The sequence below is a fragment of the Asterias rubens genome, chromosome 7 (genome assembly GCF_902459465.1).
Source record: "Asterias rubens chromosome 7, eAstRub1.3, whole genome shotgun sequence".
NCBI lineage: Eukaryota > Metazoa > Echinodermata > Asteroidea > Forcipulatida > Asteriidae > Asterias > Asterias rubens.
In genome coordinates, this window is record NC_047068.1 from 3,205,360 (window position 1) to 3,277,448 (window position 72,089).

General features: G+C 38.6%; 2 protein-coding genes and 2 long non-coding RNA genes across 9 annotated transcripts in view; 3 read left to right on the plus strand and 1 right to left on the minus strand.

The window, feature by feature from the left end:
• Positions 1-2,381: 2,381 nt before the first annotated feature.
• LOC117292102 lies at positions 2,382-10,026 on the minus strand. The gene is made up of 3 exons (XR_004519254.1): positions 9,987-10,026; positions 9,280-9,383; positions 2,382-2,434 (listed from the first exon to the last, which is right to left on the minus strand). It is a non-coding gene; the product is annotated as an uncharacterized LOC117292102 (long non-coding RNA).
• An 11,650-nt stretch (positions 10,027-21,676) lies between these two features.
• Positions 21,677-44,136, plus strand: LOC117292594. Its single transcript, XM_033774703.1, has 27 exons — positions 21,677-21,921; positions 23,088-23,192; positions 23,368-23,500; positions 23,597-23,860; positions 24,337-24,591; positions 25,597-25,701; positions 26,250-26,561; positions 27,469-27,651; positions 28,005-28,232; positions 28,514-28,744; positions 29,964-30,242; positions 30,578-30,808; positions 31,156-31,428; positions 31,776-32,006; positions 32,381-32,497; positions 33,098-33,225; positions 34,640-34,786; positions 35,825-36,209; positions 36,572-36,735; positions 37,205-37,381; positions 38,602-38,732; positions 40,185-40,284; positions 40,953-41,118; positions 41,590-41,656; positions 42,146-42,416; positions 43,032-43,262; positions 43,392-44,136. Exons 1-27 carry the CDS (start codon positions 21,733-21,735, stop codon positions 43,398-43,400), a joined length of 5,112 nt encoding a protein of 1,703 aa, XP_033630594.1. The 5' UTR covers positions 21,677-21,732; the 3' UTR covers positions 43,401-44,136.
• A 5,684-nt stretch (positions 44,137-49,820) lies between these two features.
• LOC117292187 lies at positions 49,821-55,790 on the plus strand. Its single transcript, XR_004519268.1, has 4 exons — positions 49,821-50,908; positions 52,777-52,886; positions 53,310-53,431; positions 53,967-55,790. It is a non-coding gene; the product is annotated as an uncharacterized LOC117292187 (long non-coding RNA).
• A 1,391-nt stretch (positions 55,791-57,181) lies between these two features.
• Positions 57,182-72,089, plus strand: part of LOC117292185 (adhesion G-protein coupled receptor G4-like) — a 25,370-nt gene continuing 10,462 nt past the window's right edge. The window contains exons 1-19 of one of the 6 annotated variants that reach the window (XM_033774135.1): positions 57,183-57,457; positions 60,463-60,578; positions 61,031-61,324; positions 61,664-61,759; positions 62,831-62,963; positions 63,544-63,633; positions 64,202-64,312; positions 65,049-65,360; positions 66,347-66,529; positions 66,883-67,110; positions 67,538-67,810; positions 67,997-68,224; positions 68,356-68,628; positions 68,982-69,209; positions 69,637-69,909; positions 70,257-70,529; positions 70,880-71,110; positions 71,430-71,546; positions 71,942-72,069. In XM_033774135.1, the coding sequence (XP_033630026.1) occupies positions 57,313-57,457; positions 60,463-60,578; positions 61,031-61,324; positions 61,664-61,759; positions 62,831-62,963; positions 63,544-63,633; positions 64,202-64,312; positions 65,049-65,360; positions 66,347-66,529; positions 66,883-67,110; positions 67,538-67,810; positions 67,997-68,224; positions 68,356-68,628; positions 68,982-69,209; positions 69,637-69,909; positions 70,257-70,529; positions 70,880-71,110; positions 71,430-71,546; positions 71,942-72,069 (3,732 nt within the window). In that variant the 5' untranslated portion in view covers positions 57,183-57,312. Of the gene's footprint in view, positions 57,458-57,735; positions 57,895-60,462; positions 60,579-61,030; positions 61,325-61,663; positions 61,760-62,830; positions 62,964-63,543; positions 63,634-64,201; positions 64,313-65,048; positions 65,361-66,346; positions 66,530-66,882; positions 67,111-67,537; positions 67,811-67,996; positions 68,225-68,355; positions 68,629-68,981; positions 69,210-69,636; positions 69,910-70,256; positions 70,530-70,879; positions 71,111-71,429; positions 71,547-71,941; positions 72,070-72,089 lie in introns of those variants that run through there. The other 5 variants (XM_033774136.1, XM_033774137.1, XM_033774138.1 and 2 more) reach the window with 5 other exon arrangements.

Below are 72,089 nucleotides of genomic sequence, written 5' to 3' on the forward strand. Positions count from 1 at the left end.
AGTAGCAAACCCTGTCACAGTAGCGATGAATCCATCCAAGGTAAAGATTTTGATACATCAACAAACTATGTTTGCTTTCTTCCCAAACATTTAAAAATAATTGGCCAGGGATTTCCTTACAAACTGTCACTGATTTTTGCTCTCTTTATTCACAGGTAAAATATAAAACCTCTGAAATAAAACGAACCTATTTGTATATCAAAATATTTGGAGGGATCTCCTGTTATTTTTCAAAATTTACCAAATGTCAACTTTCAATTTGAAGTGGCGCAATTTTCAATCAAACACAGTTAAAAATTCGGCCAGGGGTTTCCTTACGGGTAGCGAACCCTTTGTCACTGAATTTTTGCTCTTCTGTTTTCAGAGTTCAAAATATAAAAATATTCAAATATTTGGGGGCTTGTTTTTAAAAACTTTTAAATCACCTTTTATGTAATGGTGCATTTTTCAATGAATAAACACAGCCAAAAAATTGCCTCCTCATCAGTAAGACATCTCTGTGGCAACGGGTCGTCGTCGTCGCCGGTGGTGATTTCATCTCCTTGTTCCAGTGAGCTCTTGCCTTGAGTTCCTCTCAGTGTAGACTGATCCGAAGATGTTGATTCTCTTCAGGAGTACTCAATCTCTTGATGCCTGTAAATATAAAAAAAAATATAAAAAAATTACTTAACCATCCTGGGGTCGATTTCACAAAGAGTTAGGACTGGTCCTAACTTAAGGCTAGTCGTAAGTTAGACGAGTAACTTGTCCTAACAAGATAAGACTACTCTTAACTCTTTGTAAAGTTCACCGCAGATCCTTCGCAAGATCCAATTGCATGTTTTGTTGGTTTCTGTTTTGCTGATGGATGCACTTGTAACCATATTGTGCTTTAATAATAACAATATTAAAAATTATAATAATAAACGTATTTATAACGCACCTTTTCCAAAGGATACAAAGCGCCAAATATTTTTACTGCAAGGTGAGTGGGATGAAGATTTTGAAATTATGAGACCTAATCCTTAGCACACCATGTAATGGCATGGTGCTAGGGCGCATACAGCAGCCAAAGCCAGGAACACCAGGGCGAACCCCTTCTCTTTTTCGATAAGTGCATGCACTGCGTTCTTTTAAATGGGACCTGCGGCTTTACATCCAATCCGAAGGGCGAAGCAATGGTTAAGTGTCTCGCTTAAGGACAAAAGTGTCATGGCTGGGGATTCGAACCCACACTCTGCTGATCAGAAACACCAGAGTTTGAACTTGATGCTCTTAACCGCTCGGCCATGACACTTCCGACAAGGGTTTACACACATGTCATAATATGAACAGTGAATTTCTGCTTGTACTAATCCGCATGTAGCACTGAAACCCGTCATTCAGTGACGCTTGTGGCTCTTCAACAATGTTACCCCTGATCATTGGACCATTTATTTCATTCATCAAACCAACTCAGAAATTGCCTGTGCAGCCAAATATGTAGTGATAAATAAATCACAAGAACCATCTCTGCCCTCACAGGTACCTACTTACCCCTGTGCAATCTATGGAAACTGTATGATAAACCTAAAAGGATCTACAAGCCTAAAGCCCAGTTCATACTTCCTGCAAATGCGAACAAATTTTGTTGTCACAAACTCGCAATGAATCACTCGCAACAGTTGAACTGTGTTCAACCTCTTTGAAACATTCATTCGTTAACTAAACAAGGCTGGGTCGCCACAATTCACTTTGCATTTGCAGGAAGTATGAACCAGGTTTAAAGTCACCTGGAAGTGGTATTTTTTCAAAATAAAGCTTTTGTCACACATATGTGTTTTGATGAGTGGAATGTGAATAAACAGTTAACTAAGGTTTTAAAAAATCAGTTCTTATGTTATTTACAAATTTAAGAGTAGACCCGACCCGAGAGGGCGCTGTTCGTGACGTCAATCGAGGCAGACTTTGCCTGTAATGCGTAGAGTAAACACAATTGCAAAGTACATCTACGGACCAAGTCGTGAGTTTGTACGATTCAAAACAAAACACCGACCAGGTGTATTGCTGATGAATGCAGAAAAACACTTTTTGAAATGTACCAACTTTTGACTTGGACGTACATGTACTTGTGTTTACACGTGTGTTTACTATACGCATTGCAGGCAAAGTCTGCCTCGATTGACGTCACAAAAGGGGTAGGCGGAGTCAGCCCACCAAACAACTTTATATATTTTTTAAACATATAAATCGTGATAAACAATTACTACAAAACATTGTTTTATTGTTCGTAAGCATATTATACTCTTATGTTTGAAAGAAAACAAATTCTATTTCCAGGTGACTTTAAGTAGTGATTAACTTACTTGCATGATGGGCAGAAATAGATGACGGTTTGTCCTTCATCAGCTGATCGTGTTTGCCTGGTGTGGCAATGAAGTTCATCGTGACGGCACTTGGCACATGCCCTGTCAATCTGAAATCAGACCAGATACAAAAATGAAATTAAGAAGTGATGAAAAATAACCAAGCATTGATAATACGCCTAAAAGGTAGGGCCCTGCGAACCTTCTCCAGCAATTTTAAACAAAAGTAAAGCTTGTACAAACTTAAAACTTACTATGTACATAGGCAATAGTGAGTAGAAACCGCCACTTTTTGGGAATGATGACGTCATTGATGACGTCATGACAGGGTTTTTAATTTTGAAAAATTACCATTTGCTTGTTGCTGTATCTCAACGAATATGAGTGCTATGATGTTCATACTTGGGCATCAGATAGATAAAGACTTGGACAACATTTGAAAAGTTAACGCCAAAATCGTATGACCTTAACTTCCAGTCGTTACTGTGGGTTAACGTCCGTCGATATATCGAAAATACTCAAAAACTCGATATTTTTTTGACATCGAAATCGCCGATGTCACTTTTATATGTCGATGTTTTGAAAATTTCGATGTTCCTAAATGATATCGAAAATACCAAAAGAGTGGGACTGTCCGATTATTTAAAAGAAATCTGTGTTTGAGTATTAGAAAAGCCGTCGTCGTTATGTAGTTTCATCATTTTGAGTTGCCCTATTAAATAAAATACGTTTTACAACCAAGTATGTCTGCATGTTCTTTGTGTTTTCGCCATCAGCCGCCGGCCCGCCGCTGAAGTTTACGACCCCGCGGCGAGCGCACGGTAAAACCTCAAAAGAAACCGCCGCTGCTGCCCTAGCCTATCGGCTGTTTAAGATGCAACTTCCCATTGTGCATGTGATCAAAATCAATGCGTCTTCATCACAGCATTATTGACTTTGCAAAAATACCCTGCAACTTATATATAGAACAACAAACCTGTGAAAATTTAGGCTCAATCAGTCATTGAGTCGAAGAAAATAACGGGAAAACCCCACCCTTGTTACCGCAGGTTTTGCCGGCCTTGTCATGAAAGCATTTCATGAAACAATATTATTTCAAGAGAAGTCTTTCACCATTACCTTCTGTAAACCCTGTAAGTTATTTGTAAATCTGTGAACTGTTAATTTTTTTTTCTGTTCCGAAAGTGTCCAATGGCTTTAAACAAACAAAACAAAACAAGGAAGAAAACAATCTTACGTTATACAGTAAAATAATCTTTCGATCAATCCAAGGTATCGTAATGGCATCATTTTGGTCAAATAAAGCCTACACGTTGTGTTGTTTTCGGTAAACAAGCTAACATTTGCGAGGAACTATATGCTTCGCAGACCACGCTGTCGGCGGCTTTTGCGTGCGTACCAGCGAAGACTATGCTGTTGTACGGTTTCAGCGTGCACACCAGCGTGTATGGTTATTGCAATTCAGGGGGAAAACCCGTTTGCCCAAGCGTGCGCAGACACATGCAGTCTTTGGTCAAGGCGGTATCGCGTGATGCACTGCGTTATTTCGACAATAGAGGGCGTTCTAGCATTCAATGTTTCTTGCCTTTGCAAAGTAAAAAGACTACGAGCCTTTATTGGAGACTATGTGACTGCATGCTGCGTGCGTTGTATATTGTGTTTGCTGAGTGGTGGGTCTGTGTTTTGCGGGACTTTCTAGTGATTTTTTTTCGATGATTATCTCAACCATTTCCAACCGTAAAGGTAGTCCGCACGCCCGTCGGACAACTTGATAGACACTTCTACGTCAATGCATCGGCAACTGACACCTTAATGTTGGCGAGTCACGCAACTCACAAAGGCTCTGTGTCATTTTGAGACGGCCAATCATGGCCAATCACGAATCGAGAATTGTGGTGAGCGTTCACCAATTGGCCAAGCCAGCGGTAGCGGCGATCATACTTTGTTGTAAAACCAGAAATAATCGGGGCGGGACTACGCAATCTGAAATTGTTTGGACTACAAACAAGTTCGGGGGATCAGACAAAAACAGGTTGAAATGTAACCCTATTAAAGTGTCAGTCTATGGTATATATATTTCTACCTCCATGAGTATACCAAGTGCTGTTTTTAGGCTTCCATCTTGCGCGCGGGAAATACTCGATATATCGAGTATACTCGATATTAAATTTTCGATATATCGGTTATGGGAAAAAACCGACATCGACGGACGTTACTCTGGGTCAAAGTTCGCCTTCGCATTTTTCATCAAAAAACAACTTTTGAGCTTTATTAAGCAAAAGTAAAGCTTGTACAAACTTAAAACTTACTTTGTACATAGGCACTAGTGCGTAGATGAAACTGCCACTTTTTTGGATTGATGACGTCATTGATGACGTCATGGCAAGGTTTTTAATGTTGAGAATTTACAATTTGCTTGTTGCTGTATCTCAACGAATATTGAAGCTATGATGTTCATATTTCAGCATCGGATAGACAGAGACTTGGAGAACATTTGAAAAGTTAACGCCAAAATCGTAGGACCTTAACTTCTGGGTCGTTACCTTGGGTCAAAGTTCGCCTTCGTGTATTTTACATCAAAAAAACAACTTTTGAGCTTTTAAACAAAAGTAAAAGCTTGTACAAACTTAAAACTTACTATGTACATAGGCAATAGTGAGTAGAAGAAACCGCCACTTTTTGGGAATGATGACATCATTGATGACGTCATGACAGGGTTTTTAATTTTGAAAAATGACCATTTGCTTGTTGCTGTATCTCAACGAATAGAAAAGCTATGATGTTCATATTTCAGCATCGGATAGATAAAGACTTGGACAACATTTGAAAAGTTAACGCCAAAATCGTACGGCCTTAACTTCCGGGTCGTTACCCTGGGTCAAAGTTTGCTTTCGTGTATTTAACATAAAAAAACCAACTTTTGAGGTTTTAAACAAAAGTAAAGCTTGTACAAACTTAAAACTTACTATGTACATAGGCAATAGTGAGTAGAAGAAACCGCCACTTTTACGGAATGATGACGTCATGAGGTCATGACAAGGTTTTTAATGTTCAAAAATTACCATTTGCTTGTTGCTGTATATCAACGAATATAAAAGCTATGATGTTCATACTCGGGCATCGGATAGATAAAGACTTGGGAAACATTTGAAAAATTAACACTAAAATCGTACGACCTTAACTTCCTGGTCGTTACCCTGGGTCAAAGTTCGCATTCGTCTTTTTTCCAGCCAAAAAACAACTGTTGAGCTTATCTACGGCATAATTCAAAATTGAGATCGATTTGAACCTTGAAACTCAACAGATAGTTGAACCTTCAAAATGACGTCATCGGGTATTAAATAACAATAAAACAACGTTTAAAATTTGTAAAAATCATATGGCGCGAACATTTTTGGGGGAATTCCCAACAGCGCTCTCTTTTTGCCCACCAAAGAGGGCGCTGTTGATTATCAAATCTGTGTACAGCATCAAGTGCAGGGGTGAGCTAGATTTTTAAAGGGCTTTCAGAAGTTGCAAACAAAAAAACTTATGCCAATCTCACACAAACATATTGCATTTGTGAAGAAACAAGGCGTTCAAAAGTGTGATACAAGTTTAACTATAAAATAACGACACATTGTATAAAAAACATCTTTATGGTTCAATGTTTTTGAACTACGTCATCACGTAACGTCCAACCGAACACCGTGTTTTTGTAATTAACAAAAAACACTATGTCTAGTTTGTTTTGTTTTTCAATGATTAATGGACAAAACATAGAAAGATGAAGTAAAACTGTGAAAGTTTCAGCAAAACAGATCTACTGGTTCTACTTGCTGAGAAAACAGAAAGAAGCAAAACCCTGGCACAGTAGCGATCAATCAATAAGAGGTAAAGATTTCGATACATCAACATATAAGGTTTGCTTTTTTTCCAAACTTTTCAAAAAAATTGGCCAGGGGTGTCCTTCCGGGTGGCGAACCCGATTTTCGCTCCTCTGTTTTCACAGGTAAAACATAAAACCTCTGAAATAAAACAAACCTTTTTGTATATCAAAATATTTGGGGGCTTCCGTTAGTTTTCAAATTTTACCTAATTTCAATCAAACACCGATAAAAAATTTACCAGGGGTTTCCTTACAGGTGGCGAACCCTTTGTTACTGAATTTCTGCTCTTCTGGTTTCAGAGTTAAAAATATAAAACCAAATATTGTGGGGCTTATTTTTCAAGACTTGCCAAATAAATCACCTAATATGAAGTGGCAAATTTTTCAATTAATAAACAGCAGTTAAAAAATTGGCTAGAGGTTTCACTATGGGTGGCGAACCCATATCACTTAACAAGCGGTAACAAGGGTGGGGTTTGCTCTTCTAAAGAGTTAAATAAAAAACCTCCGATATAAAACTGTTTCTAACCAAATATTTGGGGGGGGGGGGTAATTTTCCCAAATTACCATATTATAAAAAAAATGACCATTTAAAATGAAGTGGTACTTTTTTCAATTAAACACAGTTAAAAAAATTACCAGCGGTTTCCCTACGGGTGGCGAACCCATATGACTGATTGTTGCTCTTCTTAAAGGTTAAATATAAACCTTCTGAAATAAAACAAATATTTCTAACCAAATATTTGGGGAGGGGAGAGGGTAATTTTCAAAAATTACCAAATTATAAAAAAAAAATCGCCTTTTAAAATGAAGTGGTACTAAACACAGTTAAAAAATTGGCCAGAAGTTTCCCTACGGGTGGCGAACCCATATCACTGAATGTTGCTCTTCTTAAGAGTTAAATATAAAACCTCTGAAATAAAACAAACTATTTCTGACCAAATATTTGGGGAGGGGGAGGGTAATTTTCAAAAATTACCAAATTACCAAGCCTTTAAAACAAAGTGGTACATTTTTCAGCTAAAACAGTTAAAACATTGGCCAGAGGTTTCCTTATGGTTGGCGAACCTTTATCACTGAATTTTGCTGTTTTCAGAGGGATAAAACCTCTGAAATAAAATAGACAAGTACCAACAAAGAACTTTGGGGTTGCTTTTTTTTCCAAAATTTACAAAATGATAAACCACCTTTTATTCAAAACGAAATTGTGCCTTTTTTCTTTCAAACCATTTCATAATTGACCAGAGGTCCCCCTACAGGTGGCAAACCCTTTACACTGATTCGGTTTTGTGTCTTTCCTGAAGAAAAACAAAATGGTGAACCTAAATATTTTGGGAGTTATATTCTTCAAAAGAAACCATATGCAATTAATCCAGGCCTCAAATTTCCCGGCGGCCACGACGGCCATGGCCGCCGGTGCCCTGCTTACTGGCCGTGGTGCCCCGAGAAAATCGGACATTTTCGCGGCCAAAAAGGCCGTGCCCTTTTTCTCCGATGGCCGTCGTGCCCTTTTTGAGATCAAAATTTATGTTTTGATACACCACCATCCGTCTGTGTGCACATAAAATCAAACACTTACATGTACATTCTATATTAATACAGGCACACAGAGCGCAGTCGGTTGAATGCTCATCACACGGAATTTAAACGGACGGCAGCATATCCATGCAGTGCATGTGTGTGTGTACGATGCAGAACGAACGACAGACGTGCATCCATAGACATTGTGTACTCGAAGTTTATACACGGGCCGGATGTACTTGCAACGACCATTTGAGAACAATCGCACTGGTACTCATCTTGCAACACGCGTACCCACGCAAGGTTGTCCATGATGGGTACCAGCTAATCACAATTTCGGTTCCATTCGAGGTTGGGCGTCCGCCTATTCCACTGGTGTTGTGCTTGTTCACTGGTACTCGTACATGTTTGTGCATGTGGGCCATGTTACGTAAATCACGCATCATGTACATGTACATGAAAGGTACATGTACATGTATGGTACATGTATGTCCGTTGAATAAATCTCCGCTCTGCACACAGTCAAGTGACAGCTCATTGTTTACGTCCGGCCGTCGCAACAAAATCTCCGCTGCACACAGTTAAGTGACAGTTCATTGTTTAGGTCTGGCCATCGCAACAAAAAATGGATGCATACTTTTACTTCCCATTAATCAATAAAATTAAATACATTTAAAAATACTTGAAAGCAAAAGTAATGAAATGGTTCATTAAAATAGCCTTCATGGACCTGAACAGAAATTGTTTCATGATCTTTATTTTTTATGGCCTTGATGCCCTTTTTGAAATTTTAAGTTGGCCTTGGTGCCCTACCCCATGGCCTTGGTGCCCTACCCCATGGCCTTGGTGCCCTTTCAAAATTTGACAAATTCAAGGCCAAAGTGGCCTTGCCCTAAAAATCGGGAAATTTGAGGCCTGTAAATCACCTAATAAATTTCATCTATTGTGCATCTTTTTTTTCATAAACCAATTTTAAAAATTCAGAGTAATATAAATGTTGAAACCTCTGCAAGAAAAAATAAAAACACAATGTTTTGATGGTTCTAGCAGGGGCGACTAAACAACAATAATGTACAAACATTTCTGTATGTAAACATCAAGATATAAACCTAAACAATTTGGACAATTCCTAAGACATGTAAGTATGGTGGCTTTAAAGGGACATCGCAAATATATATTGACGCCAATATTGACGCCAATATTTGCGACTTTTACCCCAAGTTGCAAATATTGACGCCAATATTGACGCCAATATTGACGCCAATATTCACGACTTGGCCCAAAGTCGCAAATATTGACGCCAATATTCACGCCAATATTCACGACTTGGCCCAAAGTCGCAAATATTGACGCCAATATTGACGCCAATATTCACGACATGGGCCCTATGTCGCAAATATTGACGCCAATATTGACGCCAATATTTACGACATAGCCTCAAGTTGCAAATATTTGCAACTTGGGGTAAAAGTCACGAATATTGGCGTCAATATTGGCGTCAATATATATTTGCGATGTCCCTTTAAAGCCACCATATGTAAGATAAAACTCCAGTGTTTCACTCACCAGTGGTCCTAGGTCTTTCGGGTCGACGACCTCCTGACGACCTTCAACATTCTTGTGAGAGTTGAGATGCAGGTATGAATGATAGACCACACCATGTAATGCAACTGTAATGAGAAGGAAGACAATAAGTGACTTTTCATTCATTCAAAAAATGCTGTCTGTGCTATTAATTGGTAGTGATATAAAATATGCGGTCATCGCTGAGTGATACAAAGAAAAAAAAATCACTGATAATATTAATAAAAACAACTTTACACAAGTGTTACAAGGAATGTAATTTTTATATCTTAAAAAAAAAAGGGAAAAGATTCCGTATGGCGCCACCACTTTTTCATTCGAAATAAAATAATATAGTATCTAATTTACCTGATTAATATATCCCTTTTTGTAAAAATGAGTGAAAAAGTGGTGGCGCCACGGAAAGTTATAACAAAAAAATAGTCAATATTTTTTGTCAACTACAAAATTATCAGTCACAGGTCATTTACATCATCAGATTCAAAGTCATTGAGCTGAATTTGCATTATTGTGTTTAATATTTAAAGTCTGAGTGTTGCGATCATGCATCAGCCTCCTCCCCCACCGCCTCCTTGACCACGTCCCGACCCGCCTCCCCCTTTTATAAATAACGCACAAGTCAAGGGGGTTATCACACACAACTTTACAAGCTCCGGTTTCCACAATAAATATATATATTCCAAACTTACTTTTTGCATTTACTTTGTGAGCACATGTCTTGCACTTCATAACTACCGTTTCTTTTTCAGGAAACGGTAAAATGGAGCCAAATGCGGGCAAAATTCTCTCGAAGAAGCAAGTCACTCCTCTCCGTCCATGTTTTTGAGAAATTTTGATACCGCATGCGTTTCTGAATGGGACACACGTGATTTATCAAGCTCGACTTAACCTATACGTTCAGCGTTGAATTTGGTTTAGGGTATCTGACTAAGTATTTAAATAGGAATCGCGCCCTCTGTCGGCAGATTGTAGAGTCTCCCGCGTAAAGTTAATGAGCCTGCATTAGATGGTTAATTGATGCACTTGCTGGATGATTTTGATTAATTCTGGTTAAAAATACCACTCTATGAAAATACCAAGCGCAACAGGATAAAAAAATGAAATTAAACAAACAATATCCCCAAATACGAACCACGCCACGAGAAATCCCTTCCAAATACTACTAATAATCATTATAGAACCGTTACAAAAGTTGTCACTCACAAAGATGCAAAAAAAACAAAGAAATAATATTATTATATGATTTTGTTTAACCATGATAATGCTGGAAAATTGCCCCTCGCTATGTTTATGTTGAAATATGTTTATGTTGAAGTTGTCTTACCATGTGTGTCCTCAAATGCATTTTGTTATTTTTAACCACTCGGGTAATTTTACATAACAATAAAAAACAGTTATTTTAGAAAGTTGCTGCTGGGGGATTAGCGAATTGTTTTTGGTTTGAAGTTTCTAATTCTAGATTCGCTTGCAATTCTTTTAACTGGCATTCGGCGAGAGCAGACAAGTGAAGGAGACCGTTGCAAATACGCCTACAATAAAGCAATAACGTTTTGTCTCAAACTTCCATCCTGCCTGCGCCTCTTGAATTTCACCGACTCATGATTGTGTGTAGCAAATGTTCCCCAAATTTGAAAGGCAGTCGACACTATTGGTACATACTCAAAATAATTATTAACATAAAACCTTACTTGGTGACGAGTAATGGGGAGCTGTTGATAGTTTAAAACATTGTGAGAAACGGCTCCCCTCTGACGACGTAGTTTTCAAGAAAGAAGTAATTTTCCACGAAGTAGATTTCGAGACCTCGGATTTAAAGAATTTGAGGTCTCGAAATCAAGCATCTGAAAGCACACAACTTCGTGTGACAAGGGCATTTTTTTCGCAACTCGGCTGACCAATTGAGTTAAAACTAATACAGGTTTGTTATTTTATGCATAATATGCAGATACACCAGGTGAGAAGACTGGTCTTTGACATTTTACCAAACTAGTGTCCAGTGTCTTTAAATAACAGGTTGGTGACTTTAATACTTCTTTTGTGCCTTGTTGTGTTCCAAAGGTCATGGCTGACTCAACAATGCATCCCGTTGTAATTACCTGGCTTGTAATAAATCCAAAGATTCCTTTAATTTGAGCTTAATTGCAAGCATATGAAAACCGGTGAACAAGGGCAGTGCATGTGAATTAGTCTCGATTCGAGGCGTTCATTTTGTTGGCGTAGTCGCCGATATCGCAACACGATTTACTGGATAAGAGATATCTCTCACCCACACATCTGGTTTCTTTCACTCCAGAGTTGTGTGTGCACCCACTTAATAAGCTCACACAGCATACAGTGAAAAATGCGACAGTCAAAAACAGACGAAAATATATTTAGAAGTCTCAAAGTTTGTACAGTATAAAGAACATTATTCATTGACACTTGAACTTTAATCCTCTGCTCAATTTTATAAAGGGAGTCCTTGGCCCCCGTAGGGTTCCTCCAAGCATCAATCTTGAAAAGTATATCCCTACACCTCTCAGCAAATAGGACCATTTTTAGGGCCAAATGTCATCCAAAATACATCAAGTTGGAAGTCAACAGGTCACAATGGGAGACTTTGGGACGCTAGGTGGCAGCAGACTTTTCAGGTAAATTCCAGCGTTACGTAGTTCTGAGCATGCGCACATTACCGAAAACAATGGATTTTACCTGGTAAGTCTGCTGCCACCTAGCGTCCCAAAAGTCCCCTGTTGGGATTTGTCTCTGAAACCCTATTGGGGGCTCTCAAATAATGTTTAATGTAGAATAGTTTAAAGGGTGTATACAATTATAATGGGCTCGACGCTCTGTTTTCTTCTCCTAAATAGTGGGGTGCACCCGTATAGACTCGCCCAGTCCCTCGGAGTCAGCCTCCCAAATAAGTTGACGGTGCGCCTTCTGCCGGTGACTGGTACAAAACATAGCGACTGATATCAAGACAAGTCAATCATCATCGTTGATAAAACGCATCGTATTCTCAAATCGGGTGAACAGATCACTCTGCTGGTGCAATTGAACGTGCGTTTTGGTCGAGATGGCTCACCAAAGGGAATCTGGCTGTAGAAAAATCTGTTGATATTTCTCTTCGGAATCTTTGTGTGGTTTTCCCCCCTATCCTGCTGGTGCCTCAATCTCACAAGTGTTAAAACTATTTTTTCATAATTATTTTTATTTTATTTTTTATATAGAGTGAGATGGGGGTAAATATTTCGATGGAACAAGTACGACGTCACCCCAAACTAAAAAAAAACCCATTAAATTGTTTATGAGATTTATGGAAATGTTAAAAACAAACAAACAGACAGACAGACAGACAGACAGACAGACCGACAGACAGACGGACGGACAGACGGACAGACGGACAGACAGACAGACAGACAGACAGACAGACAGACAGACAAACAAACAAATACCAAAGTTGGAAAACCAGGCTCAACCACCCAGGCCCCTAGTTGATGTTGAACTATTTCTGTGACGTCACTATATTGTTGCAACTATTGACTATTTTTACGAATCTAAACTTTCGTTTTCACAGTGTAGATTCGTAACATAATCTACAGCTGGGTGTTAGAATTATTGTGATTGAAGGAACTTATAACGTCTTCGGAGTTTTCTCAAGCTTCAAGGAAGCTCGATCATTTTCTAGGTCAAGACGGCCACAACAAGGACTGGTACAAGTGTTATGCAACAAGTTTCCTTCTTTCACTATGGATTCTTTACAAACTTAAGTAAATAAACTGCTCACAAAAAGTAAGGAAACTTTTTTTTAATCCAGTATATTTGTTATTATTTAATACTCTCTTTGTATATGGTATATATCAATGCAAAGCCGAACTGTTCCTCTTTAAAATAATACCACATTTGCAATGATTACATGTTGCTGAACTTGGCTACACGAATAACAATGAGGCAAAGCCACAAATCAAATGTGCCAAAATTACCGTTGTCTGTGTATGGTCAATAGGTAATGCTCATTAATCAAACCGATCAAGCTTTTCAGAACCATTAATGGTTTACACAATGATGTGCACAAGTGAGCTCATTGGACACAATAATTTACCCTCATCTCATGAAAAACACCTTGTTTGATGGGTATTTGCAAGACGATATTCTACAGCCGAATGCAGTCCCATACTTGCAGACTTTGGACCAAATGCCATCTTTCAAGATGCCAACGCTCGCCCCCATCGAGCCCGACTGGTGACTGACTACCTGAAAAATGTTGGGGTGCACCGGATGGATTGGCCCGCTAACAGTCCAGACCTGAATCCCATGGAACATCTGTGGGACCAGCTTGGCCTCGCTGTCCGTACCAGAACCACCGACACATCAACTGTGGCTGACCCATCCAGGTTCCTTAATGGAGAATGGAACGCCATCCCTCATCATCAGCGCATCACAAGACTTGTGTGCAGCATAAGAAGGTGCCAGGCTGTCATCAACGCCTTCGGATCATCCACTCGTTACTGAACTTTTTGTATCAATAGAGTGTATTAAGATCAGTAAGTTGTCTTGCTCTATACCAAATTTCTTGTCTCAATAAAGTGGATTAAGATCAGGAAGTTTGAATTACAGTGTAAATTTGATTGTTCATACAGTAACACAATAATATTGCTAACTTTGGCACATTTGATTTGTGACTTTGTCTCATTCTCATTAACGTGGTCAAGTCCAGCAACATGTAATCATTGCAATTACGGTATCATTTTGAAGAGGAACAGTTCAGCTTTGCAATGATATATACCATATACAAAGAGAGTATTAAATAATAACCAATATACTGGATTGAAAAAAAGTTTCCTTACTTTTTGTGAGCAGTTTAGTTCAACTTAAAAATTACTGCCTACATCCTTACGGACTGCGAGGGGAGAGAGGAGGATGGGTAACCCTGTTTCAGCCCCGTGTGTAGTTTGCAACGTGCCCCTACCTCAACACGTGTTTCTGATATTTTAATCATGAATAAACACATTAGTTATGCATTTATTTATTTCCCTATTTGTTCAGGTTCTTGTTTGGCTCTCATTAAATAAAATGAAAATAAAAGCAAGTAAAAGCAGGGAAAGCCATAGCTGAGCTCATCCGCGCAACATTGATAGATTTTTTAACACAGCTGACAGAAGAAACGTAAGTTGTCATTGATTTGTACTGCTTTAACATGTTTTAATTATTGCAGTACGAGGTCAATGTTCAATATTGATTTATTATAACTTGTATTTTTCTATTTTTTTTATTGGATGATAATGTTTTTCTTTTTAGGGGGTTAGGTTCGATTATTAACTTAATGGTTATGCCACTAAGATAAGGGGCCAGTTTCAAAGAGCTGCTTAAAGGCAGTGAACACTATTGGTATTTATACTTAATATAATTGCTAGCATACTTGGTAACAAGCAATGCTCCCTCGCCCTCCACCCATGCTTCATGTAGATCTCAAATCTACATTTTGGTGTATATTGCAAAATGTTGCCTCGTGAATGAGGAAGTGATTTGTATTAATTCGTATTATGTGTTGGCATTAGTGTTACACAAAGTAGTTTGACTTGGCTACGTCGTTTCAGCCATCGTGCCATTCTTGAGGAAGTTTGGATCGTTTTCCCTTCTAGATCCGTAATGGTCGGAAACTGAAGCATATTGTTTTGGTGTTTGTTCGCGATTAGATTGTCAACACTCTCAGCTAAACAGGGCCCGAGCCATTTGTGTATACGTCATGTGATTTGAAACCAGGGCCCAATGTCATAGAGCTGCTCAGCACAAGAACTTGCTGAGCAAGAAATGTCTTCCTTGTTAAAAACAGGATTACCAACCAAATTTCCATTTGTTGCATATTGCTTGTTACTGGTATTCAGCTGCTGTTTGCTCATCCTGAAAATCACGTGGAAACTTGGTTGGTAGGCTAATCCTGTTTTTATCGAGGCAAAAATTTCATGCTAAGCAAATTTGTATGCTTAGCAGCTCTATAACACTGTCCCAGATCTCACCGAAATATTAAAAAATATATATATATAAAATAAATAATGTATGGCCAGTGAACACTATTGGTAATTACTCAAAATAATTATTAGCATAAAACCTTTCTTGGTAACGAGTAATGGGAAGAGGTTGATAGTGCAAGCGTTATGAGAAACGGCTCCCTCTGAAGTGACATAGTTTTCGAAAAAGAAGTCTTGTCCACGAATTAGATTTCGATACCTCAGACTTAGACTTTGAGGGCTCAAAATCAAGCACCTGAAATTGCACAACTTTGACAAGGGTGTTTTTTCTTACATATTTAACTCACAACTCCGATGACCAGTCGAGCTCAAACTTTCACAGGTTTGTAATTTTATGCTTATGTTAAAAAACACCTACTGTGAAGACTGGTCATTGACAATTACCAATAGTGTCCAGTGTCCTTAATTTAAAAAATAAATAAAATAGAATCTTGATGATAATAGTGTCTCCAAAATTATCAAAAGTTTTTCAACTTTATTTCGAGGGACAGACACATGGGGGGGGGGGGGGCATACGATTGTAGCTTGGAATTGTGGACATTTTTTTTTAAAGTTTATTAAAACCATACGATGACTTCCTCCATTAGGATAAAACATGGCAACTGAATTGAACTTCGTTTCCTTCCTCGCTGAAACTGTTTTATTTACAAGTAGCTCAAATTTGGCATAGCAAGTCAACTTCCTTGTTATATCTGTCTCAAGAATACTTGGCAGCCAATATATAGCTGTATGTGTTACACAGTCTGGCCCTATAAAAGCAATAGACACACTGTGCGTTATACGACTGGGGTTTGAGAGGGCACATTTTATTCGATTACATTAATTTACACTAGCGGGATGCCGCGCTTCGCGCGGCACCCAGCTAGATGAGGAGGATTCTAGTATATACAAATGTTGTGAAAGGGTGGGGTAAGGGAGGTATTCTTAAAGGTATGAATCATTTCGTAGGATTGGATTAGAAATTGTATTTATAATCGGTATGGAATATTGTCATTTGTTGTATATAATGACACACATACTTTATTGTGTTGAGCACATTGGGTATAATTCAAATATTGCCGACAACAGGCGGTCTTTGTCAAAGAGCCAATCAGACAATTGTTTATCACGATGAATTTGGAATCAGCAGTGGTATTTGGTTCCCTCCGCAACAAATCCGAAGTCACCGATAGCTACGGATTTACTCGACTAAAGGCTCGCAAGAGTCTGGTCCCCCCCCCCCTCCACCCTCAACAATAATCACCGCTGCTAATAGCAGAGGAGATATCCGACTAAAAAGGCTTGTATGGAAGTGGTACCCTCTTGCTATAATATGATTTGCTACTTTGTTTCCAATAACGTTCACACGATTTTAGAATCTTAAGCCCCCATCGTGATTTATCGAGCGTACGTCAAACGACGCATACAAAGTTGTCGGAGCACCAAATAGAGCGAGTTTTCGGAACATGCTGTGCAACAGATAATCTACTTTTTTTACCACCGCTTTTGGGGAGTAACACAGCGTCGGCCTCTCTCTGTCTATCTACCTCCATGCTCATATCAATTAATTCTCATGTAAACTTTCTGGTCAACATCCGCCGTGGCGCGCGCCCCGCGTGACGAAGTCCCCTGATAAAACATCCAATTGTATATGTTTTCCTAACTCTGGAACCCTATACAAACTAAAATAATAGAAACGGTAAATTTATTTGTCTTTAATATCTACTCCTACGTCCTCTTACTTATTTCACTTTTAGAAAACATTTGCCTTGTTATTTTGAGGGTTTGTACGTCCAGTTTGGTTAATTTTGTATGGAGAAATTCGTAAAAATGTAAAGTACCCGATTCAGCCGCACATGAGGGCTCAACCCGACGGCCGATTGCTTAATACCGTAAAACGGATTTGGCAAATGCACATCCTGAGTCCTGACCAAACTGCTTTAAGTTCTAACAATTTTGTTGCTTCAGAACCTTGACCAATGGAATGTTCGTTACAGCTTCAAAACAGCCGTTGATGTTTCACAAAGTTCGTAACTCTGAAAGCATACTATTCTTAAATGGTAATTTCGTGTACTCTTTTGAAGAACTGGCAAAACCTATATGAAAGGAATCAGTAACGTTTTTACTTTCTTCTTGAAAATGTTGCAACTTTTGCGTGTATACGTTCTGTATGTGGGGGGATGACATATAATATGGACTGTACCACCAATGGTACAGGGTTATTTTTATATGGAACAAATAAAGTTATTAACAACAATTAGTTGCTGTTTGATGCGTTTAAAAAATGCTGGAAAGTTGATTAGGCTTAGCGCCTATATGAGTGAATTCCACAAGGATGCCATTACACTGGACCTTCTAATTTCAATCCAAGATGGCGCGGGTTACGGCTTTAATAGTATAGATTTACAAATTTTCGTATACTGTATGCGACTATCCACCCGTGTGTACATGTTAATGGAATGAAGGCTGGAACCCAAACAACCCTTTAGGCTCTTGAAAAATTTCCGCCACAAATATACAAACTATGCGACAAAGTATGCGAAACGGTATGGGATAAAATGTTCGACATCACAAAAATTTGCAAAGATGTTTGCAAAGATATTTGCGACACCAAAAATATTTGCAAAGATATTTGCAAAGATATTTGCAAAGATATTTGCGACATCAAAGATATTTACGACATCGCAAATATTTGCAAAGATATTTGCGATGTGCGATGTCCCTTCAGGGCCACCATACTTTAGGGGGGAAAAAACAGTTTGTATTTTTTTGTTTTACTTAAGCAAGCAACTATTGTTGGGAGAATCCAACTGTGCTGCGACAAGATATGGGGGCCTTAGTTATTCGAACTTATTGAAACAATAAGTGAAGACTTCCTACAAGGGTTAATGTAGAAACTTAATTAAATACGTTTCCTTCCTCGTAAAACTGTTTACATTTATTTGGAGTTTGGCACATCAACTCCACTTCCTTGTTTTCTTTTTTTCTAAAAAACTTGGCTGCCAAAATCTCTATTTGTTTTTACACAGTCAAGGCCGATACAAAAGCAATGGTCATACTGGGCACTACACGATTGTGGTTTGAATGGACTATGGGGGACAGTCGTGTCCCAATGAGTTTATACAGCGACTGTGCGTCTTCATAGAGTCGAGAATAATGGCATCCTCACCAATGACCATCCTCTTGCTGGCAGTATGTCTGCTGGTCACTGCATCAAATGCTCAAGACGGTAAGTTGTTTCTACTCCTGATTAAGATTTTCTCCAACACCTTATATTATTCGGATTATCAAACATGTATGCAGTTGTCATTTAAATTCAAATCCAGGCCGTTTGGTTATTTATAAAGTGTTTAAACTTTGTCTGATGCTGGTATTTACGGGCCGTTCTTGTCTTCCTTACTTTTTGCTAAGAGGCGTAACCAACACCGATCGGGATTTAAAAATTCCCTTTTTATTTCCTGTTGACCAATAAGTTCATTCAATATGCATTGCTATAAGCAGTTTATTGGGAACACATTGGGATCGATTGTTTGGTCTGATTTCTTTATGTAAAAAAAGTGTTTTCCCATCTCAGTTAGAGATATCGAGGTGAACAAGAATTATTGTCATTTCACCATCAGAGTCACAGGTTTGTGTTTGGCTTCCTAATACTACTGGAAGTTTGTTTACTTTTTTTCTTTGTCTGAATTTCTTGCACTTCAATTTTAATATTGTGCAGTTTTTAAAGACAGTTGACACTATTGGTAATTATCAAAGACTAGCCTTCACAGTTAGTGTATCTCAACATATGCATATAATAACAAACCTGTGGAAATTTGAGCTCAATCGGTCATCGAACTTGCGAGATAATAATGAAAGGAAAAAACACCCTTGTCACACGAAGTTGTGTGCGTTTAGATGGTTGATTTCGAGACCTCAAGTTCTAAATCTGAGGTCTCGAAATCAAATTCGTGAAAAATTACTTCTTTCACGAAAACTTTGGCACTTCAGAGGCTGCCGTTTCTCACAATGCTTTATACCATCAACCTCTCCCCATTACTCGTCACCAATAAAGGTTTTATGGGAATAATTATTTTGAGTAATTACCAATAGTGTCCACTGCCTTTAAGTATAATGTTTATTACTTTAAGGCGTGGCAGCCTCCCGCTATGTAACATACGCTTAGAGTACCAATATTTATATCCACCCAATCCAATCCAAGATATAATATTATTTTGTTAATTTTATTCTCAAATGATTTTTTACATCAAAGTGATTAACTTTACATCTCCAGCAATTGTCTATTTGAGTAAATTACTTGCCTAACTGACGGCAAACGACTGCTGCCGCAACATTTCTCATCAGTAAACCCCATTTCTATATCAGGTACAAATAATTAAAACAAAAAAATCATTGGAAGTAGAGGATTTTGGCTTTCGTGGCATAACATCCATTTACGTAAATGAATATGAATGTGATCTTGTGGCAACGTGCCGATCGCACAAAATGAAAGAACAAGAAACAACAAACGTAGACGAAAATGATGTCACAATGTTCGCCCTCTGTCGACCAATGTGTTTTTTCCTTCTTCAGATATCCTGTTTCCATTTGGAGATGGAGATTCATCTCTCCCAAGACGTCGCAACGTTTATTCTGAGATTCAAGTTCCGATGCCGTTTCCTTTCTTTGGTCAAAATTTCACCAGCGTCTTTGTGAGTTCTAGGTTTTTTTTTGAAAATATCGCAAGCACAGTTTACCAATACGGCGAATCCGTTAATTTCTCCGACTTCCGAAATTCCTTCTGCACTATCTTCATCATTAATTTTTGTTTGGCAACTTAAAAACCAGGTTTTTCCCCCTGATAATATGATACTACAAAAAAAAAAACGTACTGACAAATGTACTTACAAGAAAAGTTACTTAAAAATTAAAACAAATACAATAGACCTTTCTTTTGTAACGTCACAGCCCGAGTTTTTGCCAACCCAGGTTTGAAAACTACAGAAAGCCACTGATGCAAATCAAAAACAGATCGCTACTCTTAGTTACAATGTACACACGAATATTCAAATATTGTGTTGATTTTGTTGGAAACAAAGCAACTATGGGAGGTACTTTATTGAATGGGAGACTTTCTGGGACGATAGAGGGCAGCAGACTTACCGGGTAAATCCATTGTTCTCAGAATTATGCGCATGTTCAGAATTACGTAAACAATGGAAATTTACCCGGTATGTCTGCTGCCACCTAGCGTTGGAAAGTCTCCTATTGAAAGTTTCGCAGAAAATAACGAATTTTACTAACGTTCGGCCGTCCATGCCAACCAATGCGGTTTGTTTATCAAGAAAGGTCTATAGTAGTTTAACCGACATGGCCCTCTTTTTGAGTATTGTAACCCCGATACCTTCCAGGTAAAAGAGTAATGACGTCATCAATTTCAACCGCTTCCAATGGCGCCCTCTCGTGACAAATTAAACGGTACCTTTTTTGCTTGTACAAGGTTTAAACTTAAAGGCACTATTGGTAATTACTCAAAATAATTGTTAGCATAAAAACTTATTTGTTAACAGTCACCGGAGAAACGTTATGAGAACTTGCTCCCTGAGCTGAGTTAACATAGTAATTTTCCACTAATATTTGAATTTGATTTCGAGACCTCAAAATTAGATTTTGAGGTCTCGAAGTCGGGCATAAGGCACACAACTTCGTGTGACAAGGGTGTTTTTTCTTCTATTAAAGGAACACGTTGCCTTGGATCGGACGAGTTGGTCTATAAACAGCGTTTGTACCCATTTGTTGTAAAACGCATATTATTGGGAAGATGTTTTAAAAGTAGAATACAATGATCCACACAAATCTGCCTCGAAATTGCGTGGTTTTCCTTTTACTTGGCGAACTAACACGGCCGGCCATTTATGGGGGTCAAACATTTGACTCCTATAAATGGCTGACCGCGTTAGTCGACAAGGCAAAAGGAAAACCGTGCAATTTCGAGGCATGTTTGTGTGGATCATCGTATTCTACTTTTAAAACACCTTTCCAACCATATGCATTTCATAACAAACGGTTACAAATGCTTTTTATAGACTAACTCGACCGATCCAAGGCAACGTGTTCCTTTAATATCTCGCAAATTCAACGACCAATATTGAGTTCAAATTTTCACAGGTTTGTTACTTTGTGCATATTATGTTGAGATACACCAAGTGAGAAGACTGGTTTTTGACAATACCAAAGGTGTCCAGTGTCTTTAACACACATTTCTTGCATAGACATGTTTACCAAAACGTTCTTATAATAAATCATTCGACCAACTCTGTAGCATCTATACGACGAAAACGTTCTTTTTGTATATTTGTTATCGCAGATCAGCTCATATGGTTTAGTTTCGTTCGGACAAGGCTTCGCAGCCTCCATACCTCAGGAGTTTCCGTTTACAGTTCCAATTCTAGCAGTTTTTTGGACCACCATGAGGGACAACGCGGATGGGGATGTGAAGTACCGTTCGCTTCACCGGAACTCTTCTACTGAAGACGTTTACGACCAAGCAGACGATGTTGTTCGTCAGGCGTTCGGTAACCAGTTAAATTTCAGAGCTTCGTGGATGTTGATAGTAACCTGGGTGAATGTGTCAAGTTACTGGTTCCCCATGGCCAGAGTGAGTAATGTACCGAGCTTATTCACTAAGACATCACTGGAATAGCTTACTGCCCCCGTTAAAGGTTTACATCCAATATGGCGACGTGAAGACGTAATTGCGTACCATTAATCTCTTTATACTGAGATCGTAAGGACTATTTTAGCCATTGTATATTTCAGCAATACAATACGTTCTTGCTACACATCAAAATAATAACGAACTGTAATGCTATAGGATTTGAGGCATTGCATGGTGAGGTATCAATGTATATTTGGTTTGCGGTAACACCATGTGTGTATCTACTTGCGAGGTAGAGTTGTTCTTAGGGAACTGTCTTGCTTTATTCTACTGCCGTTGAGTAGATAATCGGAGGTTCGTGAGACTTCTCAGTTCTGAAAAGAACTGTCCTGCTTTTAACTATTACCCGGGCGGATGGTATAGAAATTAGACTGGACTACTACTTTAGCTTATAGGATCGTAATTAACTGTACTGCCGCGGAGTCAGTTCTGAAATTGGTCTCAACGTTTCGACTAGCTTGCTTTAGTCATCGTCAGTACATTTTGTGTGCGCACACGTGGTTTTCGGTCACTTTGTTTAAGGGCTGTGGACACTATTGGTAATTACTCAACATAATTTTTATCATTAAACCTTTCTTGATTATGAGAAATGGGAGAGGTTGATAGTATAAAACATTGTGAGAAACGACTCCCTCTGAAGTGGCGTAGTTTTCGAGAAGAAGTATTTTTCCACAAATTTGATTTCGAGACCTCAAGTTTAGAATTTGAGGTCTCGAAATCAAGCATCTGAAAGCACACAACTTCGTGTGAACAGAGTGTTTTTTTCTTTCATAGTTATCTCGTAACTCCGATGACCAATCAAGCCGAAAATTTCACAGGTTTGTTATTTTATGCATATGTTGAGACACACCAAGTGAGAAGACTGGTCTTTGACATTTACCAATAGTGTCCACTGTCTTTATTACCGTCAAAAGACATTCTTAAAATTGAAGCTGATACTTTGGAAAAGGCCTCCGTCTTTCATGAATGGTTTTGTAAACTGGGCGTGGCTTGTGATGAAACTAGTATGTCACACGTTGATCAACAAGAAATATATTTATCAGAACACTGCCATTTATCTCAGTTTCGTTTCAGTATTTTTCTAAACGTTATTACGTTATTTTCAGCAAACGTTTCAAGCAGTTATAGTGACGGATGGCAGACGGGCTTATACCATCTTCAATTACAAGGAAATTGATTCAACATCTTCAAGATTTTATATGCATACCCAGGTTAGATAAAACTTTTCATAAATAAATAACAAAATTGATTTATTGATGCCAATAGTGCGAATTCTTTTCAATTCCATGTTCCAAACTATTTGTCAAACTTACACAAAGGAAACTCGGGAATAATATACCCCCCCCCCCCACACACACCCAAAAAGTATATTTATTTGATTATCAGGTTGGTTACAATGCTGGTGATGGGGTAGCCTACTACGCTGTGCCAAAATCATTGACGGACCAGATTTACGACATCGAAGAGAGAACAAATATTGGCACTAGAGGGCGCTGGCTTTTTCGTTTAGACACAGAAGGTAAGACCTCCGAAACAAAATAATGAGATATAGTCTTTGCTCATCTTTTTTCAAATTTTCAAATGGGTCATAATTTATGTTTTTCTTTGTCGCCAGTTGTCATTTGTCCAAACGATACTATTGTCTCATTCATCGGGGGAATGCCAGATGAAGCTGTCATTTGGTCACCGCTGCCATCAGCCATTGACTCTGCGGGAGGTGTCATTGATCCAGCAAGTATCGTTTGTGAAGACCAAGACGGCAATCCTACGATGTCTGGTGACATATTTCCAGCAGGGAAAACGAGTATCACATGTACTACTGATATTAATGATACTGTACCGTACCAGGGATATTGCCAGTTTACGATCACTTTAAGAGGTAGGTGTTTTAATGTTATACGAATAACATTTTGTCACTCATGTGTTCAAGTTAGGACAAGTCTCTTAGTCTAAGTCCCCAGTAACCACTCTGGTTTTTGTTTCACGGTTTCTCAGATAAACTACGGAAGACAATGCTTTACAATGAGGTTTTATATAATTCAAATCTGGTACACACAGGAGAAGCATACAGAGAGCAATGACCGGAGAAGTACCACTCAAACAAAGACCTTATGCATTGACGTCATCCAGCGGCCCTCTTAGTGGAAAAGCGGTGACGAAACAATCGAAACGCACAGATTTGTACGCGCGGCGCACATTGGCCAATGAACAACCTCCTTTTGACCTCTAGGTGAGGGCGCCCTACTGAAATGACGTCATGTGCATAAGGTCTATTTTGGATATTGCCTTTCTGCTTGTGATGTGTTTTACCAAAAAAAAAGTATATGCAAAATTTACACTTTGTGTTCCCCACAGACATTGAGCCTCCGGTTGTGACGTGTCCGGACAACATTTATTCCAGGGCAAGTCGAGTAGTCAACTGGTCAACTATGCCAACAGCAACCGATAATGTTGACGGTAACATCACCTTTATTACATGTATAGATCATAACAACCACCAGGCTGTGTCAGGTTGGGTGTACAGAGTCGGGATTACTGAGGTGACATGTACAACACGCGATTGTGCATCTAATCAAGGAATGTGTACATTTAACATCACAACTCTACCAGGTAATTGAGATAACAAAAATCAACCTTTAAAGACAGTGGACACTATTGGTAAATTACTCAAAATAATTATTATCATACAACCTGACTTGGTGACGAGTAATGGGGAGAGGTTGATAGTACATGTATACAAATAGTGACTGCTTCGAGTGCTATGGTTAAAACTATGACTCCCGAGGTGATCCCCGGAGCGTTATATTTTCCCAAGGCGAAGCCGAGGGAAAATAGAACTCTCCGAGGATCACCGAGGGAGTCATAGTTTTAACCATTGCACGAGTAAAAGCAGTCAGTATTTGTTTTATAACACCCCAAACATTTCTAAATACTGTACTATTAAGTTACAGACCTGAATGCTACAATCCACGGACGACGCGAATACAGATTGCGAAAACTTTTACTGTGCTCTGCTGCATGTAGTGTCATGTAATCCGAAATGGTTTCGAAACAGACTATTAATAATTTATCATCCTCGTACACGCAACGGACGTCTGGGTACTGCACGCCGTGTGATAGTCTTCGGACTAGCGCACGGCAAACCGATGCACTATCACATTGTGAGAAACGACTCCCTCTGAAGTGACATAGTGTTCGAGAAAGAAGTAATTTTCCACGAATTTGATTTCGAGACCTCAAGTTTAGAATTTGAGGTCTCGAAATCAACCATCTAAACGCATACAACTGCGTGTGACAAGGGTGATTTTTCTTTCATTATTATCTCGCAACTTCGACGACCAATTGAGCTCAATTTTTCACAGGTTTGTTATTTTATGCATATGTTGAGATTCACCAAGTGAGAGGACTGGTCTTTGACAATTACCAAAAGTGTCAACTGTCTTTTAATAAAGATCAAAAGTCATTTTAGATATTTTTCATTAAGAAATGACACTAAAAGACTTAAACTAGCCCGTTCTTTAGCTTAGCGAGTTTAATCCTGAGGAAGGAGACCGCCTTTATTGAGCTTTCGTTTCAGTGACTGATTCATTGCGTTTTGCATTCGTTTTAACATAGAACCTCTTACAATCAACTGTCCTACTGACGTCATCATCCCTGTGTTATCAACCACACCTGACGTATCTTATACATGGATCCCTCCAGTCTTCTCAGACAAGTCTGGTCAGTACTTGTTTCCTTCTTCCTTTTTGCTGAAATGCCAGAAAGTAAAATATAAAAACGAAGGTCTGGTCTGGAACGACTTAAGGCAATTTTCCCTAGTTGAATATCAAGTATAATTCCAGAGATGAGAACAACAGTCACAAAGTAGAAGCAATTGTTTTTCATCTTAAAGTTCAAGAATTGTTCCAATAAAGACAGTCGACTTTAGTCTCATATTATCATCGGCATTTGTGAAATAAAAGTGAAGGTTGAGTGCATTGACTCAGTCTTCAAAGACAGAAAGGATACTTTGTGTAGTGGAAGAACTAACAACCGTTGTACCAAGATGAAACTACAGTTAACGGATCTTCCTCTTGCATTTTGTTGTATTGTCTATGATACGATAATGTGATTGTTTTTATTTCTTCATGTATTTTTACCATTGTTAAGTGACCCTTTCAGCTAGTGCTGTTGGTCATTCTTTTTTAAGTTAACGAAACGTAACACCATTTAGATGTAAAGGTTTCATTCATTGATTTATCAACTCTCTCTCTCTCTCTCCAAAACAGCTGGTGTGCGGCTTGTTGGCGGAAGCGTCCCCTCTGACGGTAGAGTTGAAGTATTCTATGAGGGCCAATGGGGCACTGTATGTGATGATTCATGGGACATCAAAGACGCAAACGTTGTGTGCAGACAACTTGGCTTCACTGGTGCAACTGATGCTTGGCGGAGTGCACGCTTTGGACGAGAAACAAGTCAAATACTCATGGACAACATCAACTGCGATGGAAATGAGGAACGGCTTCAAGATTGTGCTTTTCCAGGCTGGGGTGTCCAAAATTGTTACCATTCACAAGATGCTTCAGTGACGTGTGACACAGGTGGGTGCGAGAAGCATAACATACATTGTGTGAACCTCAATTTTAAACATGGAAAGTAAATCACTAGCAACAAAAATTAAAATGTTGTCACATGAGACAATAGCGATGTGTTTCTTTCGCTTCACTTAAAGGCAGTGGACACTATTGGTAATTACTCAAAATAATTATAAGCATAAAAACTTACTTGGTAACAAGCAATGGGGAGAGGTTAAAGGGCTACCTCTGAAGTAACGTAGTTTTTGAAAAGGAAGTAATTTTCCACGAATTTGATTTCGAGACCTCAGTTCTGAAAGCACACAACTTCGTGTGACAAGGGTGTTTTTTTTCCATTATTATCTCGCAACTTCGACGACCAAATTGAGCTCAAATTTTCACAAGTTTGTTATATTATGCATAATATGTTGAGACACCAAGTGAGAAGACTGGTCTTTAAAAATTATCAATAGTGTTCATTGTCTTTAACGTAACCTTACATGAATATATGACAAAATAAACCTGGACGAGCCATGTAAACCTCAAAACACACCATGTATCAATAATGCTAGAGGTGAAAACACACTCTCAAATTAAAACCAAACTTTGTTTATCTTTAATTTCCAAACAGAATACACGACCAAAGTAAAAGGTATGACAGAAAACTCAACTGTTGAATTCTCTGAAATGCACCACTGTATAAAAAGGGCATTAAGTTCTTCAGGCTGTGGGATCCCTGTATGTCACGCGACGTGCCAACTTACGAGGCACCGTTGTGACAAAACAAAAAAGGATCTACGGGGATGTGACGAAGTGCTGTATGCCTACATTATTTCTAAAAAGCCACTTTGGAGCTTGCTTTCTTTAGATGAACTTTGTGTTATCACTATCCATCCAGCCCATCAGGGAACCTTCTTTGTTATTTATCTTTCAGATCGGTCCTTTAATAACTCATATCGGTCTGTTGTTGTGGTGTTTGGTTGCCTGGCAACCGTCTCCAATAAATGTCATCAAGATGGGTACGGAAATTTCTCAGTTGGAGATACCGAGGTGATGTACAATGGAACAGACAAGTCTGGGAATCAGAACTTCTGTAACTTCACAGTCACAGTCAAAGGTTTGCTGCACTTTATTTCGTCATAACCCTAAAAGTCTATATCCACTCTTTTTCACGGAGAAAGTGCTAAAAGTCATTTGGTATAGAACAAACTTTTTCTTTTTCTGTTAACTACGCATTCATCCATTTTCATTTGAGACGTTGATTGTGAAGCTTATAAATCATTATCAGTGAAAAGCGAAAGTAAACAAATGGTAAAAGATGTACTTGCTGTTATCGGCTGTGTTTGTGACATGAGAACCGCCTAGAAACATTTGCTTTTATTGATTACAAACAATGGCCCTCACCTTCAGCTTGAAAATTAGCGGCAACATTATTTACATCGCCACCAATTGTTTTCCTTCTTCTTACAGAGGTTAATTTAGTCTGCCCGCTTAACGTGACACTACCAACCGAAGCCGGCTCGGACACAACCAGAGTCAACTGGACAGAACCGGTTCTAACCGGATGGGACGAGACAAACTTCACATCGACTGCTCAGTCTGGAGATGTATTTCATATTGGTTCACAGAGGGTGACGTACCATCAGAGGTTTGCGTCCAGTCTGATTTTGACCTGCTCCTTTGAAATCGTTATTGTAGGTGAGGAACAAAATAATTTCATGATAAACAATCGGGTTTACGGCGTGATATTTTCCCAACCCATCAAAAGTGAGACGCTTTACAAGACGTGTTTCCGGGGTGATGTACAATGGAACAGACACGTCTGGAAATCAGAATTTCTGCAACTTCACTTTCACAGTCAAAGGTTTGCGATCAGAATAAAATGTCATGTACTTTTGTATATTTCTGTATACGTGTTTTGTTGGTTCACAAAATGTAAATAGTTTGTTGTCAACAATATTGTTTCTTTTTTGATGTAGAGGTAAATCTTGTATGCCCACAAAATAAGACCATCTTAATGCCGCCTGAAAACAACATAACCAGAGTCAACTGGCTGGAACCGGAACTCACTGGATGGCACGAGACCAACTTCACAGCGTCTGCCGTTTCTGGAGGTGCATTTCCCATTGGTTTACATGGCGTGACGTACAAGCAGTGGTTTAGAGCTACCAATCTGGTCTTGAAGTGTTCCTTTGGTATTCTCGTCATCGGTGAGTGAGTCAGCTGGAATAGTTCTGAATCTTTTGATATCATCGTTTTTAAAGTCTGGCGTCTACAATCCCGGCAAACAAAGTGCTTGGGCCACCCATTTGCAATATGACTATAAACATTCTTCCACACTTCCCCTGCTCAATGTTGATGGAAACCAAGACCGCGCAACGAGAGCCAACATTGAAAGGGGGCACGGGGCCGTGGTGCGGGGGCCCAACGAGATATGGCCGGGATTGTAGCATGGCAGTAATATAAACCAACTTCACTTTGAGAAATTATTCCCAAATCACAAAACAACCACATAAAAAAACTGATAAAAAAACTCAAATACTATACCTCTGGCCTGAGGGTTTATGGAAACACGATAACTAAGTATGTGTGTTTGATTAGGTTTAGGCTCTAGCTTATAAGTTGTTAATGGCTACGTTATTAATGAAAATTCAACTACAGGTAACCTTAACTACAAACAAACAAACCTGTAAAGGCAAAGAATACCTTTGCTTTTGAAACCATTCCATTGATTTAAGCCTGTATAAATGTAGATGTTTAATATCAAACTAGCATGTGGAACATTAAAGTCGCCGAAAAATCCGGAGCGAATGTGTCCACACAGGAAAATTTATCCCTAATAGAGCTTATGCATTGACGTCATCCAGCGGCCATCTTAGTGGAAAAACGGTGACGAAACAATCGAAACGCACCGATTTGTACGCGAGGCGCACAGGATTGGCCAATGAACAACCTCCTTTTGACCTCTAGGTGAGGGCGCCCTTCTGAAATGACGTCATGTGCATAAGGTGTATAGGAATGCACAATCTGAGAATGCTTCTCGCATTCAAATGTAGGGGGATAAACATCAAATATTTTTTTTCATAAAGACATAACTTCGAAGCGAAATTTTTCTCAAAAAGTTTAATATCAAAGACTGCTATTGGCTTCACCCCTGTGTTGTCATTATTTGTTAAGAGTGATTGCAAAACTTGTATAGACCGTATTGAATATGACGTCACCGTTCAAACATCTGCCCTACAACATGGCGTCTGTGCGCGTTTGCGTGCGTGTATGCGTGCATGTGCCATAGAAATCAAACCGGGAATGTTGCGCACTGCGTTTGGACTCGCATACGGTTTGCCCCACAAGACGGCAACTTTCATAGCAAAAAAAGGGCATTTCAATACGGTCTAACCTTCCTTGTATAAAATTGCTCCCTTGTTGTAGTAAAAGATACAGAAAGTCCAGAAATAGAAAACTGTCCTGATGACGTCATCCTTCCAACCGGATCAAACACGCCCATAGTGCATACATGGGTCCCTCCAGTCATCTCAGATAAAGTCGATCAGTCTGTTGATGTGGAGTTTGGTTGCTCAGCAACCGTCTCCAATGAATGTCATCAAGATGGAAATGGAACTTTCTCAGTTGGAGATACCAAGGTGATGTACAATGGAACAGACACGTCTGGGAATCACAACTTCTGTAACTTCACCGTCACAGTCAGAGGTGCGTTGAAATATTTATGTTCACTTGTGAAAATTTGTTTGATTACCTTCTATAAGCTACTTTTCCTACAAATCGTTGTTTTCTTTGGCCAGACTATACTATGCATCAAGCTATTTTAATCATCAATAAACAAAGATGAGTTAATTCCTTACCCCCAAACGAGCCATAGTTTCCGCGAAAAGGGGAGCAACACTTTATTCTAAAAGAAATCTTATATCGAGTATGGCAAAAACATGAGAAGTCAATATTTTGACTTAGTGTTGGCGCTCACCTGAGCTATCTTCCAATAAGCATGGCGGTCTAACAGTATTCTCTTTGTGTCCTTATATATACAGAGGTTGATCTAGTCTGCCCGTTGGATGTGACAGTCTTGACTGATCCTGACTCGAGTACAGCCATAGTCAACTGGCAAGAACCGAATCTAACCGGATGGGACGAGACAAACTTTACATCGACCGCCGTTTCTGGAGAGGCTTTTCCAATTGGTTCACAGAGTGTGACATATCAGCAGTGGTTTGGAATCAACAATCTGGTTCTGACATGCTCTTTTGAAGTTGATGTTGTTGGTAAGATCTGCATCTTTGTTATGAATTAATTGCACTTACTGATTCCAATCAGCCATTGTGCCTAAAAACGAGGTGCATTCTTTCATTTCTTTGCAACTTCTTGTTTGGGATTTATATATTGATCTTTCCTGTATTGACAGTTGCTCCGATGATGTCAGAACACTGCCATGTCAACCGGTCTTGTTTCTCACTCATGGATCCTTCCAATTTTTCTCTGATAACTTTGGTCTGGAGCACAGTTATCCTTCATATTATTTCTCACTATATATCATTTAGTAAATACCATAAATGTGATAAAGGTAAAATGAACTTTCTCTTATTGTTGCTCTATATGTTTATGTATTTAGATAACGAGCCTCCTGGTATCAGTGGCTGCCCTGATGATGCGATAATTCCTGCCGCATCGACCACCCCGGTACCTCACTCATGGGTCCCTCCAGTCTTCTCGGATAACTCCAATCAGTCTGTTGATGTGGTGTTTGGTTGCTCAGCAACCGTTACCAATGAATGTCATCAAGATGGATACGGAAATTTCTCAGTTGGAGATACCGAGGTGATGTACAATGGAACAGACACGTCTGGGAATCACAACTTCTGTAACTTCACCGTCACAGTCAAAGGTTTGTTGTGTTGGAAGCTGCCAGTGTCAGCCTGTATTCATTTTTCACTATAATAATATCTGCTGACCCCACGTTGAATACAATGTACCAAGAATACTAATATGGATATTGAAATATCTTAGTTGGCGATACCGAGGTGATATACAACAGAATAGACAAGTCTAGGAATCAGAACTTCTGCAGTTACTTCAAATAAAAACAATTGATGATTTGCCCGACTTTGTCGCCACGCTGAACAGCTTTGTCTTCGGTTTTAAAATGTCAAGAACCTCATGTTGTACTAAACACGTGAACACATTTTGTGGCAAATGGTGAACATTGTTTTGTTGTTTCTTCCTTTCATATAGAGGTCGGCCTAACATGTCCTGTGCTTGAGGTAGTACCAGCCAGTCCTGGCGAAAACTCATCCAGTGTGTTCTGGAATGATCCGGATGTAACCGGATGGGGCGGATCAAACCTCACCTCCACTGCCAAGTCCGGAGATGTATTTGAGATTGGGACATACAATGTTACATACGACCAGTGGTTTGGGGTCAATAATCTACAGTTGACATGTTCTTTTAACTTCAGTGTTGTTGGTAAGTAAAACAATATCCAGGTTTATTAGTTTGTTTGTTTGAATGATCTTCCCGCTAAAGGGAACTCGGCAAACTCCCACAAGGGGATATAAACACTAAGCTGGCAACAGCCAATCTATCACATACAAACATTGGTTTAACGTCTAAGATTATGAACTGCACAAATCAAGAAATTGTGATTCAGTTTTAGACGACAGCACTTACATAAGTCAATGTGAAATCAGCGGTTAGCAGAGGAATTCGAACCCACAACCTTGTGATTGCAAGCCTTGTAGTCTAACCACTGGAATACCGTAGTACCGAAATGTCTGCGTCTACTACACTATAGATGCTATCTAGTTATTTTCTACGTAACTGTCTTTTTGTTTGTTCAGGTCAATGTGTGAATGACAAAACCAATGATACCCAACATGGTGACTTGTCATGGCTGGCCACGATTGCTGGAACTGAGGCAAAGTCAGTTCAGAGATGTGAACTTCTAACTAAAAAAGGTTCGTGACAATGAGATATTGAACATTTTAAAGTTATGTCAGCTGTGTTTTCTAAGCCCCCCCCCCCGCCCAACCCCCAAGCAACGCCCCCCCCCAAAAAAAAAACCAAAAAAAAAAACGACGACTATAAAATGACATAAACGACGATGCCACACGACAACATCACAGCACAGCAACCGCAACATCAACAGCAACAACAACAACAACTACACCAACACCGACAGCGACAGCGACGACAATGCAACACGACAAAAACAATAACAACACAATAACCGCAAAAACAGCAACAACAACAACCACACAACAACAACAACAACTACATCAGCATTGACAGCGACAGCGACAACGACAATGCCAAACGACCACAACAATAACAACAAAACAACAACAGCAACAACAACAACTACATCAACACCGACATTGACAACGACATCCACAACGACAATAACACACGACAACAGTAGCAACAACAACAACAACAACAACAACAACAACAACAACAACAACAACAACAACAACAACAACAACAAATCAAGTAACCATTTCAAGTAACAACAAATCAAGTAAGCATTTGAGTTATTTTAATTCCTACACAAATAGCTGGGCATCCGAAAGCCACCAGGAATTGTTCAACAGCTGCGTCTCCCCTGTACTTTTCTTGGGAAGATCACGTGGTACAAAGCTGTGGCGAACCAGAGGAGACCATCAGTGTTGAACAAGTCGTGGAGGTGAGATTTGAGTCTTTAGTGATAAAAGTCTCTCAGTTTCCAATTCAATTTATTTGAGAAGCCTTAACACATTCTGCAGTGTACGAGGTTTAAGTTTGTTTAATTTCTCCAAGGAATGACACAAGTACAAGTGGCGAGTAGTGGTCAAACAGTCAAATGCACGGGACTCAAGTTCTTGCGTTTCTGATTAGCAGGGTGGGTTCAAGTTTATTCGGATGGGACGTAAAACAGTTGGTCCAGTGCGTTGTGTAATGCACGTGAAAGAATTCGGTTAAATATAGAGAAAGGGTTTGCCCGAATGCTTCTATGGCTGCCGGATGCATTGCAGCACCTTTTGGCAGACTTAATTAGTCTCACAATGCAAACATTTCACACACATCCATGGACTGTAAAAGGGGTAACCCTGTTGCAGCACTGTAAAGAAGGTGGCAACGGCCTCTGGAAAAAAATTGTAGCCCACACCTTGAAGTGGCCTTCAGGCCTTGTGTGTCTGGCGACTTGCAAAAAAAATAAAAAAATAAAAAATAAAATAAAATGCTTCTCTTTGTTCGAGCGCTTTGAGTACAAGGAAGTGCTCTATTACGAGACAGTGTTGTTGTCTTCAAATGAATATCGTTCGTTACACGTTTACATTCTTACGGTTCGGATAAACGTAAAAGTAAATCACTTGATATCTTCATTTCAAATACTTAAACAAACCTGCGCAAATTGTGACAAAATAGCTTTGTGGCTTATATATGTTTTAGTCACAGATTTGTGAGCACATACGCAAGATGGTTTAATTTAGTTTGCGACAATTAAAATAACTACGTGCTAGGAAAAATGTGGAAATCAAACCTTCATGGAGGGCTCAAGGAGCGCCTCTTCCTTGCAACAGTATGCCGTGCTGTCATACGGCTGTGGGGAATGAACACTCCAAAACTGGAAAAGCAGATAAATGGGTGCTACACAAGGCTATTAAGAACAGCTCTTAACATCCACTGAAGTCGACATATGACCAACAAAGTCTTATTATAATTATGGGAACATACCCAAGCTCTCAACAAAAATCAGACAGAGAAGGATGCGTTTTGCTGGCCACTGCTACAGGAGCAAAGACGAACCAGTGGCCAATATTGTTCTGTGTACCCTAAGCATTGGAGGAGGAAACCTGGTAGACCGGCAATAACGTACACTGGTATTCTCAAGATGGACACGGGACTGGAATCGGCAGATTTCAAGTGGGCAATGTGGACAGAAAGGCATGGGGAACCATCGTGATTCGAGGACATTGCTCGAATTATAAAGCAAGAAATCAAGCACGTGCTAAGAGAAAACAAATATGTCTGACTTCTTTGAAACTTAAGATATAATTCAAGATTGTACCCAAACCATTGAGTGTTGTGTCTAATAACATTTGTCTTCTGCATTGCAGGTCCCTGTCAGTGCAGGAAATGCAAAAGAAGTGGCTGTGTTTCTGTCTGAGCAGACTTTCTCATCTTCAGATTCTAGCGATGACAACGTCGAAGATATTTCAACGATTTTAGAAAACATTGTCAAGGCAGAATCAGGGGATGTAGAGGTAGATATATTGTTATTAATAAGAGCTTCTCTATGTCCATAACTTTGAAGGAATAACATCACCAAGAAAGCATAACTTCCTCTCTTTTTCTTTATAAACCAATGGAAGTCTTAACTCGTAAGAAATTAAAGACAATCGTTGAACAGCAACTTTGTCTTTGCTGTTTTTGTATTGTGGAGTCACTGAAACTAGTTTACGTTCTTATTTAAATTTAATCTATCAACCTATTAGATGGATAACAACACCGATCAACTGCAGATGCCACATTGTTACTAAAATAGCCTGAACATTTGATGTTCATATTGTATTTCTTGACTTACTTCGTTGAGGATATAATGAATCCATTGTTTTAATAATTTTATGGGTAGCAAGGTTCACTTTTTATTGGCTCTTGAAGCAACTGATAGTACATGGGGAAACCCGCTTTTGAGTTATTTTTAGGGGAAAGTGTGGGAGGTGAATACAGTTTATACAGAGAGACTACAACAATCTAAAACTGAGTGTATGACTTAAACCCTTTTCACACGGCCAAAATGTAGCCGGGGTCCCTTGCTACAAAATTTACGAGCGTGGATTTGTTTATTTGTTATCACCATGCGTGACCGATTTTGTGAGCTTTCCCACTGCAAAGTTAAAAAACTAACAACCCTTGTGCGACATGAGAGTGATATGACGATTAGGGAATCCTGATCACCTTAGTTGGACAAGATAGCACCCACAATAGCATGCGCTGTATGGGCATTTTCACCTAGGACGTCGTTCAATAAACAAGGGTTCCTTTCACACGATGTTGTAGCCCACGTCCTTGGTCAAAACTTCCGAAGCGCTAGTGTAAGATTTTGTCGTAGGTCCAGACCTCCGACAAAATGTAGCAATGTTGGACAAGATTTGACTAGGGACCCTGGACACTCAAAAAATTATTGTCCTTTCACACGAGGTGCATTTTGTAAAATCTTACAACCCATGCTACAATTTAGCAAGGGACCCTTGCTAAATTGCTCTCGTATGAAAGGGGCTTAAGTGATATTTCTTTTAAAGGTGACCGAGGCTGTTATTCAGACAGTTGCCAATGTCATAACGAATGTTCAAGAGAGCCAAGGCACCGCGGACAGCACGTCCTCCTCGGCCATCGTGAAGTCCGTAGAACAACAGGTTTCCCTGACCCTTCAGCAAGGAGGAAATGTCAGCATACAACAGGAAACCATCCATGTCAAAGCTGTGAGCATTGACCCCCAGAAAGCAAGTAATGGATTCAGCTTTGCGTCAGTACAACAGGAGTCAGCTGGCTCGAGGTCACCACAAGAGGGCTCTCTAGATGGCACTGAGGTCAAGACATTCACGAATGCCAGCGAAGTACCAAAGGATGTTGTTGCATCGATTCAGTTACCAGCGAGCATTCTTGACCATTTGCCGCCAGCCTTTGGTAATGATATGGAACCACTGCAGTGGTCATTACACTATTGTTGAGAAGTTAAAATGCTATGATCGCAAAAGTCTTGTTCCCTTTAAAGAAAATGAGGTTTCCTTAAAACAAAAACTAATGTATAAACTAATGGCATTATTATACTGTCCCTTTAAAGTCCATTTGATTTGAAAGTTTGTACATATTATAACTGATCATTATGTCACACCACAAACTGATCTTTAAAGGTCTCACAAAAGCATCCTGTATTGTTCAGTTTGTTCTGTAGGCATCAAAATGTTCTAAAGTGGTCACATCAAAGTGGTTATTAAAAAAAGTTTTGATTCAGTAATTGTTTCATGAATGTTTGATTGACTTTGAAGCTAACGCGTCATTGAAGATTAGTTTCATAGTCTACGCTGATGACACGTTGTTCCAAACGGGCGTTAAGAACTTGACATCAAAGGTCGCTGGGTCCGTCGTTTCACTGGCAGTGGAAGGTGTCGAGCTAAAAAACCTAACTGATCCAGTGGTTATAGACTTCAAGGTAAGTTTAATAACTTTGTGAAAATTCAAGTGAAGTTTCCCTAATGTTTTAGTAATGCTTTTTGTTTCGCTTGTTTGTGTTTTTGTGCATTTCTTTTAACAATGTTTTCTTGTGCTTGTTTTTTTGTTGTAATAAATCGCATTAATTGGTAACTTTGGAAGAATGCTTGATGAATCTTTTTAATAGTAATAACGACCTACTTGACAAGTATTATGTACGTACATAATAACTGCCGTGTACGTACACGATTGCTATCGTGTACGTACACGAATACTATCTACGTAATGAAGATAATGAACTAACAACAAATTTTGCATGTATACCTGCTCACACTTGCACACAAACAGCACACATTAACTCTCTCGGATTTAATGCGTCTTTTGTTTTAAGAATGTATTTGATTGGAGGGCCCCTTTTTCATAAATATTTCCAAAAAAATCTAAAATAAGGTATTGTTCACCCTCATCAGACACCAACCAATGCATCTGAGGAGGATTTGGACACCATCCAATGTACATTCTGGGAGTTTGGTAGCGAAGAGGATGAAGCTGGTTCTTGGTCAACTGATGGGTGCAAACGAGCAGACACACCCACTGATAAAGTCTCCTGTGAATGTGACCACGCCACTAACTTTGCCATCCTCATGGTAAGTGCTTCCTTTGTTTTAATTATAATAATAATAATAATAATAATAAAACCACATGTATTATGCGCATTTCACCATAAAATGTTCAAAAGCGCATTTCAAAAATCTACAACAGCTTAAAAATCAGCACAATCGAGAAAAACAGCAAATAGAGTAAATCAAAACAATATTGTTGCACCTAAAAATAATAACAAATTAGCCAAAAACATGTTTAAAAGAAAAGTCTTGAGCTTAGCCTTAAAAACCGAAAGAGACTGTACTTATTGAATGTCTGATGGTAAACCATTCTAAAGTGTCGGTGCAGCTTGATTAAATGACCTGTCCCCAGTGGATGTTTGCATTTTACTGTTTGGGTAATTTAGGAGTATTTAAACGCAGGAAATAGTTAGAATGATCTTTAACATGCAACATATCAATGATGTACTTTGGAGCCAGGGGTCGATTTCACAGAAAGTAAGAACTCGTCTTATCTCGAGATAGGACGAGTAACTTAGGATTAACCTTAAGGTCTGCATGCTTACAGTGCAGGGTTGGGACTCGTCCTAAGTCCTAGTGATTAGTCTTCCTATATCTTTAAGTTGAAGTGGCAAAGGGGAGACCTTCAAAGGATTTTTCTCCAGTATGTTGAGAATTTGTGCTCAGTTTTTCATTGTTAATTATGACGTCATCAATTGGTACATTAAGCATTTTGCCTACAGCTAATGCAATGTGTTAAACATGCTGTAAAACGATCACACGATGGAATAGGGAATCATTGCTAATTATGACGTCATCATTTAGTACAATCAGCATTTTGCCTACAGCTAATGCAATGTCTAAAACATACTGTAAAACGATCACAAGATGTAAGAAGGGGATCATTGCTTATTATGACGTCATCATTCAGTACACTCAGCATTTTGCCTACAGATATTACAATGTCTAAAACATACTGTAAAACGATCATAAGATGTTAGAAGGTCATCATTGCTAATTATGACGTCATCAATTGGTACATTCAGCATTTTGCCTACAGCTAATGCAATGTCTTAAACATGCTGTAAAACGATCACACGATGGATGGAAGGGAAGTAATTATTATAACATCATCAGTTTGGAGTAGTGTTGATAATTCCAACATGTTCATGATTCCAACAAGGGCCATGATTCCAGCATGGGCCATCGTGATTCCAACATGGCCCAACATGTTTTTGAAGTTCTTGTCTCTTTACTTTGCACAGGATGTGAAGGGTCAGAAACGTACAGATGATGGTCTCTCATTCACCCCAGCACTTGATCTCATCAGCCAAATAGGAGGTGCTCTATCGGTCATTGCTCTGTCTCTTACCCTGGTAATATACCTCTCCATAAGGTAAGACAGTCTTTAAAGGCACCTTCTAATTGTTCCCAAGAAAAAAAGTCATCAGTGCACTCAAAACTGCACACAAACCAAAAATACGATTCAGTTGTCAGTTGCACAAATCCATTTTTTTTCCCAACTCAATTCCACAGACTTTCTTCCTCGATATATAATTGCAGAAGCATTCTAACAAACATCTAGCTGCACATATTTTAAAGACACACAAAGTTTACATTTCAAGTTTTACATCATTTTTCTTTAAATACACTGGCGCGTTAAAGACACTGGCTATTGGTAATTGTCAGAGACTAGTCTCCACAATTGGTGTATCTCAACTTATGCATAAAATATCAAACCTGTGAAAATTTGAGCTCAATCGGTCGTAGAATTTGCGAGATATTAATGAAAGAAAAACACCCTTGTCGCAACATGGTCACATGGTTGTGTGCTTTCAGATGCTTGCCTTCAAGACCTCAAATTCAAAATCTGATGTCTCGAAATCAAAATCGTGGAAAATTACTTCTTTCTCGAAAACTACACTACTTCACAGGGAGCCGTTTCTCACAAAATTGTATACTATGAATCTCTCCCCATTACTCGTTACCAAGAAAGGTTTTATGCTAATAATTATTTTAACTAATTACCAATGTGTCCTCTAAGGCTACCACTGTGTAAACTTTTCATTTGGTGCAGTTGGTTGCATCCAGTACGCATCCATGTAACACATTGCAGTGAGACATGAACTTCCTTCTACTCTCAGTCCAACAGGGGCAATGGTGTAGGCCCGATTCTGATGATTTATAGAAACATTATCAGCAATCAATTACTATTGAACACACACAAATCTTTTGTGATAGAGCTGTTAATAAATGCTATGCATCGAGACAAACACAGCATAAATTAACTTCAAGCTGCGATGAGACAAAATACCAACAAAAGTTGACCAGGAGTTAATCAGGAGTCCAACCAAATATTTGACTGTATTTCCTTCCTGCAAATCCCCATGTACATCTGCTTATCTCAAGCTACCATTAGACAAAACGCCAATTAAAGGGAAGGTACACGTTTGGTAATTACTCGAAACAAATATTAACTTAAAAACTGACTTTGGTAACGAGCATTGGAGAGCTGTTGATAGTATAAAACATTGTGAGAAACGGCTCCCTCTGAAGTAGCATAGATTTTGAGAAAGAGGTAATTTCTCACTAAAATAGTAAAAGACTTCTAGCCAGAAGTCTTTTATTCCTATCTGAAAGAACACAAATTCGTCCAACGAGGGTGTTTTTTCTCTCATCATTTTCTCCCAACTTCAATGACCAATTTAGCTCAAATTTTTACAGGCTTGTTTTGTATGCTTATGTTGGGATATACCAAGTGAGAAGACTGGTCTTAGGCAATTACCAAAGTTGTACCTTCCGTTGAAGATAAAGATGTATATAATTGCTTGAACGTATTTCCTTCCAGGAAACTGCGAACCGGCAAATCTCGTCAAATTTTCATCCATTTCTGCTTCTCCTTGCTACTGCTCTACCTCGTGTTCCTGGCTGGTGTGGACAATGCTAGAGTAAGTATAATAGTCCTCATGCACATGACGTCATTTTAGTAGGGCGCCCCCACCCGGAGGTCAAAAGGAGGTTGTTTATTGGCCAATCCTGTACACTGCGTGTACAAATCTGTGCGTTTTTATGAATACAGTTTGCCTATGGAGGTCGCCACATTAATAAACAAAAACATGCTCTTATCGTGTACCTACAAGATAACTATCCGCTGGATATTGATGCTTATTATGTACGTACCGGATAGTGTACGTACATTATAAGCATGATGTACGTACACAATAATTATCATGTACGTAAATGATTACCCCCGACTTATTATGTACGAACATCTTAATTATCATGTACAAACACGTTTAGTCTAAAGTTAATATGTACATGTACAACTGCGATAACTTTTGTAATCGTACACGATTACTATCTTGTACGTACATAATAATAAGTGTGTACGTACACAATATTTTGAGACTTATTGTGTACGTACATGGTAGTGTAATTACTTGATCTATTATGAACGTACATGAAAAATCCAATTTTTTTTATTTGTAATGATAATAATCTTGTGCTTTACATTATAGTTATCTCATAAATGTAGCCCCTTCTAAAACCATCAGAAGCAGCAAACTCGAACCTTCTAAGTAAACCCAATTTTTGCCACTGAATTATTGTCAATCAGGGCTCTGGAGGAGGGTGTGTATTTGTGGGTGCTCTGCTTCACTACTTGACTCTGACCACCATGATGTGGATGGCTGTTGAAGCCAGGAATATGTACGTCAGCACCGTTAAGGTGTTCCCTGAGGACACTCCCCTGTACATGGTCAAAGCTGGACTCCTTGCTTGGGGTAAGCCTTCACAATATGATGGGTTTTTACAACTTATCCAAGCTTGATGAAAAACACCTCAGAGTTTTTATCATGAAACAACCATCATTGTTGCTTTGTCATTTAAATCCTAAATTACAATACTAAGGCAAATCAAGTTTTGCACTTAAATGACTAACTAGTAATAAATAAACATCTGCATGAGCGTTCGTAGCAACTACCTCATGAAGAAAAACCAAGGTTTATGCAGTCCTGCACATTCTAAACAAAGGATACCAATTACTCAATGCTGTAGCTTTGTTTTCCTGTTTGCATTAACCCTACTAACACGGCTACCCACCACTCCATAGGCAGTGAGGAAGACTACAGTTTGGAACATTTTATGAAGGGGAAATAGACAAATAAGGAAGTTTATAATACAGATGAAAGTTTAAGCAAAGGTTATTTGTAAACAACATTCATTGCTGTTTTTTTTCTTATTTCACTCTCCAGGATCTCCTTTCATCCTACTGATAATAACACTATCAGCAGCGACAGACTCCTACCGGAATGAACATTAGTAAGTCATCAAACACCGTATACAATGCCCTCTTGTCCTTGATGGAAATCAGAGAACCCATGGCAAAAAGCTCTAATACTCTTCCAACATCCTTGTAATATCCTACTTAAGATTCAACACAAGGTTTTGAAACTGATGCCATCTACAATGCCCCTTTTTTCTTGATGACAATCAGCGCAGCCAAGACTAAAGGCCCCTGTTCAGTCTCCTGACAACAGCTGGCATAATTAATAGTCGAAACGTTGGGGTCTTTTGAGAGCCACAACTTCTTCCAGGAGAGTTTTATATAGTACATGGTGTAGCCATCAGAATAAAATCTGACAAAATGAGTCATGAAACACTGATTCTAATCAGACCCCAAAACTCGACAATAATAGTTTCATGGTTTTACCACAAACCCCCAGTTTATATAACAGCAGATGACATTACATCCTCAAGAATCTAAACTGATTTGATAGCTGACTTTTTGGGTTCTCCTTTTGACTGTAGTTGCTTCATCTCTCCTGGTCTGGCCATGTACCTCGGTCTCCTCACCCCAATCGCTCTCATCCTCCTCCACAATGTCATCACTTTCATCCTGGTCATGCGCAGTCTCCTCAAGGTCAAAGAGGCATCTCGGTCAGAGCAAATAACCAAACGCCTCCAGAATGCTGTGGGAATCTCAGCCCTCATGGGCTTAACTTGGTGCTTTGGGTTTCTGGCCATTGAAGGGGCAACTTTTGCCTTCCAGCTCCTCTTCTGTCTGTTTAACTCCTTGCAGGTATGTTCATTGTATTCATGAGCTAATAAGGAGCAATATACTCATGAAATTCTACATCAGTGTTTGGGTGAAAAGTATAATCTTTAAACCATTACTGTCTTCTCTAAAGACGTACAGGGTATAGACGATGTGACCTGTGACATCACATGTTTAAAAAGGAGCCACAGAGCCTGGACTTCCTGAAGCAAACGATTTGTACAGGAAGGAAACATAAAATCTCCTATTTAACAGAGATTGCACTGTCTAATTCTGATCTACTTTTGATATGATGAAAGGGGGGCCACATCTCAAAACTTGTCCAGCTTTTACTTTCATAACTCAGATTTATGTGGAAACTATGACACAAAATGTCAACTTTCCGCTATGACCAGAGCAGTATCTTGCCTGCCAGAAAATCTAAAGAATGTGCAAGGTCACACTAATTGTAAACAAAGTTCACATGGTCTATACTGTTTGAAACCTTAAAACCAATGGCTCTTTTCAGAGCCAATGTTCCTCCCATAAGAGATTTACATATGGTTGTACCAACAAGTTTACTAATTAAAGTTACTTCTTAACGTTTGTAAGTATTAAACCTAAGTGTTAAATCATCTCCTTTCAATGTTATTTTGGTAGGGTGTGCTTGTGGGTGTCATGTTCTGTGCCCGACGTGAAGAGGTTCGAGTGGCAATTGCCCCCTACCTGAGGCGTATCTGCTGTGGGCGTGAATGCCGATTGCCCATCCATCGCGATGAGAAGCCTACTAGTCTAACAACATCTCAGACTGCACCTAATACCATGTCTACCGCTCCAACCACTAACTTAGACATATCGGTATCTGCATCACCTCGTGAGGCAGAGACGGAGATACGCTAAGTAGAGACAGAGATATGCTATTAAGCAGAGACAGACATACGCTTAGAAAAGATTAAGATACGCTAAGTAGAGACGGAGATATGTAAAGTGAAGACAAAGTTACGCCAGGCAGAGACGGACATACGCTAAGTAGAGACAGACATTTGCTAAGTACATGTAGAGACGGAGATACCTTAAGCAGAGATAGAGATATGCTAAGCAGAGACAAACATACGCTATAAAAGTAGAGACGGAAATACGCTAAGTAGAGACGGAGAGACGCTAAGCAGAGATGAAGATACATAGTGCAGATTGAGATATGCTAAGTAGAGACAAGGATACGCCAAGCAAAGGCAGGGAGACGCCAAGAACAGACGGGGATACGCTAAGCAGAGACGGAGATACGCTAACTACAGACAGAGATGCGCTAAGTACAGATGCAGATTATGCCAAGTAAAGACGGAGATACACTAACTAGAGGTTGAGATGCGCTTAGTAGAGACAGAGATACGCTGAGCAGAGATAGACATACAGTGTACGCTAATTACAGACTTACATGCTAAGCAGAGACGTAGATTTGCTATTTTAGTATAACCCTTCTTGGTTCATCTCATAGACATCACTACTCAGATATGAGATGTTCTACCACGTGGTGTTACCACAAGTGCATCTCAAACTACTGGTTCCTCTTGGAGCCACCACTACTTACATGATAATGAGATCTTCAACCACGTGATGTTGTTGTTTACAAATGTTCATGCTTGGAAATGTTTTGATCAGTGTACAGTGAAATGGTGTAGTAAAATAATTCTTGATGGGTATCAGAAATGAACCCTCTTCAGCTTTATCATCCAACATAAGAAGATATATTCAGTCAATTAATGTAATCAAGACAACGTAAGGAGTGTAGTGGAGAAGTTAATGATTTTAAGACAATCTGAAAACATTCGCCGCCCGAAAATATTAACAGTCGCAAGCGTAGAACAATTTTAACTTGTACGACGTGATCTCGATGGTCGGGAACCAATCGCAGGCGCATGATTTCTCAGTTGTTGTGACCCGAGCATATTTTGTCGGGGTGTTGCCGACGGTTTGCTGAGGGCGCAAGAAAATCAAAGGTTGACCTTTGGCCGGCTTAAGAGATGCAAAATGTCTTCCATGTGCCAATAGAGGTAATTTGTACAGTATTTTTGCAGCATAAGATTATAATCCACTACATCATTATTAACAAAGTACCGGTTAACACATGGTTAAAAGTGGAGGTCGAATATAATAATAATAATAATAATAATATTAATAATAATAATAACAATAACAAATAATAATAAAATAATAGTGAACAAAAGCACCTGAATTGGTTCAAAATAATTATTACTAAATTATTATATATATCTGGTAGGTAACCACGAAAGCCTCAAGTGAACTTAAAGGGACACGTATATAAATATGACGGAGGTGGGGCAACGCAGGGTTTTAGAGTGAAGGTTGGATATCTAGCATTGTTTCCCTTACCTTTGGTCGTTTAGCCAGTAGATCTTCTTCAGCCATCTGGTCACAGTGTCTTCAGTACATCTCACTTGAAAGCTGTTTTAAAAAAGTATGGAGTTTCCATAAATATTACTTAATTAAATGGCAGATTCTCGATAGATTAAAATAGGGGGAAATTACGTCTACCATTTTTCAATTAGGTCAATCGCACAAGGAAATCTTCAAAAGAGGAGGTCGGATAAACGCCCGTTTTTCTTACTTTGTCCTATAGTGACCTCCAATCTGTCCACAATTTTTGCTCTGCAAAAAGTATGAAATGAATATTTCAACTGAGATCTACACGTTTTCCAATGCCTACTGGCTGCATGTAAACCAATGCCAGTCGTGTAAATCTGACAGGGGCGGAGCCGGCAACAAATGCTTAAAAGTGGAGGTCGAATATAATAATAATTATGGGGTGTCGTGGCCGAGTGGATAAGAGCACCGAACTCAAGCTCTGGTGCTTCTGTTCAGCAGAGTGTGGGTTCGAATCCCGGTCGTGACACTTGTGTCCCTGAGCAAGACACTTTACTATAATTGCTTCTCTCCACCCAGGGGTAAATGGGTACCTGTGAGGGCAGAGATGGTTCTTGTGATTGATTTAGCCGAGTAGCGCAAATTAATGTTGCACAGGCTGCATACTCCCCAGGGAGCTGAGATGGTTTAAGGAGTGATTTAAGGCCCAGTGACCAGGGGTAATAATGTCGAAAGCGCTTTGAGACACCCCTCGGGCGTGAAAAGCGCTATATAAAAACGGTCTATTATTATTATTATTATTATAATAATAACAATAAAAAAAATAATAATAATAATTAATTCTTTTATAGTGCATTTAATAACTGAAAGAAATACCAATGCGCTTTACAAAAAAGCAAAATGCAAAGAGCAACAAATTAACAATAAATAAACTACTAATAGGCAAACGAAAGGATTAACTGAACAATAGGCAATAGAAAACAAATGGAATTTTAGCAGATCTTTGAATTGTTCTATGCTCTGTGGAGAGCGGATGTAGCTGGGAGGAGAGTTCCAAAGTTGGGGGGGGGGGGGGGGCGCAGCACTGGAGAAAGTCCGGTCAAGCTTTCCCTTACCTTTAGTCGTTCAGCAAATAGATCTTCATCAGCCATCTAGTGGTCACAGTCTTTAAATCCTAAGACGCCCAAAGCGAGAACCAGTTCCATCAATGACTCTTGAAGCTTAGCATTGACGGTAGCTTGCTGCTCGCTGCCGGGTCTGCCTGGAGCCATTCCTTGTCTTGGTCTGTTAACACCTGCCTCAGTCCGCACCTGTTTCTGACTGGAGAAAACAATTCATATAGCAATGTAGCGAAGTTTGTATGTATGCATGTCAGTATAACCACAGGGGGGGGGGGAGTTGGGGGTGGGGTAGAGTTACAGTTGGGGGAGGGTTGGGGGGGGGGGGGTGGCTCCACGATGGGGTACACCAATGATTTTAGCGCACCAACATGACAATTCAGGTTACTATCAGTGGAGTGGAAGAGGGATTGTGAGTGGGTGGGGGGGGGGGGGGTCACCTGCCCCTATGCTGGTGTCTCCCCAAGCCCCCTCCATCAAAATGTTGTTGAGAACATGGTAAAATAAACACTTTGGGGCAAGTTGTGGCTTGACCAAGGGTCAACCCCCGGGCACGGCCCCGCCCCCGCCCCCGCCCCCGCCCCCGCCCCGCCCCGCCCCCGCCCCCACCCCAACCACTGCCCTGAAAATCCTGAAAAACCTGTTTCTGAAAATCCAAAAGGAAAAAAGTACATAAGGCTGTCTGAGAAATAAGTAATAATTTATTGAAGAGTTACCTCAACAGAATATCGGTTTTTTAACCCCAGTATTCGACTTTAGTCCTGAAGCTTTGAAAGCCTTTTGTTGGAAGTAGAACTTGGTGAATATATACTGACGGGCTCTACAGTGAAAGTCGTTCTGAAACTGCAGTTATTGGTCAAAAATGTTGGTTGTTGTTGGCCAAGCCTCAGTTAATTAGCAACGTCGCAAAACGGTTCTAAAAGTGCAACAGATGCCGGAATAGTTCTGATTGCACATCAAATTCGTCAGAAAATGCGACGTCAAAATTTCAAGCTACTAGAGCTAAGAGGTCCGCCATGCTGTTTTCCAGTCGTCTGTAAGTATTAAGTGACCCGGGGAAATGTGCAGGCATTGCAGTATACTTTACAATGAGCATTCTGGAAACAGAGCAAAACCACCTTATTTGCGGGACAATGAAGATCTTATAAGAGTGACTTCCAGAAGGAATGTACTGAATGAATTTGCTATTTAAAGGTCTCAATGCACACGTTCTGTCTTTATTCAAGAGAGAGAACAATAGCGGCAGGAATAGTTGACCTCTTGAGAACATCTCAAAATGCGTCTCCATTTAGCTCCCCTTGCTTATAGCTTGGAGTTTGGACTTCTGGTTTTCTGACAAATGTTATGTTGGCCAAAATTGAGAAAATCTATAATGCTCTTTATAGGAAATCTTTGGGTAGTAGGCCCCCGATTTTAATTTTTTTACTCTATATTTTATTAGTATTTTATACAAATCAACAAGCATTTCAGCTCCAATTGTAAACAAATTAAGCACGGTAGCCGGTCTATACATAGTGTACAAAAAGCAGCAGTGTAAAAGTTGGAAAAGTAGGCTCAACCCCCCGGCCCCTAGTTGATGTTAAACTATTTCTGTGAATTATTGAAACTGTTGACTATTTTTACGAATCTAAACTTTCGTCTACACAGTGTAGATTCGTAACATAATCTACAGCTGGGTTTTAGAATTATTGTGATTGAAGGAACTTATTACATCTTTGGAGTTTTCTCAAGCTTCAAGGAAGCTCGATCATTTTCTTGGTCAAGATGGTCACAACAAGGACTGGTACAAGTGTTATGCAACAAGTTTTCTGGATTCTTTACAAGCTTAAGTAAATAGTTCAACTTAAAAGTTACTGCCTACATCCTTACGGACTGCGAGGGGAGAGAGGAGGACGGGTAACCCAGTTCAGCCCCGTGTGTAGTTTGCAACGTGCCCCTACCTCAACACGTGTTTCTGATATTCTAATCATGAATAAACACATTAGTTATGCATGTATTTATTTATTTATTTCCCTATTTGTTTAGGTTCTTGTTTGGCTCTCATTAAATAAAATGAAAATGAAAGCAAGTAAAAGCAGGGAAAGCCATAGCAGAGCTCATCCGCGCAACATTGATAGATTTTTTTTATTTATTTTTTTAACACAGCTGACAGAAGAAACATAAGTTGTTATTGATTTGTACTGCTTTAACATGTTTTAATTATTGCAGTACGAGGTCAATCTTCAATATTGATTTATTATAACTTGTATTTTTCTATTTTTTTTATTGGATGATAATGTTTTTCTTTTTAGGGGGTTTGGTTCGATTATTAACTTAATGGTTATGCCACTAAGATAAGGGGCCAGTTTCAAAGAGCTGCTTAAAGGCAGTGAACACTATTGGTATTTATACTTAATATAGTTGTTAGCATACTTGGTAACAAGCAATGCTCCCTCGCCCTCCACCCATGCTTCATGTAGATCTCAAATCTACATTTTGGTGTATATTGCAAAATGTTGCCCCGTGAATGTGGAAGTGATTTGTATTAATTCGTAATATGTGTTGGCATTAGTGTTACACAAAGTAGTTTGACTTGGCTACGTCGTTTCAGCCATCGTGCCATTCTTGAGGAAGTTTGGATCGTTTTCCCTTCTAGATCCGTAATGGTCGGAAACTGAAGCATATTGTTTGGGTGTTTGTTCGCGATTAGATTGCCAACATTCTCAGCTAAACTGGGCCCCGAGCCATTTGTGTATACGTCATGTGATTTGAAACCAGGGCCCAATGTCATAGAGCTGCTCAGCACAAGAACTTGCTGAGCATGAAATGTCTTCCTTGTTAAAAACAGGATTACCAACCAAATTTCCATTTGTTGCATATTGCTTGTTGCTGGTATTCAGCTGCTGTTTGCTCATCCTGAAAATCACGTGGAAACTTGGTTGGTAGGCTAATCCTGTTTTTATCGAGGCAAAAATTTCATGCTAAGCAAATTTGTGTGCTTAGCAGCTCTATAACACTGTCCCAGATCTCACCGAAATATTAAAATATATATATATATATAAAATAAAGAATTATGGCCAGTGAACACTATTGGTAATTACTCAAAATAATTATTAGCATAAAACCTTTCTTGGTAACGAGTATTGGGAAGAGGTTGATAGTGCAAGCGTTATGAGAAACGGCTCCCTCTGAAGTGACATAGTTTTCGAAAAAGAAGTCTTGTCCACGAATTTGATTTCGATACCTCAGATTTAGACTTTGAGGGCTCAAAATCAAGCACCTGAAATTGCACAACTTTGACAAGGGTGTTTTTTCTTACATATTTAACTCACAACTCCGATGACCAGTCGAGCTCAAACTTTCACAGGTATGTAATTTTATGCTTATGTTAAAAAACACCTACTGTGAAGACTGGTCATTGACAATTACCAATAGTGTCCAGTGTCCTTAATTTAAAAAAATAAATAAAATAGAATCTTGATGATAATAGCGTCTCAAAAATTATCAAAAGTTTGTCAACTTTATTTCGAGGGACAGACACAGGGGGGGGGGGGGGCATACGATTGTAGCTTGGAATTGTGGACATTTTTTTAAAAGTTTATTAAAACCATACGATGACTTCCTCCATTAGGATAAAACATGGCAACTGAATTGAACTTCATTTCCTTCCTCGCTGAAACTGTTTTATTTACAAGTAGCTCAAATTTGGCATAGCAAGTCAACTTCCTTGTTATATCTGTCTCAAGAATACTTGGCAGCCAATATATAGCTGTATGTGTTACACAGTCTGGCCCTATAAAAGCAATAGGCACACTGTGCGTTATACGACTGGGGTTTGAGAGGGCACATTTTATTCGATTACATTTAATTTACATTTGTAAATTGTCGTCTTGGAAAGACCTTTAGTATGGTGGCCCTGAACACTGTAAAAACGCTGGGTAAAAATAATTGGGTAAAAATTGTTTTACCAACGTTTGGTGAATATTGATCACTTTGTTGGTACAATTTGAAAATATTTAACCAACTCATATGCGTTGAGTTGGTCAACGCTTAAACTACCATTAGTTGGGTAACTGTATCTATTTATTGGGTAACTAGTTTAAGCCCAACTGAGATGGTTGATGCCACCCTAGATGTTGGGACTTTGGGGAAAATTGACACCATCTCTTGGTGAAAATATTTTGCCGTTATTTATTGACCAACAGATGGTCTACTGTTCTCCATCCTATTGGGTGAAATGCCTATAGGTTTAAATTACCCAACCGAGATGGTTGATGCCACCCTACTTGTTGGGACTGTGGAACAAATCTATACCATCTCTTGGTGAAAATAATTGGCCGTTATTTATTGACCAACGGATGATCTGTTGTTCTCCATCCTATTGGGTGAACTGTAGACTTAGGCCTACCCAACAACCGAGATGGTTAATGCATCCTTACTTGTTTGGGAGTGTGGAACAAACTTACACCATCTGTTGGTGAAAATGGCCGTTATTTATTGACCAACGGATCTCCATTCTATTGGGTGAACTGTCTGTTGGTTCATATAACCCAACCGAAATGGCCTCCCAAGTTGTTGGGATAGACTTACAACATTATTATGTGAGACTAAAATCTATAAGTAATATAATAATAATCAAAGCACTTATTATTAGCGTTCTTATGCAAAGGTATCGCAACGCTTTACATTAATGTATTATAATGATTGTGGTAATTACATTTTATAGTGCGGCCACGATAACTTGGATGTGTTCCAAAAAATAAGTAAATATCTTCTCTACGAGATGGGAAAATCTCGAATTTTTGCACTTTTTAAGTGTTTTTTTTAACCATCAGATTGGGAGACTGCAGTGGAAAATTCCAATGCCATCACACAGCGTGCCAAACAAAGCGCGCGACGCGCTTTGCCGCCGACTAGCTGGTGTTAAAAATAAAAGCAAAGCCGTACGTATAATGTACTTGTGTAGCACTAGTAGAATGGAGGCGGTCGTGGTGGACAAGTCAGTTGGTGAGTTACTAGAATCATGGGGAGTAGGACATCTGTTGAATGTTTTTGAAGGTATGTATCAGCTGAAATCATAATCTAGTATTGAAATCTCAGGCTTACCGTAACACTAGCAATGGGCTTTTTCTGATATAACGTGTAATAAAGCCTGTCACAATCAGCCGCGTTTGCCCCAGTGTGTGCTACTACGGTGTAGTATGTAGGTATTCGTTACTGTGTAGAATGTGTAGAACGAAAGCAAGCATGATCTCCACACAGTGGGCAGTACAGTGCAGTGCCGCCATTGGATGATTCAGATAGTGAGTGTAACAATGTCAGACGTCAAATCGCACTGCCATAATGGCCATTCTCTGATGGGGAAAAAGTTAATTCAATCTGATAAGTGATATTGGTTTTATTCTTCTGTTCTGTTTTCCTTGATTTAACCACGGTTTATCACCCATCAGTCACTCAGGACAGGGTTCTTTTTGGTTTGTTTGGAGGAGGGGGTTGGGGTTGGTGGTGGGGACATTCCCCTTTATTTTCAAAATTAAATTGTCCAGTTCAGACAATTTTCATGAAATTTGGTACAACTGTGCCTTCCACCTTATTCTATATAAATCATTCATCCCTAACTTTTAGTGCTGTTGAACAAAATCTTAAGATGACCAATATTACTAATAATGAAATGTTACTCCAACTGTCCTAAGCGTTATAATAATATGGGCCAAGGTAAATTTTTTGCCCATTTCGTGTTGTAAAAAATAGTAATTTTGGGTAAAGTAATTTGGGTAAAGCAATTTTTACCAATTTTTGGTGAATATTGATAACTTTGTTGGTACAATTTTTTGAAAATATTTACCCAACTCATCTGCATTGAGTTGGTCAACTTAATTAAACTACCATTTGTTGGAAACTGTATTTGGGTAACTAGTTTAAGCCCAACTGAGATGGTTGATGCCACTCTAGTTGTTGGGACTTTGGAGAAAATTTACACCATCTCTTGGTGAAAATAACTGGCCGTTATTTATTGACCAACAGATGGTCTACTGTTCTCCATCCTATTGGGTGAACTGTCTATAGGTTTACATTACCCAACCGAGATGGTTGATGCCACCCTAGTTGTTGGGACTTTGGGAAAAACTTACACCATCTCTTGGTAGAAATATTTTGCTATTATTTATTGACCAACGGATGGTCTGTTGTTATCCACTTTATAAGTAAAAAATTTCAACCCAAGTTAGTGTATGTTCATAATTTTGTCCTACATAAGTAGGCCTATCTTTTTATGTAATTTTTGTACGTTTTGTGGCCAAATTACATACAACTTGGCAGATATGTTTGATTTGACAATTTAAACAAATGACTATCCAAACTGTTTTTCTTATTCAGGGGTCGGGGTAAAAATAATCTTTTCCATTTTTTGTAAATAAAATATGTAGGCCCCTATGCCTATTTTCAGAGATTCAAAATTCACCAAGGCTACAGTTTGGGTTTACAAAAAAAATAAAAATGAAAATCCCATTTCTACACCCTTCCTAAACATGAAAAGTATTCCTTTCATACTTAATGTTAGTTATTCCTAAATCAAAATCAAACTTAAGCAGTTCCTCGTCCCTACCTGCATCCCTTTTCATGTCCACATGGTGGATTTTTATTTTTTCAGTTTCTATTTTTTTTTAAATGTCTAAAAATGAACAATTCCACATTTGAAAACATCAAATTGAGCGAAACCTTTGATTTGGTCATGTTTCCAACAACACTGTAGCCAATGAAAGATGTAAATCAGGTGGTCAAAACATCTTGAAAAAAATAATCAAAATGGGTTTCTTCCTTCCTTTTGCCAAAAAACCTGGGACTAGAAAGTGTTTTGTAATTTTAAGTGCAGCAAACATTTTTAGTTCGTAAATTTGCTAAGAAAAACATTTATGTTCATTTTACAGAGAATCAGATAGACAAAGCAGCTTTGGAGTTGCTTGACGAGGCATCAATACAAGAACTGATACCAAAGATTGGCACCCGACTCAAATTTCTAAGAGGTTGGAGATCGGAAGTAAGTTGTGTCTAGCTATCTTCCATCCATTAACTGGTCGCTATAACATGGGTTTCACATGCTTTAGGTGTCTTATCACAATTGATGGAAACATTGAGATATTTTTCAGCCATCTAAAGTACATTCACAACATTTCTACAAACTCTCAAACAAAAATAGTTTGTAGCCAAGATGGTTGTGAGGAAACTTTCTCTTATTGTTCGTCCTTTAAGAGACACTTACAATCCAAGCATAAAGAGGGTATTTCACATGTAAATGAGCCTGATGAAGTCGATGATGCCATACCTGTTCATGTTTCTATGCCTGCAAGTACTAGTGAAAGTACAAACACCACCAATGACAGTGAGGATCAATAAAGTTGTGAATCAATCAAAAAAATAATGCGCTTGTCTATTGACACTTTTTCCATGTTTCACATTACAGTTGAGAAGAATAATTTAGCACTTCTAGTTCTGCCGGTACTACTTGGAGGAAGGGCTAAAGGCAAGTCTGGTGGACGGTGTGCTTTAGCACAGAGCTTGACATCTTTCATCCACCTCAAACCGGTAAATTGGATATAATTGAAGGTTTTCAACAGTTGCTAAAGTTAACAATTAATTTGTAAAGTGAAGCAAGGCAAGGCGATGCAAAGAAAGTTGAGCCATAGCACTAGCATAGCATAGCATAGCAGGCAAGGCAAAACAAAAATAGTATAAAGATCAAACATTTACGGATTAGTTTAAACCTAAACATTTACTAAAAGTATACAAAAGGTTCAAACTAGTACATATCCTCCTGGGTTTATTTTCACCTTAGAATTTTCTTTTCTGTTTTGAGTAGAATGTTACGGCTTGTTCCAGTTGCATAAAACTAATGAACATGAACAAAATCACTGATAACACCGAAACCTTATTGTGTGTTTCTTGAGAACTGGACTATTGGAATGAATATACTTCTCCAAAACCAATGATGTATCATACCTTTAAATATCAAATCAATAATTGTTAAACTGAAGTGTTAGTTGTGTCGCAACCTTCCTTAAAGATTCACAATAGATTAATTTAACTGCTTAAATAAATTTGGTTTTATATTTTCTTCAAGGCTACAACCAACATCGAGCAGTATCTGGGGAACATCAGTGAGAAGGACAAACCACAGCCCTACATACTTGGCCTCTTTACTGGGAACAAGTTGCTGCCAAGCCAGACATTTGTGGTAATTGAAAGGCGTGCAGTGGAGTCTTCTTCATTGCTTGATGCAGTAGACATTGCTTTTAAGGCGCATTATGTGCTAAATCTCAGTTATCAAGTGTCTGTTAAGGCAGTCTGGGAATTTTTGCAGTGTGTTGTTTACAACCTGCCAGGAACCGCTCGCCCAGCAGTGCGCGATATCAGAGCTTTTCTGATGAATCACACAAAAAATTCTGCTCAAAAGTAATGAAAAGCACTTCTTTGGTTTTCAAAGACTAATGGACGACAAATTTCTGTAATTTTCAAGTTCCTTGTTCTCTAAAAATGTTCAGTTATCTCAGGAATAATTTATCAGGCTGATTTAAATCTAAACGTTTACCAACTTCAGTAGTATCATGTTTTCAATCAGTTTTTTTTTTAAGATTCAGGATCATTTAAGTTTCAGGATCTCATGACAAATATATAAGTTAAATTCATTACAAGTTTGTTTTCATTTTTTGTTTTTTATACATCAGTTTAAAAAAATAATGGACCCCAAATTTCTGTAATCTTGTTCTCCAAAAATGTTACTGGTTCTATAAAGATGGGTATGATGTCGCAAAAGTTGGATTGCTCATATAAGCTTCAATTTGGTATTATACAAATAACATTGTTTGGAGGATTGTTAGATGATATTAGTTCCCCAAGGAAGTTGACAAACTACCAAGTACTTCATCAACTTCCAACCCATAAAAACATGTTATTATTATTTTTATTATACCTCATACATATTCAGTGACAATAACAACGTCGTGTTTATCACTACTGGTTCGAACATTCTTTAGCAAAACAACATTGTAAAAACTCATCCAATTCAGTCACTGTATACTGCTCCACAACTTTCACTTCAGTATTTGTTTAATACCAAAGTAGTGCAAGCTAACTTGAATTACTTTTTGAAATGATAAAGCATCTTTATTATCCTAGTAAGCCTATTTCCATAATTTATAACAAAATGCTTGGAAAATGCTTTTTTTTGCAAGTGTACATGGCCAAAAACACTAGCATTACTTCCTTTAGAGGATATGATAGTCTTTACAGTATGAGCATGCGCACTTGCCACATCCAATCTTTTTCACAAATATTAAATCATCTCAGGAATAATTTATCAGAATGATTTAAATTTAAAGTTTTACAAACTTCAATAATCTGCTGCAATTAGTTTGTTTCTGATGATGTACCAATCATTTGAGTGTAAGGATCTCATACCAGTATAATAGTTAATTGTTGTAATGTTTATCAAAAGAGTGTATCATTATAGTTTGTTTAAAAGGCAGATTTTCTGTGCTAGCAAAGTAAGTGAGAAATCCTTCATTACCTGAAGTGTGTACACGCACAAGTAGAATAGTCTTTGCTAACCCATAATTATGCTTACACAGGCATAGAATATTCGTCTAGTGTAATTGCCAGTATTTTGATTAATGACGGTAAGCAGTGTCATTAAATTGGGCTCTGTCTTCACAGTTAATCTAATCGATGACATAAGATTCCTCATATAATGCAAGTAGTTTTAAACTGAACAGGTATGTTTTTACTCTTGCCTGCTTTGTTCGTTTGTACAGAGAAGGATTTTATCCAAATTGGTTTGGTGTTTAAGAGCTCGAGATTGACCATATATTTTGTTATCAAAGAAAGTTATTATGTATAATTTTGTTAAAAAATGTCATACAAGACTTATTAAAACTCTTGTAAATGATGGCTTTCATGTTTAACTGTCTCTATTCTGTTGCCCCCTTTTTGTAGGTAAGGTTTACAGACCAACGTTTGTCAACAGTGCATCATAAATACCAATTAATGGATAACAATTTTACTTGTATGCTAAATTGATTGGTAAATAAATTACCAACAAGAAGTTATTGTTTGTCTATTCACGGGTACTACTGAAAATCAAAGATCATTTATTGGGAGAAAATATATAAAACACATTCAGTAACCATTTTACTAAGGCAGTAATTACCATGAATTGGTTAAATTGGTTAAAACCATTTATTAGTAAAAGAGATTTAACCAACTATTGGAGTAGTTTTCTAATTTACCAATACTTGGTGTAACTATATTTACCCAATGATTGTGTAATAATGCAAATATAACCAACTCTTGGGTGAATACAAAAAACCAACAAAGTAGTAAATTTATAACCATCTGTTGGTTACTTCGATTTAACCAACTAGTGGAGTTCATTTTAAAGACCAACAATGGTGTAATTACATTTACCCAATATTTGTGTAAGGCAAATGTAACCAACTTTTGGGTGAATAAAAACGACCAACAAAACAGTAAATTAAATTTAACCAACCAAAGACCAATTATTGGTGTAATTTAATTTACCCAATAATTTTGTAATACAAATGTTACCAATTCTTGGGTGAATCAAAACGACCAACAAAATGGTAAACTAAATTTAACCAACCAAATTTAACCAACCAAATTAAATTTACCAATGGTTGTGTAATTCAAATTTAACCAACTCTTGGGTGAATAAAATACAACCAACGAAATAGTGAATTAAATTTGACCAACTGCAGGGCAATTGTAAGTAACCAATTATTGGGATAAACTGTTTTTCCCAATTAATGTTAAATTGCAACACCCAACCTCGATGGGTAACCAAAGACCAATAGCGTGGGCAGTTGGTATGCTTCCCAACATTGGTCTATGGGTTGGTCTCTCATTGCCCAATTTTTTTAAGAGTGAAGGGACAGCGCACATCGCAAATATCTTTGCAAATATTTGCGATGTCGCAAATATCTTTGCAATGATCTTTGCAAATATTTGCGATGTCGCAAATATCTTTACAAATATTTGCGATGTGCGATGTCCCTTCAGGGCCACCATACTTTAGGAAAAAACATCAAAACTTACTAAATTTGTCTAAAAAATTCTCATAAGTTTGTATTTTTTTGTTTTACTTAAGCAAGCAACTATTGTTGGGAGAATCCAACTGTGCTGCGACAAGACATGCGGGCCTTAGTTATTCGAACTTATTGAAACAATAAGTGAAGACTTCCTACAAGGGTTAATGCAGAAACTGAATAAAAATAATACGTTTCCTCCGTCGTAAAACTGTTTACATTTATTTGGAGTTTGGCACACCAAATCCACTTCCTTGTTATCTTTTTTCTAAAAAACTTGGCTGCCAAAATCTCTATTTGTTTTTACACAGTCAAGGCCAATACAAAAGCAATGGTCATACTGGGCACTACACGATTGTGGTTTGAATGGACTATGGGGGACAGTCGTGTCCCAATGAGTTTATACAGCGACTGTGCGTCTTCATAGAGTCGAGAATAATGGCATCCTCACCAATGACCATCCTCTTGCTGGCAGTATGTCTGCTGGTCACTGCATCAAATGCTCAAGACGGTAAGTTGTTTCTACCCCTGATTAAGATTTTCTCCAACCCCCGTTTACCTATTATTATTCGGATTATCAAACATGTATGCAGTTGTCCATTTAGACCTAAACATAGCATTACAATAAAAAAATAAGCAATTTCGGCCACTCAAAGTAGCTTAAATGTGGCATACCAAGTCCTCTTCCTTCTGTCTCAAGAATACTTGGCAACAAATATAGCTGTATTTGTTACACAGTCTGGCCCTATAAAAGCAGTAGGCAGGACTGTACGTTATACGACTGTGTTTTGAGACGACTATTGGGGATAGTCGTGTGTCAATGAGTTTAATTGCGTCTTCATAGAGTCGAATGCTAAGACAGTTTGAGGAGAACAATGGGATCCTCATCACTAACCATTATCTTGATGGCCTTGTGTCTTCTGGCCACTGCATCAAATGCCCAAGATGGTAAGTTGTGTCTACCCATGGTTATACATGCCCTCCTCTTGCCAAAATCTTGTCTTTCATGGTTCATTTTTATTTCTTAAATAATCCCCTTGTTGTTGATTGCTTGTTTTATGTATTTTTGTTTTTATACCTAAAGGGGTTGCCCCTTTGGATAGTGATTAGGTTCGCTTTTGGGCAATCCCTAGGCTTCTGTTTGCGTTTTTTTTTTTTTTTTTTTTTTTGACGAATAAATAGGAAAGACTGCTCAGGAAATAAACGGGTAACAAGCACTACTACTTAAATGACTCCAATAGAATTCTAGGTTATAATTTAGAACCAGTTCATGGCTATTGTCGTAGCTAAACTGGCTCAGACTGATCTGGAATATAAGATGCAAAAAGGTGTTCAACAGTTATTCCGGACCAGCAGAAATTGACATCATCATTCAGTTAAAAAAATCCTTGAAATACTTTCTTCGTATGGAAAAGACCAGATTGAGCCCAGACTCTTTCGATATTTACACTAGAAATAAAGCGTTGTGCTTCACCACTAAATTTCGATTACTAATTGCATTTTTCACTATAGGCCGTCACCATGTTCCATTTTATTACTTTTTGTTTATTTTGGGGGGTTTTATTAACTATTAACATCTGAAGTAATTTCAACCCATTGTTTTCTAAAACACCGTGATTAGGTCACGCTAAAATGTATATATAAATAGTTTTGTCTTTTGTGTTTGTTTGTATGTTATCAATTTACTGTCTTATTATTAACTCCCGTAGCTCTCTGTATCTGCAAAATAATAGCAGTATTTATTGCAGCTTGTTTTATTGATGTATGTTGTGGCTGATGTTTGTTGTTGAATGAACGGAGTTGCATAACTCCACATCAAGAGAAAAAAATAAATAAAAAAACAAACAAATAAATAAGATTATCAAACCCCTCCTAATATTGTCTATGTAGGTTTTATACATAAGTGCCCCTGTCATTGAGGTATTGCATCGTTTCCCACAATTTTTTTATACTATCAACAGCTCTCCAATGCTCGTTACCAAGTCAGTTTTGAGTAATTACCAAACGTATACCTTCCCTTTTAAACGATTTGGGTACTTTTTCAAAATGTCCATAGACTTACATGATTTGAAGGCAATGATAGTGAAAAGCTTCCTTTCAAATATTACTCAACTGAGGTGTTGTAGTTTTTGAGAAATGAGTAAAACAATGTAATGAAAATACGTTTGTAAATTCTTAAAATAATTTTAAATTGGATGACATTGTTTTACTCATTACCCCAAAACTACAGCACCTCAGCACGTAATATTTTCAGGGAAGCTTTCTACTATCATTATCTTCAAACTGTGTAAGTTTAGTGTAAATCTGTGGACATTGTGTTTTTTTGTCCTACAAAAGTTACATAGACCCTTTAAACAAACGTTGATGTCTCATGACAGACTTGTGTAATAAAAAAACTTTAAAAAACGAAGTTTATTTGTCTCGGGACCAACCGGTCAAAGATCAGCTGCCATTGTAAACGATTTTTGTTCATTCCCACATTCTAAAAAGTTGTTTTCAGGCGATCTTCGGAGATTCAAATCTTTTGACAGTCTTCACTTTCAAGTAAAATGATTCACTTTCACGGGATGCTTTCTACCATTGCTGTCTATGAAATAAACTGACTGTTGGATTAAAAGTACACAGTTTTTTGTTTTATATGAATCATCACCAAGTATGATCCAACCCTTAAAGGAACATTACAGAATTGGTTTTGCTACAAAATATTTGCTGGCAGTGTAAGCACCTTATGTAATCCACCATATACAAAAACAGTGGTAGTGACTTAAAAGTAATATCATCTTTAAGTTACTGGTTAAGAATAAGGGAATCAATGTGTGGTGAAGAGGTTTTCAACTAGTGGTTTAATTCCAACGAGGCCTGGTTCTTGATAATTTTTACCGAGACGAGGTCGAGGTAAATTATCAAGAACCGGGCTACGGCGGGTTTAAACCATTAGTTGAAAACCGATTCTAAACATTTTGATTCCCATTCATAAATACCTATTCGGTCAAAAACCATCAACACTTATGGTCAAAAAGTTAAAAAATTGCAAAAATTTAATTTTTCAATGATTTCTTTCAACACATCACACCTCCAGCTATCAAATGGTAAAGCCCGCCGCCGCCCTCGGGTAAACAACTCCTTATAAGGGAATGCTGTGCGCGTCGCGCGTATTGCGTGATGTGGCACAACTGTCTCGACCAATAGGAATGAAGAAACTGTCATATAAGCACAGGTGCAAAACTCGCGTGTCACGCCCATGTTTCAACACTTTTTACTGGTCATAAACAAAGGTTTATACACACCCACGTGACGCGTTCTCCACCAATAGGAATAGCGAAACTGTCTGAGGTATTTATAAATGACGGTTTATACTTTTGGCAAGTTTTTGGTCTAGCTATTGTAATAAACAAATTTAAGGGCCCAGTGTTGGGTTAGAGTCAACTTGCAGGATTCATAACAAATTCATTATAAAAATAAAATAAAATAAAATAAAAATGTGTAAACAGATCATCCCGTTGTTCTTCTTTTCAGATATCTTATTTCCATTTGGAGAAGGCTCCTCACTTGTCCCATACGGTTATGTGTGCACCAAGGTTTCCATCCCGATATCATTTCCTTTCTTTGTTCAGAATTACACTTCTCTCTACGTAAGTCATAAAACGCCCTCTGTTGGTTTTGTTTGAATTCGAGTATTGTATTAATAAAATAAGGCCATCACAAACCTAATTACTAACTGTATAGACATACTGGCAATTCACAACACACCATCTGTTTATCACGGTGAAGACATACTTCGCCCTACGTCATATGAGGACAGTCACACCGTCATACCCATTTGAAATTTGTATTTTAAGATGAACACAGAACTTTTGTGTAAGTACCACTTCATCTTTGGAAAATGACGCTTGATTTTCTCAATTTTTAAGGGAAAAAACAACTTCCTGATACAGTGTGACTATCAAACGAATTTCGACTGTTCTCATTTGGAAATGAACTCTCTGAGATAAACTAAAATGGGGGGTGTTTGTTTGCTGGGTTTTTGTTTGTTATTGGTTTAATTTGTACTTTACTTTTTTTAGTCTTTCCCTTCTCATTTAAGGTTTGTCACCACGGTGTGATATCGTTTAGTCAACAAAATGTCGGAGATCACGCACAAGCATTTCCATTGGGATTTCCCCTGTTAGCGGTTTATTGGAGCCACATAAGGCCAACTAGCCAGGGGAATGTCACGTATCGCCAACTGCACCGTATCTCTTCGGACGAGGCTATATTTGACCGGGCAGAGACAGTAATCAGACGGGCTTTCGGTAGCCATCTTCAGTTCAAAGCATCGTGGATGTTAATTGCAACTTGGTTTAATAATACCCTAAGTCACCCAAGAGGTCAAGGCACAGTGAGTTAATGATCCCATATTTAAGCATAACCCCTAAATGTTTCTTTTTCTTTTTTTTCTTTTTTTTTTTGGGGGGGGGGTACAAGAATCTTCGGGATCAGAATCTCCTACACACCGGTTCTAACGCAAAGAATCAGAAGATAAAAAACACTTCTATTACCATATCTACACTAAAGGTAATTAATGCATTTGTTTGAGAAACAGAAAGAGAGTGTCTAGCGTGGTTTAATTAAATCCAATCAATCAACTGCAGTTTCACAAGCACTTTTCATGTTATACTTCCGTTATTTTATTTTCATATGGTTGCTGATAATGATATTTTTTCCAATCTTACTTTAGACTAGCACCTTCCAAGCTGTCTTAGTGACAGATGGTGATCTGTCGTTTGCCATATATAACTTTAAAGAACTAGCGCAAGATTTATTTCAAACCCAGGTAGGTCTTTTCTTTCAGTCCTTTTTCCATCGAAGATTAACACAATGTGAAATATTCAAACTATAATAATGCGAATTTTGTAAAGGGCGGTTTTGTTTGTCTGACTCCCCAAATCGGGTTCCCACGACGAGTCTTTCAAAAAAATATTTAATTTATATTAATTTTAAAAAACATTGTTTGTATTTTCACAATCACTAAAATTATACACAATGGCGTACCCTCTATGCTTTCATTGCCTTCTTCCCGAAGGAAATTACCTCTGAAAAAAAATTACTTCTTTACCATCAATTTAAATTAAATACACATGTTACACCTATCGCTTACCAAGAAAGACAGTTCTCTAGAACAAACTATACCTGGCAAGTAGATACACACATGGTGTTACCGCAAACCAAATATAAACGTTTACCAAAATAGCTTATAGCCTACGACAATGTATTAAAGGAACACGTTGCCTTGAGTCGATGGAGTTGGTCTTTGAAAAGCGTTTGAAACCGTTTGTTGATGAAATGCATATGGTTATATAGAATATAATGATCCACACACAAGTATCACTCGAAATTGCAAGGTTTTCCTTTTACGTCGCAAACTTGAGCGGTCGACCATTTTATGGAGTCAAAATTTGGCTCCACAAAATGACCGACCGTGTTTCTTCGCGGACGTAAGAGGAAACCGTGCAATTTCGAGTGATACTTGTGTGGATCAATGTATTCTACTTTTAAATTATCTTTCTAACCATTTGCATTTCATAACACACGGTTTCAAGCGCTTTTCAAAGATCAACTCGACCGGTCCAAGGCAACGTGCTACCTCCAAAGACCTTTTCGCAAATACTGGGGCGCGCGCGTAAAGCTTGGAGTTAGGCGCATTGTGGTCTAGCTGGTGTCCAAATTTGATCCATATCTATCCCATAATGCACCTCATTCAACAGTCTGCGCCTGCGCAATGGTATTTGCTTTAAGTGTACACAACCTCAATATCCGTCCACATACTGATCAACGAAATTTAGGCCTCCAAAACTGCGATTTGTACTTGACCAGTTATGTTCAAGTTTATATATTTCATTTTCAGGTTGGATATGATGCAGGTGACGGAACTACCTACTACAGTGTACCCGGGTCTATGACAGATCAGATTTACAGTATCATCAATGCTACAAACATCGGCACTAGAGGGCGCTGGCTCTTCCGTACAGACACACAGGGTATCGTACTCAACATTTCTTTTAATTAACTCAATGTTCCGCTTCGTGAAGAAGAAACAAACTTTTACTCGCAGCCTAATTAAAGCTAACACCAAAACATTAAAAACAGTTTCTTAAAGGAACACGTTGCCTTGGACCGGTCGAGTTGGTCTTTGAAAAGCGTTTGAAACCGTTTGTTATGAAATGCAAATGGTTAGAAAGATAATTTAAAAGTAGAATATAATGATCCACACATACATGCCTCGGAAATGCACGATGTTCCTTATACGTCGCGAAGAAACACAGTCGGCCATTTTGTGGCACACAACTTCGAAAGCACACAACTTCGTGTGACCATGGTGCGACAAGGGTGTTTTTTCTTTCATTCATATCTCTCGCAACTTCGACGACCGATTGAGCTCAAATTTGCACAGGTTTGTTATTTTATGCATATGTTGAGATGCACCAACTGTGGAGACTAGTCTCTGACAATTGTCTTTAAAGAGCCATGCTTTACAGATACTGACATAATTAAACTTGTGCACACCATGTAGACATCAAACCCATCAGTACAAATGCGTTTGGAATTATCCCGTTTTAGATACGGAACATGATCTTGGGATTACGGCTCCACTGTTTGATTCATATTCTTCAAACGATTATGACTCGTCATCGTCTGACATAACTTTTGGTAAGTCCTTTTAATTGGTGACAACAAGATGATTGGTGACTTGTATTACAACTCTGGTCAGTCCGTTAACAAAGTATTTATGCATTTGTTAATATAAATAATATAGCTCTATACAATTTGTTCCATTCCAATCCAACCGTCATTTTTTGGTTGCAGTGACCTGTAAATATATCTTAATATTCAGTGTTTTTAACACGAAAACATATTTTTCAAAGGTTTGTTTATCGTGTGGTACATGTATGCAGACTTACTCTTGTTATTAAACAGTTTTTGATCTAATTTTTTTATCTAATTGCAATTTTATGTGACTTTTTCTCTCAATTTTGTTTAAACGTCTTCAACACCATTAGTTTGATAATTGTTTTTAATAAACCTCATACATATTCATGACCGAGAGTCAAGTTCTCATTGGTCCATTCATTATCACGTGTCAGGTGTTAATTTTGCTAATTACCAAGCGCGCACTTGAATATTAACGCAAATGGTAAATGCGCATGACAAATATAGCCCCCCGGGAGCTATTCTACTTGTCATGCGCACTTGATGCATTTTATTTTGTTTCCCATAGATACGGAACCTCCTACAATAAACAATTGTCCTACTGACGTCATCATCCCTGGGCTATCAACCAGACCAGTATCTTATACATGGAGCCCTCCATTCTTCTCAGACAGTTCTGGTCAGTTGTTGTTTTTGCTCAAAATGTCCCAAGGTGGATTTTTTTTTATTAAAGGATTTTGGTACTTTTTGTAACACAAAACACAATGTCCACAGATTTACATTAAAATTACACCGTTTGAAGATAATGATAGTAGAAAGCGAACCTTAAAATATTAGTTGCTGATGTGCAGTAGTTTTTGAGAAATTAGTAAAACAATGTCATGAAAATACGTTTTTACATGCTAAAATAGTTTTCGTCTCATGATCACCGAGACGAAAATTATTTTCATGAAGTTGTTTTACTAATTTCTCAAAAACTACAGCACCTCGGCAAGCAATATTTAAAGGGAAGCTTTCTACTATCATTAGCTTCAAACTGTGTAAGTTTTATGTAAATCTGTGGACATTGTGTTTTTTGTCCTACAAAAAGTAGCCCCAGAAAAGAAAACACCAGTCACAAAATAAAACAAACGTTGGTCGTCGTCAAGTTTAAGACTTATTGCAGCAAAAGCATTTGACTTTCGTCTAATGTTATCTACAGTCATGAAATCAAAATTAAAGTTTGCGGTTATCAACAGAGAGCAAAATGTATATTATTAGTTTTGTGTGTTATTTAAGAGCCATGCACGGACCAACACGGAACTAAAGTCAATGGATCTCACTCTGAAATGTATTGCCTTCTCTGTAATTATTCCGTTGTTCTATCGAGGAACACTGTAACGAATACAACCCCATATTGGATCTCTTAAAAATAGCTGGGGTCCGTCTTGTTGGCGGAAGTGTTCCCTCTGAAGGTAGAGTTGAAGTATTCTATGATGGCCAATGGGGCACTGTATGTGATGATGGATGGTACATCACAGACGCAAGCGTTGTGTGCAGACAACTTGGCTTCACTGGTGCAACTAATGCTTGGCTGAGTGCACACTTTGGAGAAGGAACAGGTCAAATATTCATGGACGACATCAACTGCGATGGAAATGAGAAACGACTTCAAGATTGTGCTTTTGGGGGATGGGGTGACCACAATTGTTACCATGCAGAAGATGCTTCAGTGACGTGTAACACAGGTGGGTGCGATAAGCATAACATACATTGTGTGAATTCCCCCAATTTTAAACATGGAAAGTAAATTACTAGCAACAAAAATAAAAATTTGTCACATGAGCCAACAGCGATGTGTTATTTTCGCTTCACTTAAAGGCAGTGGACACTATTGGTAATTACTCAAAATAATTATAAGCATACAAACTTACTTGGTAACAAGCAATGGGGAGAGGTTGGTGTATAAAACATTGTGAGAAAGGGCCCCCTCTGAAGTAACGTAGTTTTTGAGATAGAAGTAATTTTCCACGAATTTGATTTTGAGACCTCAGAATTAGAATTTGAGGTCTCGAAATTAAGCATCTGAAAGCACGCAACTTCGTGTGACAAGGGTGTTTTTTCTTTCATTGTTATCTCGCAACTTCGAAGACCAATTGAGCTCCAATTTTCAACAACTTTGTTATTTTATGCATAATATGTTGAGACACCAAGTGAGAAGACTAGTCTTTAAAAATTATCAATAGTATTCATTGTCTTTAACGTAACCTTACATGAATACATGTATATGACAAATTAAACCTGGACGAGCCATGTAAACCTCAAAACACACCATGTATCAATAATGCTAGAGGTGAAAACACACTCTCAAACTAAAACCAAACTTTGTTTATCTTTAATTTCCAAACAGAATACACGACCAAAGTAAAAGGTCTGACAGAAAACTCAACACGTACACGTACAATTGTACGTGTTGAATTGTTGAATTCTCTAAAATGCACCACTTTATGAAAAGTTCTTCAGGCTGTGGAATCTCTGTATATCACGCGACGTGCCAACTTACGAGGCACCGTTGTAACAAAACAAAAAAGGATATACGGGGATGTGACGAAGTGCTGTAGGCCTACATTATTTCTAAAAAAACACTTTGGAGCTTGCTTTCTTTAGATGACCTTTGTGTTATCACTATCCATCCAGCCCATTCAGGGAACCTTCTTTGTTATTTATCTTTCAGACCGGTCCTTTAATAACTCATATCGGTCTGTTGTTGTGGTGTTTGGTTGCCTGGCAAGCGTCTCCAATGAATGTCATCAAGATGGGTACGGAACTTTCTCAGTTGGAGATACCGAGGTGATGTACAATGGAACAGACAAGTCTGGGAATCAGAACTTCTGTAACTTCACCATCACAGTCAAAGGTTTGCTACACTTTATTTCGCCATAACCCTAAATGTCTATATCCACTCTTTTTCACGCAGAAAGTGCTAAAAGTCGTTTGGTACAGAACAAACTTTTTCTTTTTCTGCTGACGACGCATTCATCCATTTTCATTTGAGACGTTGATTGTGAAGCTTATAAATCATTATCAGTGAAAAGCGAAAGTAAACAAATGGTAAAAGATGTACTTGCTGTTATCGGCCGTGTTTGTGACATGAAAACCGCCTAGAAACATTTGCTTTTATTGATTACAAACAATGGCCCTCACCTCCAGCTTGAAAATTAGCGGCAACATTATTTACATCGCCACCAATTGTTTTCCCTCTTCTTACAGAGGTTAATTTAGTCTGCCCGCTTAATATAACACTACCAACCGAAGCCGGCTCGGACACAACCAGAGTCAACTGGACAGAACCGGTTCTAACCGGATGGGACGAGACAAACTTCACATCGACTGCTCAGTCTGGAGATGTATTTCGTATTGGTTCACAGAGGGTGACGTACCATCAGAGGTTTGCGTCCAGTCTGATTTTGACCTGCTCCTTTGAAATAGTTATTGTAGGTGAGGAACAAAATAATTTCATAATAAACAATCGGGTTTACGGCGTGATATTTTCCCAACCCATCAAAAGTGAGACCCTTTACAAGACGTGTTTCAAATCATCAACGCAAACCACATTTGTTACGGGCTGTTTTGGAAACATCGACTACTTTTTAAACATAGAAATTAATTTACTCAAGAAACACCTTTGTTCTATCATTTCCTCTAACATGTTATTTTTTGTAGATACATAATATCCATCACTCCTTTCTTGACATTTCCTGGAAAATATGAGGCCAGTTTCACACTGACAAAACTCCTTTAAAGTTGCGTTTGTTGCATTAACTATAAGCCGATGATGTGTAGCAAAACATTGATAACAATAACCCTTTAGTGATATATCGTTTCGATTAATCAATTAAATATTTGTTCAATCTTGAAAATGTAGATGTGGAGCCTCCTACTGTTAAGGACTGTCCCAGTGACGTCACACTGTTTATCAATTCAACCAATCAAATACCTCACTCATGGGTCGCTCCAGTCTTCTCGGATAACTCCGGTCAGTCTGTTGTTGTGGTGTTTGGTTGCTTAGCAACTGTCTCCAATGATTGTCATCAAGATGGGTACGGAACTTTCTCAGTTGGAGATACCAAGGTGACGTACAATGGAACAGACAAGTCTGGGAATCTCAACTTCTGTAACTTCACCGTCACAGTCAAAGGTTTGCTGCACTTTAATAGTCATAATTCAAAATGTCTCTCCACCATTTTTTAATTAATTGAACCAAATAGCTTTGAGCTGTTGTGGTAAATATAATGTATTACGTTTTAAAGCATGTATTTTACAGCTTGAAGATTCACGCATAGTTATTTACATCAACATCAATTGTTCTCCCTTCTTCTTACAGAGGTTAATTTAGTCTGCCCGCTTAACTTGACACTACCAACCGAAGCCGGCTCGAACACAACCAGAGTCAACTGGACAGAACCGGTTCTAACCGGATGGGACGAGACAAACTTCACATCGACTGCTCAGTCTGGAGATGTATTTCGTATTGGTTCACAGAGGGTGACGTACCATCAGAGGTTTGCGTCCGGTCAGATTTTGACCTGCTCATTTGAAATTAATGTTGTAGGTGAGGAACAAAATTTTTTCATGATAAACAATCCGATGATGGTTTTGCGAAATAATAGCAAAAAAATAACTCTTTAGTGGTATATCGTTTCAAGTAATCAATCAGTTTGGTTTCCATTCTTGTAAATGTAGATGTGGAGCCTCCTACTGTTAAGGACTGCCCCAGTGACGTCACACTGTTTACCAACTCACCAAATCAAATACCTTACTCATGGATCCCTCCTTCCTTTGATGATAATTCTGGTCAGTCTCTTGATGTGGTGTTTGGTTGCTTAGCAACCGTCTCCGATAAATGTCATCAAGATGGAAATGGAACTTTCTCAGTTGGAGATACCGAGGTGATGTACAATGGAACAGACGCATCTGGGAATCAGAACTTCTGTAACTTCACTATCACAGTCAAAGGTTTGCTGCACTTTCTGTCGTCATAACCCTAAATGTCTATATCCACTCTTTTTCACGGTGACGGTACTAAAAGTTATTTGGTACAGAACAAACTTCTTCTTTTTCTGTTGACGACGCATTCATCCATTTTCATTTGAGACGTTGATTGTGAAGCTTATAAATCATTATCAGTGAAAAGCGAAAGTAAACAAATGGTAAAAGATGTACTTGCTGTTATCGGCCGTGTTTGTGACATGAAAACCGCCTAGAAACATTTGCTTTTATTGATTACAAACAATGGCCCTCACCTCCAGCTTGAAAATTAGCAGCAACATTATTTACATCGCCACCAATTGTTTTCAATCTTCTTACAGAGGTTAATTTAGTCTGCCCGCTTAATATAACACTACCAACCGAAGCCGGCTCGAACACAACCAGAGTCAACTGGACAGAACCGGTTCTAACCGGATGGGACGAGACAAACTTCACATCGTCTGCTCAGTCTGGAGATGTATTTCCTATTGGTTCACAGAGGGTGACGTACCATCAGAGGTTTGCGTCCAGTCTGATTTTGACCTGCTCCTTTGAAATCGTTATTGTAGGTGAGGAACAAAATAATTTCATGATAAACAATCGGGTTTACGGCGTGATATTTTCCCAACCCATCAAAAGTGAGACCCTTTACAAGATGTGTTTCAAATCATCAACGCAAACCACATTTGTTACGGGCTGTTTTGGAAACATCGACTACTTTTTAAAAATAGAAATTAATTTACTCAAGAAACACCTTTGTTCTACCATTTCCTCTAACATGTTATTTTTGTAGATACATAATATCCATCACTCCTTTCTTGACATTTCATGGAAAATTTGAGGCCAGTTTCACACTGAAAAAAACTCCTTTTAAGTTTCGTTTGTTGCAATAACTATAAGCCGATGATGTGTAGCAAAACATTGATAACAATAACTCTTTAGTGATATATCGTTTAGATTAATCAATTAAATATTTGTTCAATCTTGAAAATGTAGATGTGGAGCCTCCTACTGTTAAGGACTGTCCCAGTGACGTCACACTGTTTACCAATTCAACCAATCAAATACCTCACTCATGGGTCGCTCCAGTCTTCTCGGATAACTCCGGTCAGTCTGTTGCTGTGCTGTTTGGTTGCTTAGCAACTGTCTCCAATGATTGTCATCGAGATGGAAATGGAACGTTCTCAGTTGGAGATACCGAGGTGACGTACAATGGAACAGACAGGTCTGGGAATCAGAACTTCTGTAACTTCACCGTCACAGTCAAAGGTTTGCGATCAGTTTTAAAAATCAAGCTTTTGTATATTTCTGTATACCTCTTTTTGTTGGTCCGTTTCTGGTAACATGGAAACATTTTCGATGAATAATTGTTAAGACAAATCAAACACTCTTCGATCTTGGCTGTGCTCCGTGGTCAAGATGGGTTGATTTAGCTGGCAGCCAAAGGCGCCCTTGCAATGCCTGCTTCTCGAACACGTTGTAGCCGCGTCCTTCGCAATTCAGCTCTTAGCTGCGAGTAAGGATGATTAGCCTCCCAAATTATTTAAACTGTCAGAAAGTGCCCTCAGTTTTTACAAGTTTCCTCAAGTATTTGTATATTTATCTTTTTTAAATAGATACTACACCTCCTTGGGTCGAACAATGTCCTGATGACGTCACCATTCCTACCAGATTGGCAGATCAAGTAGGTTATACGTGGGTCCCTCCAGTCTTCTCGGATAACTCTGGTCAGCCTGTTGATGTGGTGTTTGGTTGCTTAGCAACCGTCTCCAATGAATGTCATCAAGATGGAAATGGAACTTTCTCAGTTGGAGATACCGAGGTGATGTACAATGGAACAGACAGGTCTGTGAATCAGAACTTCTGTAACTTCACCGTCACAGTCACAGGTTTGTTGTATTGGAAGTTGCCAGTGTCAGCCTGTATTCATTTTTCACTATAATAATATCTGCTGACACCACGTTGAATACAATGTGCCAAGAATATTTATATGGATATTGAACTTTCTCAGTTGGCGACACCGAGGTGATATACAACAGAATAGACAAGTCTAGGAATCAGAACTTCTGCAGTTACTTCAAATAAAAACAATTGATGATTTGCCCGACTTTGTCGCCACGCTGAACAGCTTTGTCTTCGGTTTTAAAATGTCAAGAACCTCATGTTGTACTAAACACGTGAACACATTTTGTGGCAAATGGTGAACATCTTTGTTTTGTTGTTTCTTCCTTTCATATAGAGGTCGGCCTAACATGTCCTGTGCTTGAGGTAGTACCAGCCAGTCCTGGCGAAAACTCATCCAGTGTGTTCTGGAAGGATCCGGATGTAACCGGATGGGACGGATCAAACTTCACCTCGACTGCCAAGTCCGGAGATGTATTTGAGATTGGGACACGCAATGTTACATACGACCAGTGGTTTGGGGTCAATAATCTTCAGTTGACATGTTCTTTTAACGTCAGTGTTGTTGGTAAGTAAAGCAATATCCAAGTTTTGATTAGTTTGTTTGTTTGAATGATCTTCCCGCTAAAGGGAACTCGGCAAACTCCCACAAGGTGTAAACACTTAGATTATGAACTGCACAAATCAAGAAACTGTGATTCAGTTATTAGACAACACTTATTCTAGTCAATGTGAAATCAGCGGTTAGCAGAGGAATTCGAACCCACAACCTTGTGATTGCAAGCCCTGTAGTCTAACCACTGGAATACCGTAGTACCGAAGTTTCTGCGTCTACTACACTATAGATGCTATCTAGTCATTTTCTTCGTAACTGTCTTTTTGTTTAGGTCAATGTGTGAATGACAAAACCAATGATACCCGACATGGTGACCTGTCATGGCTGGCCACGATTGCTGGAACTGAGGCAAAGTCAGTTCAGAGATGTGAACTTCAAACTAAAAAAGGTTCGTGACAATGAAATATTGAAAATTTTTAAGGTTATGTCAGCTATGTTCTGTAATTCCCCCTCCCAGCCCGACCCCCGACCTACCCCCCCCCCAAAAAAAAAAAAAAAAATCGACAACGACTTCGACAACAACTACATGAAACGACGATGACACACGACAACAGCAATAACAACAACAGCAACAACCGCAACAGCAACAACAGCAACAAGAACAATTACATCAACATCGACAGTGACCGCGACAATTACAACGACAATGACAACGACAACGAAATCGCCAACGACAACGACAACAATAACAATGACAACGTTAGCAGCAGCAGCAACAACAACAACAACAAATTAAGTACGTGATAACCATTTTTTGAGTTATTCTAATTCCTACACAAATAGCTGGGCATCCGAAAGCCACCAGGAATTGTTCAACAGCTGCGTCTCCCCTGTACTTTTCTTGGGAAGATCACGTGGGACAAAGCTGTGGCGAATCAGAGGACACCATCAGTGTTGAACAAGTCGTGGAGGTGAGATTTGAGTCTTTAGT

Bases quoted from the DNA above. Each gene is read 5' to 3' on its own strand.
- LOC117292594 (XM_033774703.1), top strand. From the start codon at position 21,733: ATGAGGGACAACGCGGATGGGGATGTGAAGTACCGTTCGCTTCACCGG. The intron at 27,652-28,004 runs GTTTGCTGCACT...TTCTTCTTACAG, and splicing joins CTTCACAGTCACAGTCAAAG to AGGTTAATTTAGTCTGCCCG. The intron at 37,382-38,601 runs GTAAGTGCTTCC...TACTTTGCACAG, and splicing joins CTAACTTTGCCATCCTCATG to GATGTGAAGGGTCAGAAACG.